Source organism: Camellia sinensis, chromosome 12 (genome assembly GCF_055761805.1).
Source record: "Camellia sinensis isolate YWXY chromosome 12, ASM5576180v1, whole genome shotgun sequence".
Classification (NCBI taxonomy): domain Eukaryota; kingdom Viridiplantae; phylum Streptophyta; class Magnoliopsida; order Ericales; family Theaceae; genus Camellia; species Camellia sinensis.
Genome location: NC_138972.1, coordinates 115,896,914 through 115,969,002, shown reverse-complemented (window position 1 = coordinate 115,969,002; position 72,089 = coordinate 115,896,914). Strand labels below are relative to the sequence as shown.

At 34.9% G+C, this 72,089-nt stretch overlaps 3 protein-coding genes across 3 annotated transcripts; all 3 read left to right on the top strand.

Moving 5' to 3' along the window:
- Nucleotides 1–3,264: 3,264 nt before the first annotated feature.
- On the top strand, nucleotides 3,265–10,593 carry LOC114280564 (U1 small nuclear ribonucleoprotein A). The gene is made up of 5 exons (XM_028222944.2): nucleotides 3,265–3,524; nucleotides 3,646–3,818; nucleotides 5,850–5,943; nucleotides 9,076–9,164; nucleotides 10,041–10,593. Exons 1-5 carry the CDS (start codon nucleotides 3,440–3,442, stop codon nucleotides 10,332–10,334), a joined length of 735 nt encoding a protein of 244 aa, XP_028078745.1. The 5' UTR covers nucleotides 3,265–3,439; the 3' UTR covers nucleotides 10,335–10,593.
- A 28,797-nt stretch (nucleotides 10,594–39,390) lies between these two features.
- Nucleotides 39,391–47,584, top strand: LOC114280557 (U3 ribonucleoprotein (Utp) family protein). The gene is made up of 11 exons (XM_028222937.2): nucleotides 39,391–39,874; nucleotides 41,665–41,818; nucleotides 42,271–42,749; nucleotides 44,124–44,345; nucleotides 44,478–44,813; nucleotides 45,024–45,386; nucleotides 45,480–45,560; nucleotides 45,649–45,765; nucleotides 45,857–46,228; nucleotides 46,831–46,962; nucleotides 47,148–47,584. Exons 1-11 carry the CDS (start codon nucleotides 39,506–39,508, stop codon nucleotides 47,307–47,309), a joined length of 2,787 nt encoding a protein of 928 aa, XP_028078738.2. The 5' UTR covers nucleotides 39,391–39,505; the 3' UTR covers nucleotides 47,310–47,584.
- A 4,614-nt stretch (nucleotides 47,585–52,198) lies between these two features.
- On the top strand, nucleotides 52,199–55,876 carry LOC114286555 (blue-light photoreceptor PHR2). The gene is made up of 4 exons (XM_028229730.2): nucleotides 52,199–53,843; nucleotides 54,644–54,873; nucleotides 54,977–55,078; nucleotides 55,518–55,876. Exons 1-4 carry the CDS (start codon nucleotides 52,884–52,886, stop codon nucleotides 55,594–55,596), a joined length of 1,371 nt encoding a protein of 456 aa, XP_028085531.1. The 5' UTR covers nucleotides 52,199–52,883; the 3' UTR covers nucleotides 55,597–55,876.
- The last annotated feature ends 16,213 nt before the right edge of the window (nucleotides 55,877–72,089 follow it).

Genomic DNA, 72,089 nt, shown 5'->3' with positions numbered 1-72,089 from the left:
ACTTCTTAGGTTAAAACACTTCTAAATTGGACTTATCAATAAAAATCTCATTTTTTAATTTATTTTATTTTTTTGTAACTATTTTAATCTCCAACCTCATTTTAGCCCCATGCCAAACCAAGGGTTAAAGAATAATTTTTTTTTTTATATATCTAATATATTTGAATTTTTAACTATTTTAATTGGGAAAAAAAGTTACCATATGCGCACTAAATTTTTTTTTTATTTATCATAACCAAACGGGCGCTATCTATCGAATCAAGATCCTTTCCTTACTATCTCTCTTTGACTCCCTACTTGCTAGGCTATTGGACCCACTTTTGGGTCCAATTTCGATAATCTGAGCCGTTTACATTTCAAATTTGTTGAGTATATTATACTTATAAAAAATTAAGTTGATCGGATATTAGAAACTACGCATTCAGCTCTGAGAGGGGAGATTTGCGCGTTAGTACGGCCGAGCTACGATAACGCCGATCATGACGAACCGCACTCCGCCGAGCAGACTTCTCTCTTGCTCGGCCCAGCGGCCTGACTTGCACGGTCGGAGAGGTCGACCGGCCAGATACGAACCAATGCCTGGCCGAGCTATGACGCGGCCGAGCGCGCAGCAGTGTCTGATGACCAAGCTAAGAGCAGCCCGGATTGGATTTGAGATGCGATTAGCGTCGGCATGCGCCTAACCGATCGGCCGAGATGGACGGGCTTCATGTGATCAAGAATGAAGAACAGTGGAAGTCCAGCGTGCTTCATGGCCGTTTAGTCAGGTGGGACTGATCATAAATAGCCCGGCCATGAGCATAACACTCTGGCCCCTTTGCCAAGGGGCAAGTTGGCGTTCATTAGCTCGGTTATGTGTTCGAGGAGGCAATTCTCCACAAGGAACCAGCTGGTCGTGGTACTCCGGTTAAGTGTGCCACCTGGGCCAATGGCGTGAGGAAGAGAACATCTGCTCCACGCACGCACCAATACCGTTTGGCAGTTCCGCATGTACTGGTTGGAGGACGAAATCTTTACACGCGTAAGGTGGTGGGAGGCAAGCACTGCCACCTGTCCAAGGAAGGACAACAGAGGTGGTGCACGCACGATCTTGGGGCTGCATGGCCAGCCTAGAAATAGTGGAGGAAGGTGAACGTTAGAGGTATGCAACTTCTTTCCCAAAGAGAATACTCTCTCTCTAACAGTCTTCTTCTTCCTCAAGTGGACTGACTTGATCGTTAGAGGGTCTATCCGGCACACCACCACCGGGCATCTCACCGTTTCTGTGTTGCCAGGTAGATGCCGTCAAGAGAAGCTTGGAGTACAAGGAGTACGGAAAACAGAGGATATTTCGCCCCCGTACAGGATCATCAAACTAAAAACTATTTTTTTAAAAAAATTAATAAATAGTTTTTCGAACACATACTTTTTGATATTTGATCAACTTAATTTTTTACAAATATGATATGCTTAACAAATCATAAAATATAAACAGCCCAAATCATCAAAATTAAGCCAAAAATTGACTCCAATAACCTAATAAATAAGGAGTCAATGAGATAGATCAAGAGGAGAATCTGATTGCTATCTAGATACTTGAATTTCGTCGTGAGCGAAAGAAGCGTACTCGTGAGGTCCAGCTTTCAGTCAAAGGTCAAACCAGAGCTTTGTTTGCTTGCCAAACTTCTTGCTTTTTAATTACTTGAATAAAATATGATAAATCTCATAACTTTAATATAATTATATTCTTTGATTAATAAAATAAATAGTGATGAGATTAATAGTTTAACGAATTAATGTAAAATTAATTATTCAGTTAAATTAATGAGAAAAATTATTTTTTTCTCGACATTTATCTTGCAATGAATATGAAAATATCTAATCCTAATTAGTTGTAAGATTAAAAAAATTGCTAATTTTATTATGTAGGCCCTGCTTGGTAGGACTTATTTTCAGCTTATTTCAGTTTTTAGCTTAATTTAAGTTATTTTGATGTGTTTGGTTTACTTAATAATACAGCTTATAGTTTTTTGTAAGTTAAAAATCAACTTATTCTTTGAGTGGGGAAAGAGAAGCTTAATTTATAAGTCAAAAATCAACTTATGTTCACAGTTATAAGCTACAAACTGTTAGATTATAAGTTATAATCATTTTCCCACAGCTCTACTAAACGGGGCCATAGAATGTCTATCGGAATTTAGTTTGAATAACAAAAATTATAATCAAGTAATAGAAGGTAAGTCTCATAGATTAATAATATCAATCTTATGCTATAATTGACTCAATCAAATAAGCTCTTAAAATTTAATTCATATAATACTTAAATATATTTTGATTAACAATTCGTTAATTATATTAATAAAAACAGAACACTGTGGCGCAGTGGTAAAAAGGCCCTTCCATAGGACAAAAATAAAAGACAATTTGCTCACTTAAAAATATAAAAAATGAAATTGATCCTTGATAAAACCATTGCCTGGAAGATGTTTAAAAACTACAATTGACCGATGAAAAATGTTAAAAAACACAAATGGTTTCGGAGGGCATTGCTACAATTGAATTAAATTTATGGGACAATTAACTCTAATTGATCTCTAATATTTTGATTGGATTTTGAATTTGTGGAAAAAAATATTAACCGGAAGGTAAAAGCCTTTTTTTAATACTTCATTTACTTTTTTATTTTCTCCCTAGATTGCTCAAGAAATGAACGTACCAAATTGTCAAAAGCACCGACGAAAAAAAGAAAAGAAAAAGAAGCATGTGTTATTGGTTGAAATTATTACCCAATAAACTTTGAGTGAAAATTTTATGAACATGTTAATTTTAAAAAATTATATATATATATATATATTTTTACTGCTGAGAATCATTGATTGTTTTGAAAATCAGGGTATCAGGATGAAATGAAATACATGGTCATTACTTTGGAACAGGACTTAGTTGGATATTAAGGCCCCTCTGGAATGCAACATTTTTAATTTAAAAATCAAAAATTATTAAAAAAACCAAAATGCAAGTCAAAGATTATTTTTTTTCTTTATTTTTTACACATGTTTTTGTAAAAAATAAAAAAATCATTTCAAATATATTAATTTTTTTTATCTCAAATTTTAATTAAAAATTATTAAAATAATCTATCCTCAAACGAGAACTAAGTACACTCATGACACTGACCTAAGTCTTCCAAAAACTAACTCACTACGTTGACGAGCAAAGTCAAATATTGGACAATAGAAATAATTGCCCAATTTAATTTAATAGCCCAACTTGGTAGCCCAAACCAACAGAGTAGGCCCATCTAGCCCACCCAATTCGCATTCCCATTTATCCCAAAATTGCCGACGAGGGAAAGAACGGAAAGAACGATTCTCTCTCCCGAGTGTTGGCCGATTGGAATTTCACTGAGAAAACTGTTGCTACTTTTAATCGGAGTCGGAAAGTAGGTTAGCTTCGACCCATGGCTGAGATGACTACTGGCGGAGACGTTCCTCCGAACATGACTATATACATCAACAACCTCAACGAGAAGATCAAGCTTGAAGGTACTCCCTATTCTCTCTCTCTCTCTCTCTCTCTCTCTCTCTCTCTCTCTGTATATCTTTTGTCTTTGTAGATTTCTATTTCAATTAGGTTTTTGAAATCTGAGTTTAATTATTTTTTCAGAGTTGAAGAAATCTCTGTTGGCGGTGTTCTCTCAATTCGGGAAGATATTGGAGGTTTTGGCATTCAAGACACTGAAACACAAAGGTCAAGCCTGGGTTGTGTTCGAGGACGTCGCTTCCGCGACCAATGCGTTTCGCAAAATGCAGGGCTTCCCTTTCTATGACAAGCCTATGGTATGTCCCCAACCTTTCCTACATTGTGATGGTCGGTTGAATTTTTTATTATTAGTGCAATTTGAGTATTGTGAACACCCTTATGATTATAGGGGGGGGGGGGGAAATGTATGATGAGTTAATTTGACTGAGCATGTATAATACTTGATTGAGTAGAATGGCAAAAGACTCACTTGATTGGGACACAAGGTTTAGTTTAGTCTAATAACAAGTTAGTGACTCTTGTTGTTATATTGTTGTAACTGGAGTGGCTGATTTATGATTGTTAAAGGGGAGCGAGGTGACTGGTGTGGAAATTCCAATTTTCTACATGGTTTGTTAGTAAAATTTCACTATCATGTGGTAATTGATATTGTATTGAGGTTATTTGTGTACATATGCAGATAGAAGAGAGCAAGTTATGCAGACTGTTCAAGTTAGATAAGTATTTTTTCATGTTATTAACAAGAAGATATTTCACTATTAACAACTACGGTGATAAGTGATTCTTAGTAGTTGAAATAACTCCACTTGATCATGACAATACTAACACAGTAACAAATGTAATGATACAAACCAAATTTCATTGTCGTCGTATAAATTGTGTTTAACCTTATAAGGGCCATCTGGCCTTTTGATTGTTTTGCACATCTTGTATTGTATCTAAGCTTTGAGCCGACCGGCTGTACTTTGTTGTATGTTTCAGTGTAGGAAATGGACCACTGAAGGTGTAGGATTTAGGTATGTCTCTTTAAGATCGTTGACCTTGGAGTGGTCTGCAAGAAGTTGTACAACTTGCTTTTCAATGTCATATAACAGGTGCTTTGACGAGTTTCAAAAGGCTCATTATAAGCTTTGTGTTTGTTAAGGATTGATATTGGACCTGCTAATGGTTCATGGAGTGATTTAAGGGTGTTGGTTATGTTACTGGACTATTGGAGTTGAAGCTCATTAAGGAACTTTTTGTTGTCTGCTCCATTTGAGAGAATTGTACACTCAACTTGCCTCAAAGGAAGCAGAGAATTCTGTCTCTCAAGTGCTACTGTTACTGCATGATTCAAGTTTTAACCTATGGTGTAGTTCACTTTGTTGACTTTATGTCAGGGTTATTATCCTTTTTGCATTAGAGCTAAACCTGCTAATTGCGTGCTTTTGCAAGTGTCACATGGCTGCATTAAACTGCTATGCTCTGTCATTTCCTCATTTTCAGTCTAAGAGAAGAATTTAACTTGCTTTGCACGTCTGCTATTGCTTCCATAAGTTCATCTACTCCAATAAAGAATCCCAAAATGAACTGTTTTAGTGAATTAACTAACTGATGCACGAAGTCTGTGGTTGGACATGATCTTCTATAAAAGAATGAAGTATAAGGTGACACATTTCAGGTTAGGGTGTGAGCTTTGAAGATCTTTGTTTTTCTTTTCTACTAATATTGCTCTATTTGGTTGATTAGAATGAGATGAAATGGAATGAAATGGTCATTCTTAGACTCCACTTCAGAATGATTATTTCCTTATGATAGTGAATGATGATTCTACTTTTAATGTGTTTTTTGTTATATTTTTAGTCAACCAAATATGGGAATGGATATTTTGATGGAATAATCATTACATTCCAATGAACCAAACACTACCTAAGTATTTAGCAATTATTCATTTCAGTGTAAGAATTCAAATTGTGAATTCTAAAGGAAAAGTATATTGCATTTGTGTCAAGCTTAATTAATTCCAGATGTTGGCTCTTAGTAAGCTACAAATATGCTTTACATGCATATTCCTGCAGTAGATGTTGATTTTAAATGTCTGTGTCTTTGGACAATTCTGTATGCTAGTGGGCTTATTATGCAGTTTTATGCAATGTATGTATATATGTTTATTGTTCAAGCAAGTACAATGAATTGAATAGTTGCAACTCTGAGTTAAGACAACTTCTGTCATTATGTTTCAAGAATTCTAAGCCTTGGTATAGATTTTAATTCTACAATTCCCTCCTGTTTGCTTCTTATGGTTTATTATGATATAGACATGTAATTATAGTAAGTTATTATCTCAGAGGATACAATTTGCGAAGACAAAGTCAGATATAATTGCAAAGGCTGATGGTACTTTTGTTCCAAGAGAAAGAAGAAAGAGACACGAGGAAAAAGGTTAGTCCCTCTGGCACGCCTGCCTGGAATTACACTTTGTTGTCCCTTTTTTTTGCAGTAATGATCTGAAATCTTAAATGAATCAATAAACTGTGCCAATCACATTAGATATTGGAAGTTCCTAAACTTGTATTAGGGTGCTTGCTATTTGTGAACCGCTCATAGTTCATGGAGTAATAACATTGATTATAGTATTGTATCTTGTATGTACCTGGCAGTAGCATGAAAAGATGTTTGCCATGCAACATTTGCTACCAAAAGTATTTTGGCAAGAAAAATGTCGATGCCACTTTATGATGTTCAAGTTAAGACTTGTGTAAAAAGAAAATGGTAATCTACTAATTTTATTTTTAGTTATTTATTTATTTTATTTTATTTTATTTTTTATTTTTTATGTATAAGTAATAAAATGCTAACGTGTAAGTGTTAACAAACAAACTGAAGGAGTATTGAAATCTAGCTGAACCTGACATAAATATCAGATAAGAATTTGTGATTTTTTTTAGATGGAATTGACTGCATGGCCTTGTTTATTGTGGTGCTCGACATAAACTGTTTCGATGATGGAATCAATCTTTTTGTGTTGGCAATTTTAAGATAGTATACTAATGCTGATTGCTGAAGCATGGTCAGAGTGTTCTGTTGTGAAAAGATAACACATTCGAGTTTGCGGTCACTCTTCTTCCATATCATTTTGGCAAATAAGACACATGGCGGCATGGGCTAAAAATTAATTGGCTTTAAGAGTAATAGTAATAGTCATCTCACCAGCAAGCATGCTGTAGTGCATTATTACTTCCCATTTACCCCCACCATTAGGAATGGCAATGGGGGGCAATGGGGTGGATATTAATTCCCCATCCCCATTCTCCTATAATAAATTTTCCCCATTCCCCATTCCCCATTCCCCATGGGTACCACCCTCCCCATTTTTTAATGGGTATGGATTTTCCCCAACCCACTTTAATCCCCATTTTTATTTTTTATATTTAATGTTAACAACCATTTTTTTTTTTTTTTTTTTTTTAAAGGTTCACAACAAAAACTAAATATACCTTCAATCTTTTTTCTTTCTTTTTAAATATATTTAATGTTAACAATTTTTTTTTTAATTTTTTTTATTTTTTAATTTTTTTATTTTTTAAGGTTCACAACAAAAGTTAAATATACCTTCAATCTTTTTTCTTTCTTTTTTAATATATTTAATGTTAACATTTTTTATTTATTTATTTATTATTTATTTATTTATTTTTTTAAGGTTCACAACAAAAGTTAAATATACCTTCAATCTTTTTTCTTTCTTTTTTAATATATTTAATGTTAACAATTTTTTTTTTTTTTTTTATTTAAGGTTCACAACAAAAGTTAAATATACCTTCAATCTTTTTTCTTTCTTTTTTAATATATTTAATGTTAACAACCTTCTTGTTTTTCTTTTGTCTTTTTTTTATAAAGGTTTTAGCTAAATATACCTTCAATCTTTTTTCTTTCTTTTTTAATATATTTAATGTTAACAACTTATTTTTTTATTTTATTTTTTATTTTTTTAAGGTTCACAACAAAAGCTAAATATACATTCAATCTTATTTTATTTTATTTGGTTCAACAACAAAATCAAATGCACATTAATTAATTAATTAAAAAGTTTGTTTTATAATAATCAAATATATAATTTTGAGAAAATCAAAAAGTTTGTTTGAAGAAAGTGTTATAAGACTCATATTAAATTGCATCAGGGCATAAATAAGGAATTGTTAGCCACGGACAATTTAGACATTAAACCATCTTTCTCTTAGCAAATTTGAACAATTCATTTTAATTTATCCAAAATCTAATTATACCTTTAACAAATCTGAACCACTCATTTTAAGATATCTATGCATTACCACACCCAATCCATCCTCCATCTTTTTCCTTTAGTCCCCCACGAATTTTGTTGTGAATCTTAAAAATTAAAAAAAAAATGGTTGTGAACCTTAAAAATAAAATAAAAAAAGATTAGAGGTATATTTAGCTTTGGTTGTGGATCTAAAAAAAAAAAAATGGTTGTGAACCTGAAAAAATAAATAAATAAAAAAAAGAAAAAAGATTGAATGTATATTTAGTTTTAGTTGTGAATCTTAAAAAAAAAAAAAAAAAAAATGGTTGTGAACCTGAAAAAATAAATAAAAAAATAAAAAAAAAGATTGAATGTATATTTAGTTTTAGTTGTGAATCTTAAAAAAAAAAAAAAAATGGTTGTGAACCTGAAAAAATAAATAAATAAAAAAAAGAAAAAAGATTGAATGTATATTTAGTTTTAGTTGTGAATCTTAAAAAAAAAAAAAAAAAAAAAAAAAAAAAAAAAAAAAAAAAAAAAAAAACATATGGGGAAATTAGTGGGTACCCATCCCCAACCCATCCCCTGTGGGTATTTAAAGAATATCACCTACCCTACCCAATGGATAAGAAAAAGAGGGGAAAATCCATGTATTTGGGTTGGGTCTCCATGAATACCCACAGGGTAGGTTATCCATTGCCATCCCTACCCACCATAGAAGTAGGTCCACTGGGACAGCCACTTCTTTTTGTGGTTGAAGCCTGTCTTCTATTATTCATAGGATCATTTCACCAAAGATTACATGTGTAAATGAATTTTTATTTACGATGGCCTATGTAGGAAAGAGGGATATTGTATGAGCTAATGACTATTATTGCAACCTTATAGGTAGATGAACAATCCACAGTAGATGGCTTGCTTATTCTCCGATTCTTGTTTTAATTCTGATTCACCACATCTATTGAATGTACTCTTAAAACCTGCCCTTTAATTTTTTCTGATGAAAGTGGAAAGTAAAAGGATGAAAGTTCTTTCAATCTAAATGAGATAAGTGCAGGCAACTTTTTTTTCTTCTGTAGTTTAGTATATTGCAAGAAAAAAATATGTAAAAGATTGCTGAAAAATGTTGGAAGTAAAAGTGAAATATTAAAAGCAGAAGTCACCAATTTGTTTCCTTCTTAATAAAAAGGAGCAGTGTTTAGGATAAATTTTATGATGCGATATTACTACCTGGATGGAATAGAGTATAGTGTAGATTTGGTTTCTTATTTATGGGTTTACTTCTTCTTTATGGGTTTTTCCTCTCTTAATAGGGAGGAAGCGAAAAGAGCAACACGATGCTAGTCAAGCTGGAATGAGTCTGAATCCTGCTTATGCTGGTGCCTATGGTGCAACTCCTCCTGTAAGCATGTTTCCTATTTTCTGAGGATTGATTTGTGGAATTATAACTTAGTTAAATTTGCATCAATATGTTTTGCGAGGATAATTCTGAGGTCAATTCTGGTTACTATTATTATTATTTTGAAATTTATTTGTTTTATGAGCTGTTGTACGTCTTTGAACATCCAACACCTGAGATCCATGTTGTTAGAGAAGTTATGCAAGTTTTAGGACTTGGATGCTTGACTTCTATGTGGTTACAGGGTGTATCAATAATCTAGAGATGCAGGAAGGATGGGAAGCATATAATGAGTAAAGATGAAATTGGAATATAGAAAAAGGGAAAATGACACCAACAACACATCAATGGATTATCTTACTGAGTCAATTATGTTATTAGCCTTGGATATTTTATTTTTTTAGCCTATGGAGATTACTCTTAAGATGGAAAACAGATGTAGGCATAATATATTATATGATATATTCTATCCATGCAACAGTTTTGCATGATTGATGCCAGTGATTAAATTTTGAAAATGATTAGAGTTATATATCTATTTTTCTTTCAGTAATAAACTTAACTTTCATGACTGGTCAAAGAATGATATGGCTGCTGGTTCAGTAATTCCGCTTAATATTTTCTACTACCCCCAATATGGGATGTTGAAATCATTGCTTGATCTTAGACTCCATCTTCTATAGGTCTTCACTAAAATGTAGTAGTCATACTAACAGCTGTTCTGTGATGAGTTTTTTTTTCCCTAATAAATTTATGTGGGGGCTAAAGTGCTTTCTTTGTGTTTATTTTTATGGTCTTGGTTATATATTTTTTGGAAAGGCCTTATCGTTCCAAAAAAAAGGCCTTACCGTTTCTATCTTCTTCCACTAAATGGTGCAGTTATCACAAATACCATATATGGGCGGTGCAAAATCTGTCGTTCCAGAAGCTCCAGCTCCACCAAATAACATATTGTTTGTTCAGAATCTTCCTCATCAGACCACTCAAATGATGCTGCAAATGTTGTTCTGCCAATACCAGGGCTTCAAGGAAGTTAGGATGGTGGAGGCAAAGCCAGGAATAGCCTTCATAGAATACGAGAATGAGATGCAATCCACAGTTGCAATGCAGGGACTCCAAGGATTCAAGATCTCTCCCGAAAACCCAATGTTGATTACCTATGCAAAGAAATAGAAAGATGAGCTTTTTGGTTCTGCCATTTTTACCGGTAAAAAGGATGTAGTTATTTAGAATTCGCAACTGGAATCTGGAAAGATACCATATGTGCCTGTCGGCCTTGGGCCTTTAGTATATGTATTATTGATCTTATAACTTTGTTTTGCTGTGTATGTTTTCTTTGATTAGCATATATTTTCTTGAACTTCGATGAGCTTGACTCAGATGCTTTGGAGGCGCTTAGTCTATATGAAGTTCCCAATCTGGTTTGGTGCTATGCTTATGAATTCGTCTTGCTGTGGTTTATATACATGGCTATTTCCATGAAAGTATAGAAAGGAGATGCTGCATTGTGCAGTAAGGGTCAATATTTGGCTGGGCCAGCTTGCGGGCTAACTTTTTGTTTTTTTCTTATTTTCCTTCGGGCTCACAGACGGGGTTGATGGGCACCCTCTAATTGGGCAACGGGCTGGGTTTGGTCTCCACACTCAAGCCCAGTGCCAACCCAAGCCTTCTTCAGACCGGGATGGGGTATGAGCTTGGGAGGGTAAATGCCCAGCAAGCATTGGTTAAAGCCACCAGTCTTTGGGCCAAATGATAACCCTCACGTAGGACTTGAACTTTTGGGAATATATGCTTCATAAGGGAGCAGTGCTTCATTCAAGGTGCCATGCGGCCTCCATAGTCTCTGGCTTGCCTCTCCACGTCAACTGAAGCAATCGAAGTCAACCTAAATTCCCCATTTGGAAGACAGCAAATCAAGCTCATGCTATATTACATTTTTATCAAATATGTATTTTAAGAGAAGTATATGTATATAAAGAGAAATATATCTAGACATTCTGGTTAGTATGTATGTATATTAAGAGAAGTAGACATGTTCCAAGTTGAACACATGCTGGTTTCCATCCAAAAAAAAAGGAAAAAAGGAAAACACATGCTGGTTTGCTCATTTTTGCAATGGGATCAAAACAGATTTTAACACATCAATGTCAATTTTGTACCAAGTATTTTGCACTATAATTGACTCTCTCAAAAATTAACCTATAACAGGATTACGGTTAATATGCACAATTGTTCATATTTATTTAAATTAACATTATTATATATATTAAAATTTTATTTTCAAGTTAAGTGAGGCAACTGACACTATCCCCATAACACATGAGATGTTGTCCATAATATTAAACTCGGAACATCTTTGCCTCCGTTTGGCAGGTTAGTTTTGAGGTTTTTTGGGTTAAAATAGTTACAAAAAACAAAATAGTATTTTTAACTTAATAAGACAAAATATCACATCTAACACATAATCATTACATTTTCTCTCACAAAAAAGTCAAAAAAGCTAAAAATCTTTTCCAAACCAAACTTTTTAGCTCCAGGTAAAATAACAAAAATAGTCAAAAAGTCAACCCACTTCCAAACAAAGCTAAACTTTTGTCTTGTATGTATAGATGCAAACAACCAAAGTATGTTTGGCATAAATTTTTTAGACTAAAATAGTCTCAAAATAATAAAATAGACTAAAAAGTCAATAAAACAAAATGTCTCATTTAAACTATAATCATTTCATTTTTTTTTCTTACAAAAGTCAAAAAAATCAAAAAAATTCATCTCAAATGAGACTTTTTAACCCCAGACTAAAATAGTTAAAAAGTTTACCAACATCCTAAACGAACGCTCATCAAGCAAGAGATTTGTTAACAAAAATAATTACAACTTGTTTGGTATTATTTAGATTTTTTATGCTTTTGTTGTTTTTTTTTTTTTTGTTTGCGCGCGCATGCGCGCACTTTCGGAAATGAAGAAAATGAAAAGATAGAAAAACTTATATTTTTCTTTGCACAAACAAATTAAAAAAAAAAAGTTTAAAAAAAGTCATTGATAACAATTTTCATATATAATTTGCTGAACATTTATTTTAGTAATTTTTTTACTTTTTAACTAAAATATGAGGTTAAAAAAATTAATATGTTTAGAATAATTTTTTAATTTTTTATGAAAAAATATGTAAAAAATATAAAGAAAAATGAATCTTTGACTTTCTGGTATAAGTGATTAGTTTTTTTATTTTTTTTAGTGACTTTTTAATTTTTAGGCTAAAAATTGAGTTGTCAAACGAGGCCTAAGTCAATTTCTATTTTTGGTAATAAAAAAAGCAAAAAAAAAAAAATCAAATTTATATTATTATTATTATTATTTTGGAAAAAAAAAAAATTGAACTCTCATTTAGTGCATGGACAAAATGTTCTGATGGGGCCTGGTCAGGAGAACGTCATCAAAAACCATTTGTATTGTAGCTGTTCCTTTGTCCACAGACAATATAAGTCAAAGATGTGAATCAAGTGTGTCTTGGAATTTAGGGCTCTTGAGGGCCATGATTGGAGATCTTGAGAGCTTTATTTGAAGTTGAGCAGAGAAACAGCGAGAGAGAGAGACATGAGTGTATGAAGTGTGTAACCAAATAAAAGCATTTATAGCTCTTTACCAAGTGCAGTTGCAGATTCACACGCCAAACATTTATGTCTCTAGATTTTGTATCATCATCACTTCATATATCCTCAATCTATCTTCTTCTTCCACAAGTTAATCAATTCATGTATAAAGTATAAAACACAGAATATACAGATTTGAAATAAAATATTTATAATTATAAATTTAAACATTTTGTTCGTAGTGATAGATGCCAATATTTTGAATTACTTTTTTTGAGCTCCATATTTTGAAATTACATTAATATCCTATTCTATGAAATTATTTGTGTGTGCGTAGTGCAAAAAAAATGGAGAAAATGGTCCGGACTCTCATTGGGGTGACCTCCAAGCCCCCAGTGGGCTCTGGTTGGTCAATTTTTTCTCTTTTTTTTTTTCTTTTTGATCCAATGACCAACACCTACGTGTGTGCGCGCGCGTGTGTCACAATCGAAGTCCAAAAAATGGTGATTCAAGACTGACAATAGGTCCATTCGCTTTAAAGAATACAAGAAGTGTAATTTTTCCCTGTTTTACATGGACATCATCACTGACAAACTCTTTACTCTTTAGTCAAGGTTTGTCATCTGTATTTGCCCCAATTAGAAGAGGTAGGAAATGCACTTCAATGCACATGTGATGTGCTCCTTTGAAATTACCTTCCTTTTTTCTTACACGGAAATTATTGAGTTTTTTAATTTTACTTGTTAATATATAGTATTTTGGATCAATAAAAATAATAGTTACAGATGCGTGAAATCAACTTGATTCTACTTGGTCAACCGAGTAAAAGATAAAGTTAGTCTCTTTTATTCAATATTATTTCTACCAAGTATAAATGTCACAATATTATTTTTACCACACTAACAATAATAGTTGTCGCCATATATAGAATGGACTTGGCTTATATATATATATATATATATATATATTCATTCATAAAGTTAAAATCTTGTTATAAGAGGAGCTTTAAACTAATGATATGGAAAGAGAGTAAAATTCAACAGAAATGTTGTTGGGGGAGGAAAAGCTGGAGCCTAAGATAAATAGGGGCATGATATGCACCTAGAGAAAGCTTCTCAAAAATTCACACGCACAAATCCATTAATCAAAAACTTGCGCCCAACACGCAAAGCCGAACCCCTGCATTTCTAGCGTCATTCTCCCCCCCTCCTCCACACCCTTTTTTACAGCACTAAATTCTTGAGGACCCACCCAACCCAATTCTTGGATTCTCGATTTTTTATGCTTTTATCATAGGAAATACAAATTTTTAAATTTTGAAGTGAAAGGGTTTGATTTTTGTAGGTTTATTTTGAGATTGATTTTGATAATATGAATTGTTCATTTTTTAAGATTCGTTGAGTAAAATATTCATGCAAAAAAAATAATATGATTAAATATCAGTAGCTATATGTTTGAATCATATTTGTTTTACATAGCGACAAATATAATTTAAAAAATAACTATTTATTTTTTGTAATACAAATTTGATCCAACCATATAACTATCAATGTCCAATAATCTTATTTTTTTGCATGAATAGTCTATTTGATTAGTCCTACAAAGTGAACAATTCGAATTACCGAAATCTATTCCAAAATGGGGATATCAAGTTCAAACGATCAACTTGAGAGAAGCCAAACCCAAAGTGAAATTAGTACATTAATTTGTACTCTTTTTAGTTATCTGAATCGTTTATGTCATATAATAAGTTAAGAAAAATATACATGTAAAAAATTTGATAATCAAAGTAATTACATGATCAACATAACATGTATGTTGTATAAATAAAAACTATCTGAATGTATGAAAATCGATGTTAAATCAATTTATTTTTTTGTATAGATAATTTTCTTTTATGATTGTATGAAATGAATAATTTAGATCATGAAAATGGGTCCAAGTTATTTTCATAATTGGTCAATTTTACCGTGGAAGTGAGATATTTAAATTTAGCAAATTTAGGCTTCGTTTGGGAACAGGTTAATTTAGTAATTTTTTGACTATTTGGCTAAAATATGAGCTAAAAAAAACTAGTATGTTTGAGATGACTTTTTAGCTTTTTACGAAAAGATGTGTAAAAAATAGAGAGAAAAGAGAATCTTTAACTTTTTTGTATGAATTGTTGACTTTTTGGCTAATTTAGTAACTTTTTGACTAAAAATAAAGGTTCCCAAACGAGACCTTAGAATCTAAAAATACAGCAGTGCTGCATACCCCAGTGGGGGTCGCACCCCCAGTGAGGTGTCGCGCCCCCACTGGTTGAAACTTAAAAAAAAAAAAAAACAGTTTTTTTTTTTGCCAATAATGGAGTGCCACCTCACTGGGGGTCGACCCCCAAGTGGGTGTATGAGGCATTTTTCCTAAAAATATCATTCAACTATTAAAGTTCAAATTGAAGTAATTCAAAACTAAACATCTAAAATGACTTCCTTTGTTTAGCCGAATTTTAAATCTAGGTTGTTGAATGACCATAGCAAGATTAAAAAACTCAATGAACGTAGAAATTCAGAAATCAAACATATAAATAGGCAAAAAAAAAAATTAAATATAAGTCCCGCCTACGAATTCTATAAAATCTTACTCATTTATATGTACTTTTGTGTTCGTCGCATAAATAAAACTACACCAAATTTAATCACCATTGACGCACTATCACAGCTGATGGATTTGTGATCCAAGAGCTAAGCTTGTTGTCTCTTTACGTAGGTACATGCATTGAGCTAGCTAAACCCTCAAAAGAAACCAATGTTGGTGAGCTTTTTTGAAGTTATGGCCGATCAATCCCTCTTTTAGTCCCCTTTTAGCATCACATCTCTCTCTCTCTCTCTCTCCATTGAATTTTCAAAGCGTGTGTGAAAGATGATCATGGCATGGAATGGCAGGAGAGTGTTTTACTCCAATCCAGTACTTGTTCTGAAACTTTACTCAATTGCTCTCTCTATGCCCATTGCCTTTAAAGCAATAACCCCTGCTATCTCTCTTCAACAGAGACACACACTTGAGCCTATAAATACATAGATCACTTTCCTTGTGTATCTTGTGAATTGTGATCACATTTGATCAGAATTGAGAGAAAAGGGTCTATTGTGAGTGATTTCGTCGAACAGTAGGTGGGCAGCTCCTTGTTGGAGAAGCAGGGCACGTGCAAAAAGCTAATGCTAGTAAGTTTTGTGCACGTGCTCCCCTTCTCCAACACGGGTTCCCTCACCTCCATCGATTGCTTCTTCCTAACTGGACACGTTGCATGTAAAACTGTAGGTAAAGTGATTCAAGTTTTCAACCCCAAGAACACCTTCTACTGCTTCCTTTCCATATTCACTGAGTCACCTTCTCATTACTATTACGATTGTATTGTGTGTGGAAATGGTGTTTCTCTAAATCTAACATCCTATTTGGTTCAAATTTTCTGAATTTAACTTTTTGAAAATTGAATTTTTTATTTTTGTATTATTTTATTTTTGGTGAATTTTTTTTAATATTTTAAATATTTTTTTATTTTTTAGATATACTTACTATAAATAAAATTAAAAAGTATGACATTTTTGAAAAAAATATTTAAAAAATTTACTAAATACCAAAAATATAAAAAAATAAATAAATATGAAAACTCAATACATTTTCGTATTTATTTTTTTAGGTACATCTAGGTTAAGATGTATCTAAAAAGTAAAAAAAAAAATCATTAAAAACAAAAAAATATGAAAAAACTAAAAAACTTAATTTTAAAAAAATAAAATTCAAAAAATTAGAATCAAACAAAATGATTTCCAAATATAGCTTCATCTGTGATTTCCACTATTAAGATATATATAAAGCATGATGATTTTTGAAATTGTCATATATATATATATATATATATATATGTATATTTTAAACCATCAAGCATAAGGTAAATAGGGAAAGAAAAAAAAAATATTGAGAAAGACTTAAATCTAAAATATCACACTTACTGTTCTGTTTATTTGAGTGAAAAATATTTTTATATTTTTTAACATTTAGGCCAAGTTTGGGAAGACTAAATAAGTGCATTTTTTGTCTTTTTGGACTAAAAAATTGAGATTGAAAATATGGATGTTTGGGTTAACTTTTTGACTTTTTATGGAAAAATGTGTAATAAAAAATTGTAAAAATTGGTTTGTAGAGGAAAATTTGAATTGGGAGTTGTGCAGCCGTAATTGTTGACTTTTGGTGAATAGTGTTAACTTTTTAACTTTTTGAGTAACTTTTTGACTTTTTGGCTTATTTGGGACTTCCCAAACTTAGCCTTAGTATAACGGAAAACAACAGTTCATAGTTAATGGAAAATAAATCTATTTAGACGAAAAATAGTTTTTACTTTTAAAAAGTGAAAAATGCTTTTCGAACTAAAGTTTATCATTGTCATTACATTATTACTATTACCATCACCTCCATCACCATACCAACATTATCACAACTATCATCATTATCGTTGCTGCCACCACCACTAGGTCATTGCCGTCGTCACCACTACCCAACTGCTTTTTTTAAGTTTTTGGAATTTTTATTAAGGAATAATTACAATTTATTAGTAAGTTCACAAAATAATTACAATTTAAGGAAAAAAATAAGATTTTAATTATGAATATTCATAAAATTTATCACTAATTTGCTTGTTTAAAATATATATTGAGTTGATATTTTCTCTTTTATTAATCATGCAGTACTAAGTTGGGATACACTTTTAGACATCGTCATTAAGGCCTCGTTTGGCAACTACATATTTTAATTAAAAATTTTAAAAATCATTATAAGTTGTCATATTATTCTCTATTTTTTTACATATTTTTTTTGTAAAAAAATAAAATATTATTAAAATAGCATATTTCCAAACAAAACTTAAATGGGTTGAATTTGAAAAATAGTCCTTGAGGTGTGGCCCGATTATAAATATACTAAAATATACATTAATATATAATTTATTTTTATTTTTATTTTTATTTAAATAAAGAAAGTGAACCAACCAATGTTTAAGAATATATGGGATATATAGTTTTATAATATTTAATTTTTATTTAATTAATGCATGGATTTATTAAGTGGACTTGAGATTGTAATATTATTTTAAGGGTAAACTTAATGGTGTTTGATAACGTGATTTAACACTTAAAATTGAATTAATTAAGTAATAATTATTTAAATTCGTTTGATAATTATAATTGATATCACTTAAAAATTTAAATACCTCTTAAAATATAGGATAAAACTTAAGAAAATTTTAACTCATATAAAACTTACTTAATTCTGATTAAATTTATAAATATTAAATATAAATATCGATATATATTATTATAAACTCACTACTATCACCACTACAACTACTACTACCACCACCGCCACCATCACCAATGCCACCGCCATCGCTACCACTATCATCATGTCACTATCACTACTATCACTATCACAATCATCATTATTGCTATTACTACCACCACCACCACTATGCCACCATTACCATTACCACCACTATCACCACCATCGTGTCGTCGCTGTCGCTGTCGCTGTCGCTGTCGCTGTCGCCGTCGCCGTCACCGTCACCACTACTATTACCATCACATTCATTACCATTGTTATTATTGCCATGAACAACACCATCATTTTACTACTACTACTATCATCGCTACCACCACCACTATCACCGCCACCGCCGCTACCGCTGCCGCCACCACCACCACCATCACAACATAAAAGTCAAAATATACAATTTAAAAATAATAAATTTTAAATTTTATCTTATACATATCAAACAACTTATTTTAAATTTAACACTTAAATTATATATATAATTTAAAAATAATAAATTTCAAATTTTATCTTACACATATCAAACAACTTATTTTTAATTTAGCACTTAAATTTTTATCAAATAGTTTTTCAACTTAAAAAATTCAGTATTCAGTTTTTAATACTTAATTTTTAGTCTTCAATTTTCAACTTTATCAAACAACCACCTTAGTGTAAGTTTACATATTAAGGGTTGGTTTGGGATGTTCTAAAAAAGTACACTTTTTGACTTTTGTTTGGGGTGTCCTAAATAAGTGCACTTTTTGTCTTTTTAGACTAAAAAGTTGAGGTTGAAAATATGAATGTTTGGGTTAACTTTTTGACTTTTTATGGAAAAATGTGTATTAAAAAATTGTATAAATTAATGTGTAGAGGAAAATTAGTATTGAGAGTTATACAGCCGTAATTGTTGACTTTTGGTGAATAGTGATAACTTTTTAACTTTTTGAGTAACTTTTTGACTTTTTAGCTTTTTTGAGACTTCCCAAACTTGGCCTTATTGGCTTATATGGGTTGGGTTTGGGTTGAGTTTGATGAGTGTTAGAGAAGTGATGTGATTTAAATAAGATGATATGACTTAAATAGGATAGAGACTTTTTGACTTTTTGTATTATTTAATTTATGCCAAACCAACCCTAAGTTTGGGTAATATTGATCAGGTGGGATTGGGTTCAAATTTGACTTAAAAGAATTTCTCATTGCAAACTTAGCCTAATCGGCATGGATTTTTTTGACTATTTTAGTCACAAAAAGATAAAATATGTTAAAAAGTTAATAAGATAAAATGTTGCATTCAAATCATAATCATTTCATTTTTTCTCTCACAAAAGTTAAAAAAAGTCAAAAAACCCATTCCAAATTAATTTTTTTAACCCAGTCTAAAATGGCTAAAAAACTAAAAAACCAACCCATATCCCAAACGAATGATTAAATTCTCATTCAAAGCTTGATTTTAAAATGATGTTAAAATTTCAAACCTGTTATACAAATATATTTTACATACAAAATTAAGCATTAATGAATCTGCAATTTAGTTAATAGAAAGAAGTTTAAAATGACTTTACATTAAAAAACAATTACTTTTAAATTTTTTAAAAATTAAAAAAATTAAAATATTTGAGAAATGCTAGAAAAGTAGAAGTAAACATTTGTCGGTTGAGTTGGATTTGGATCGGACTTGCACTACCTAATAAGCAGTTTAATATTTGTCAAAAATCGATTCAATCAGGACATCAGGCCTACATAGTCACCGAAGTCTATCCCTACTAAAAAATGCAATTCACAAATCCGCAAATCCAACTGTTTCCAAAAAAAAGAAAAACAGCTCAAAGTTCTTCTCATTATCTATGTACAAAAATCATATATATCCACCACCATGATCCAATGGAGTAATTTTAAAACAAACTTATGCTAAATATTTGTGAAGCCGTGCTTAAATTAATGCACTGGTGAATGAAAACTAAAGCAAAAAGTTAACATTGTTCCAATTATTAGACAAATAGAATATATGATGAAGAAGTGATGCAAAAAAGAAAATTAAACTAAAACATTTATTTAATTTTCAATATATCACATAAACAAAAATAATAATAATAACAATATTAGCAGGCCAGAATGCAAACCTAAAACCTGCACCCGATTCAAAACTTAAGCAGGTTAAGGTATCGGCCTGGCCCAGCCCAGTTTTATGGGCCCAAATATCCTTTCCAATTCTTGAACAAGTAGGCCTGAGTTAGGCGGCCTAGCGGGATGATAAACTTTAGGGCCCAAAAAAGAAAATGGACAAATTTTAAAAGGCACAGTGTAATTCATACTTTATTTTTTATTTATTTTAAATTTAAATTATTAATCTATTTTGTTAAGTAAAATCGTTTGAAAAAATAAAATTTTAATTATTAAACTCAATGAAAATTAGTATTTTAGGTATTTATGTATACCTAGATTGAGGAGGAAATGTAATAAAAAATTAATTCAATCTATGTTTTTTTAATAATATCAACTTTATACCTAAACTATTTGATTTTGAATCAATTTTTATCTTTGTTGTTAGTTATCGTTTATAATAAAACGAAATTTACTAACGTGACACCAAAATTTCCTTTGAAATTTCATTTTATCCTCCAAACTATTCAGTAGTTTAATTGATATTTTGAGAAAAATTTGGGGGTAAAATAAAATTTTAAATGAAATGTGAGTGCTACATTAGCAACTCCTTTTTGATCATAGACGACAATTGACAGTGGAATAAAATTGATGCAAAATCAAATAGTTTATATATAAATTTAATATTATTAAAATAATATGGGATTTTTATTGATAAATCCATTTTAGAGTTGTCATAACCCATTAGGTCCACAGAGGATTATTATAACCTGATTAGTCTCATATACTTTTTTTTTTTATTCCATGAGATCCATTTTACTAATTTTATATTTTTATCTGAACTATTATGTCCTTATATATATATATATATATATATATATTGTTAATACACATACCACGTTGCTTTTTTTTTCCATTTATTTTGTTTTGGTAGTTTTTATCTTCACGCTTTTGATCATCATTCTAATTCAGATGGATACGTTTCTATTTTGCATGCTCGTTTCAAGGCTTTGATGTGCTAGGATTTCATTGTTGCTGTTGTAGTATGGTTCGGTGATTTTTGAGTGAAGACAACGAATTGGATGGTATTCGGTTGTGACATTTTCTGGAGTATAACTAGTTCAAATCAGTTATTTTCGAGTTACAGGACGAGTATAGGATTGCATGATTAAGGTTAGTATCATTTTGGTTTTGAATACATGTTCAGTTTATGTTTTGATTTCTATGATGGATGAGATGCTCTATTTTTTGATTGATATGGATCGGATGCTCTATTTGTCCAATTATATGCATTTTACGTGGTCCTGTAGAGGGGAGGTCATTCAGATTATGTGAAAAATGTGGATGTTCTCGTTTTACTTTGATACTTGCTTAATGAGGCTCTGTGTGAGCGATATAATTCAGAGTATATGTAATAATGTAAATGTTTACATCTTGTTAATATGAAGTTATGGAGAGTTGCTTGCATGTTGTGTACTGCCACCTAATTGTGGCGGTGCTATTTTGATATTGTAAAATGTTTTATGTTGTGTAAAGATGGTGGTGATAGTTTTCATTATGGATTTAGCACTTGAATTGTACACATAGGCATTTAATTTTGCACAATGTGAATTTTCATATCGTTTGGATTATTGTTGACTGTTGTATTGTCGTGTTTTTACAGGGGATGGATACTTTTATGATGTTGGCGTGCACATATGGTTGTAGTACAACTGTAATAAATGTTGCCCGTGCATTGTGTTATTTGCTTTTAGTGGAGTGTTTGTGTGAAAAATGAAGTGAATTGTCTGCTGGTTCTATTTCATTATTTTGTCGGCTACCAGGGATTAATAGGTGTGACTTAGACAATGAGGAAGAATTTCAGAACATCGGGGTACAACATGTAGAAGTTGTCATTGAGTTGAAAAGTGATATTGGTCAGTCGAGTAGCTCTAGGTCTCTACATGTGGGGAGTCAGGAAGAAATTGCACTACAGAGATTTTGCTACCATAAAGAGAAGGTGTTGTTGTCAGCCTCTTGGGCAAATGGTATTACGCATGCGGGAAAACGGTTTGTTGGAGGTGCACAAGAATTTCATGATGTTTTATGTAAGTATGCCATCCAATGTGGGTTTTAGTTTACGTATGTCAAGAACAAGACAATAAGGGTTATTGCGGTGTGTGCGATGTGCAATGAAAGAAGCTGCTTGTGGGCTATACATTGTACAGCACAACGAGCAAATGTTTTTTTCTACATCAAGAGGTTCAGTGATGTGCATAGTTATAGTATGGATGTCCGAATATTGAAGAATCCGAGAGTTAGTTCTGATTTGGTGTCAAATACCATATTTGAAATTGTGAGGGACAAGCCGTTGACTCGGCCGTGTGAGGTGGTGACTATTTTGAAGATGGATTATAGGCTAGATGTAAGTCACCACGTGGTATGGTTCGGTGTGGAGAAAGCAAAGGCTGTTATTCATGGAGATCACTCATTATCGTTTGACCAGCTGGGGTGGTATTCGGATGCTATGATGTGTTACAATCCAGGGAGTTATGTCAATATTGACTATGATGCGAGTAGCCAACAGTTTTGTCGTTTCTTTGTATCATTCGTTGCGTGTATTTCTGGATTCAATTCTTGTCGGCCTTTATTATTCCTGGATGGAACGTTCCTCAAAGAAGAGTACAAATGTTAGCTACTTGCAGCAAAGGCGAAAGATGGAAACAATGGTTAGTATTTTTTTTAGCTGTCTATTCATGTAAATATTCACATTGAGCGGCATAGTGTGGACATATGACAGACGATTACACAGTGTATTCCCCATTTACATTGATGTCAATGTTTATATCAATACACATTGATGTGGACAACAACATAATATGACTGATTGAGAAATTAACAGTAATGTGAACATTCACATTATTATACACTGATGTGAATGTTTACACCAGTGTCTACTAATGTGAGTTTATCTATTAATGGACAGTAATGTGAATGTTCACATCATTGATGTTTATGAAATCAAATCCAAAAAAAACAATAGTAATAGGGCAATGTAAATATATACATTCACATGACCTGTTTCCTTTATAGTGTTTTCTATTCACTTTGGGATATCGTGAACAGTTGTTTAATGGTGTTGTGTTGTAGGTCTATTTCCTGTTGCATTTGCGATTGTTGATTCAAAGACCACGACCAATTGGTCGTGATTCTTGCACCAACTTGGCAAGGTTATTGATAGTAAGCGTCAAATTACTTTTATTTTGGACTGTAATCTTAGTCTGTTAGAAGCGATGCCAAAGGTGTTATTATCTGCTCACCACGGTTATTGCTTACAACACTTGAAGAACAACTTAAAAGACCAAGATGAAGGGAATTGATAATGGATTTAGGGGCCACCTCGTTAGTAGTTTGGGTGACTATGCTTATGAGCCAACTGTGGTAGGGTTCCATGAAAAGCTTGAGAAATTAGAAGCGGAGGGTAAGCAACGAGCACATAACTTTTTCAAGGACTTGGCATCTGAGCACTGGATGAATTCATACTTCAGGTAATAGTAGTTTCCTAATGTATTCTATTTTTCAAGTTTAGAATGGTAGCGATGTGAATTTTCAGTTATGTTTTGTGGCGATGTGAGATTTCATATTCAGTTTCGAAGAAATTAAATTCAGTATTGTACAATGTTTGTGATGTTGTGTAAGGGCATTCACTATGGAGAGATGACATCCAATGCGGTGGAGTCATTTAATAATTGGATTAAAGAAGCACGCAATCTTCCTATCACTCAAATGGTGGACACAATTCGTACTCAGTTGATGTGGTAAATGTCTGCACGGCGTGACCAAGAAAACAAGTGGAATGAGCTTATTTGTCCTACATTCTAAACAATGCTTCTTGATTCGTTCAACGATAGCAGGTCTTGGCAAGTTAGCAAAGCTAATGAGGATGTGTTTAAAGTTTATTCGATACCATCTGTTACAGTTGATATTGCAAAGCGTACGTGTTCTTGCTTCAAATGGCAAATCAACGGATGCCCATGTGACCATGTTGTTATTGCTATTCAGAAGAGCCACTACAATCTTAATGATTGTGTGGAACTTTACTTTCATGTAGAGACATATCGTGCAGTCTATTCGGGTGCCATATTTCCTATACCATCAGTGGAAAAGCGGCCTTTTGATCCTACGGACTTCACTATATACCTACCAACTGTGAAAAGACCACCCCGAAGGCCGAAAAAGAATAGAATCCCATCAAGGGGTGAGAAACTGAAACAAATAAGGTGCGGGAGATGTGATAAGTTGGGAAGCCAGCCACAATCGGAAATCATGCAAGGAGTCGATATAGGGTGTACATTTTTTCATCTCAACATTGTGTTTTACATGGGATTCTTATATTGATTTTTGAAATAAGATTATGTTATATTGACAAACATTGTGTTGCAATAAGATTACGTTGCGTTGGCAAACATAATAATGCATTGGCAAACCTAATAATGCATTAGTATTTGATTTGTGTTTTATTTTTATTTTTTTTAGGTAGCAAACTGACATTTTTGTTGTTGTGTTAAGGATGAATACATGATGTGAACATTCACACTTGTGTAAGATAATCACATTATGTGAATAATTGCACATGGGTTGAACTTTTTAACATTACTGTGATGTGAATATTCACATTCTTGTTACCGTTGACAGCATCAAAATAAATGACATGAACATTTACATAAATGTAACTATTCACATCATCAACTCAGAAGGTGTGAATATTCAGATATGTATTACGAAATGTAATTGTGAATATTTGTTGCTAGCAAAAATAAGATGTTCTTGTGTATATTATGATGTATGCATGGGCATGATGTGAATATTGACATTGTTGCTGCCATTCACATAATCAAAAGTTACGATGTGAATATTCACATCATCAAATTATTAGCTGTGAATATTGACTTATGTGTTAAGAAATATCATATTCACACCTGTCATATTGTGTTAGAATAACACTTTAAGCAATATTCACATTCATGTAGTAGGGCTTTAAAACATATGAATGTGTATGATCCTTCTGTGATATGAAAATTCACATCATGTAGTGTGTCAAAAAAAAAAAAAATACAATCTCAATGTACATAATCAACACAAAATAGGCCTCAAAATGCATATACATATATTGACTGAAAAATAGCAATACAAGTAGTGATATAGGATTGATTTACAATTAAGCTAGTCTGCTCCAATATGTCAAATCTATTGACACTAAATTGTCTTAAATGTGGATAACAGTTTCAGGTAACAGTGATAGGTGGACACCCCCCACCTATAGGTTTTCACATTGCATAATCTTTCTGTGATTTAGAAAAATGTGTACTAATAAGTCTCTTATTTGACACCATTCAAAGCGATTTAAGCTGTCAACAATTTCCTCAAAGTATACATGCGCCGTCATGATGTAACACACTACGGGCCCGCAATCCACTCTGAAAATGCAAAGTTGTTGTTAGATTTTGAAATTTATGTGTGTATAACGGTTATGGAAGATGTGCGCAAATTGATTTTAGGCTTACGAATCTGATGCTTACTAAGGACAGATGTCTACTGATATGATTGGTTGCGATGGATTTTGGCCTGATAATTTGGTCCATAGTGGTGATGATGGTCTGATGTTGCGCACCACAGCCTCGATGTAGTCCCTCTACCATGGGGAAAACAATGAAATTTCATATTAGGCACAAAACAACATAGTACATACGTCCAAGTTCAAATATCACACATCATGACAAGTATTATAGTGTCAGCCACTTACCACTATTTGTGCTTTGTCAATATATGGGTCATGTATGCTGGGTCTTGGTTGTAGCGAGTTATAATGCCTCCATAGATTGTTTTTGACGTCGTACACAATAATCGTCCAGTGAAAGTTGTGATGTATTGGAAAGATGAAGTATCTCTGGCCTTGATAGTCATTGATATGTACATTAATCAGTTTGTTTCTTTTGTGGGAGGGGTACTCTTGCATGACTTTCTGCACACAATGGGCATACAATGATATACCAAGTATTTATATCAATGTTCACTGTGAATGATGTGAATGTTCACATCTGTTAATTTGTCAAACAGTCCTGCAATGTATTACAGATGTGAATGTTCACACTTGTTAATTTCTCAAACTTCCCAATACATGAATGTTCACTGTGAATGATGTGAATGTTCACATCTGTCAATGTGAATGTTCACACCTGTCATATTATGTTGTTGTTAACATTCACATCTTTCTATCATTTAAGTTAACAATATAAGCATATAATGTTAAGATGAACATTTACATCTATTGAACATGCAAATTAAATACTGTTCATGTGAACATTCTCATCAACATCAAACATAAACAAACCAACAGTATAGTGGTTACCAAACATGTGCTTGTAAAGATGAATGCTGAATCCTTCAAACTTGGGTTGACCAGCCTTTGTAGTTCGAGTAGAATTTCACCATATACATCTATCACTTGCACAAACAGAGGGGTGGCAGTACATTATTTATAGTGTCTTTACAGTGTATGTGTGTGTGTATGTGAGTGTGTGTTTTGTACACATTTACGATTACTATACGTTGTTATGTATTGATTCTTCCTTAATGATGTGTATAATGTTATCAAAATACACGTTTCTAGTCTTTGAGTCCCCTCGCCACACAAGCAACCTGTGCGTTGTGATTACAGAAAACGTGAATGTCAACATTACACAATTATAAAATGATCTAATTTATTAAGTACATATGTGAAGCTTAACTTCATCATAAAAATAAATTCAATCTGAATGTGTATGATCACTTACTCATCACTGCCGTTCTTGTGCAAATTTTGGACCTTCTACTTGTTGAGTTTGCTCATGTTGGCCCAAACCTTCAGTTTGTTGGTCAATGTTAACTTCTTGTACTTTGTTAGGTGCTTTTTTTGTGAATGTTTGTCTAAATCTTATATAATTTGGACTGCATGGGATTGCTCTTTAGCTCCCTCTTTCCCTTTCTTTTGACCAGGGAAGTCGGGGTATTGAAACTCATCCATGCGGTGCTTTTTCCTTGCCATCTGCTTGATGTACTTTACCCTAGATGATGGGCTGAAAATGTGTTCCAGTGTTGCAATGAGATACTTCTTAAGGCTGTCATGAGCCTTTTATGCTTCGACTTGTGTGATAATGTGGACGGATTGATCATTGTAAAGGTCTTGAAGAATTATTTTTTCATATTCTAGGTTGATGACCAATTTTGTCAACCGTTGAATTTTTGTATCTTTCCACTCCATGCAACTCTTGATGTCCATGTCCATATTGGATGAGCCTGATTGGTCGAACAATTTGGTTTGAAGGGCAGCAATCACCCTTACCCTCAACTCCCACGATTCTTCCAATTGTTTGTATTTAGCTTCTCATTGTCATACGAGTGTAGACACCCCATTTTTGACCGTCCTGAAGACTTGGACGTCATCGTTTGAACACTCGATGATTACCTTTGTTTGTGTTCGTCTTGAGTTCTCGAAGGTTTCGGCTACGAGCCTTACCTCAAGACCTCTCGACTTGTTTGTTTTGTGTTTGGTTTTGTATCAAACACTTGTTGTTTTGCTTCTGAGGGTGGGAAATAGCTTGTAGGCCATCTCCACACCTCACCGGCCATGGCTTGAGGCCACCGGCCTTGTTTCCTTGCCACCGGCCATTGGTGATGGCCGATTGGCATTATTGATGGTTGGTCGGCATTGTGTTTGGTCGGCCGGCCACTGATTTTGATCAATCGGCCACTTTTTCTGACCGAGACCTTTTCTTGAGGGGGTTTGAACCTTTTGAACCCTTTGTTTTAGCTTCTTGAAGAAGCTTGAACCTTTTGAACCCTTAGTTTTAGCTTCTTGAGGAAGCTTGAACCTTTTGAATCTTTGTTCTAGCTTTTCCAAGAAGCTTGAACCCTTTTGTCTAGCTTCTCCAAGAAGCTTGAACCCTTTGGCTAGCTTCTCCAAGAAGCTTGGCTCTTTTGTCTAGCTTCTCCAAGAAGCTTGGCCTTCTTGGCCCTTTTGCTCCAAGCTTCTAGAAGCTTGGACCCTTCTTCCTTTATAAAAGAAGAGCTCATTTTCCATTGTAAGGGTTCCAAGAAATTTGTTCTAGATAAAAACATATATCTCTCTTGATATCTCTACATCCAAGCCTCCAAAGTGCTTGGTTCTTGACCCCTTTGCACCCCAACTCCTAAGTACACACCTCCACCATTCATCTAAGGTTCTTGGAGGGTCTTGTGGGGGCTCAAGACTTGGTTTTGACTCAGAAAAATCTGCTGGAGTGCTGGTTTTGAAGAAGGTCTTCAAGGGTGAGTTTCTAAGCCTTAAATCCCCCGTTTTTGCACACACTTTTAGCCTGTCTTGCATGCTGTTTTGAGCTTAACTTATAATAGAAAAAAAAGTCTTGTTTTTGAGTGCTTTAAATAATTGTTTAAGGTCACTTTTGTGTTTGGGGTTGTTTACCCCCTCTTAGGCCTTGTTTGGCCCCATTTTGTGCTATTTTTGGTGAGCTCCGGGACCACCTTGTTTGGGCCTCCTCACCACTGAAATCTTGAGGGATTTCAGTGGTGAGGATGGTGCTTTAAGGTCCTAAGAAGGAGAGGGCCATCCCCTCTCCTTGTTGTCTTTAAAAATTGCCATTTTAGCCTCATGTGTGAGCACCATTTTTAAATTCATGTTGGCCATGTCTTAAGTGTTATTTGTGCTTATTTTGCCATGATATAGCACTGGTTTTACTTGGTTTAGACACACCATGCATGCCTTGCATACTTGTCTTGTAATGCCATCAATTTGTCTTAACATGCTTTAGGCTTTGACCCCTGTTCTAGCATGATTTTGGCTAAGCTTTGTGAAGCTTTTATGCATGTTTTAGTATGCTTTAGCTCTGTTTTTAGTTGCTTTGGTCATGCTCAACATGTTTCGTATGGTCTCTTTGCATTCTAGCTTGTTAGCTTTGGGTGTGTAGGTCACTAGCATGCTTTACTTGGCTTGTTCTCATGATTTGGTATCATTGGAGACCATATTTCAGTCCATGTTCCATGTTTGCATACTTGCATTTTCCATCCCTTTCATGCTTTGAAGAGTTGATGGCTTATGCTCCATGTTTAGTCCCTTGTGTATGCATGCTTGTGTGTGTGTTTTCATGCTTTTGTTGCATCATTTTAGCCACTGTTTTGGGCCTACTTGAGGGCTGTCCACTTCGGTTCAAGACCATCCTAGCATGTTGTTGCATGCTTGCCTTGTATGTTGTTGCATATTGGGCCTTGTTCCATGTTTGTTATATTGCATTTTGCATATTTGACACATTGCACATTTGCATGCTTAGCTTGCATACTTAGGTTGCATAGCATTGCATGCATCCCATGCCTCTTGAATTGATTATGATAGAGGTTGGGGCCCATTATTTGTTTTGTGCATTTCATTTCATATTGAAATTACACACTTTGGCTGTTTTGGGCCATCATGCATTGAAATGTGTGATTGGTGGTCCGAGGGTCGAGTACCATGCTCCCTTGAGTCTAAAACATGATAGGGAGGGTGGTGGTGCAAACATTGCTTTGAAAATACATTGCCATGCCTTGTCTGTCCTTTGCTGCTGTCAAAACAAGTTTCTGCAGGAATATTTGGCCGGTCGACCATCTATACTGCAGACCGACCAAATACTTGTGGCCGAGAGCTCCATAATTGGTCGATGACCAACTCCCTTTGACCGGTGATGATCCCTCTTGGTCGGTGGTGTTCCATAGTGTCCATGGAGTGTACCTTGGGACTTGTGCAATTTTCAGAGGAGCAGAGCAGGGAAAACAGAGGCAGCTTGTGCATGGCGACGAATTTCCGAGCAAACCCGAGCACGCATGTATCGGACCCTCTTCCCGAGGCCTTTTACTACTTTCCTTAGCTTAGTTAATTTGTTAATTAATTAAGTGGTCTGTACTAATTAATTAGCTTGTAGGTTAATTAATTTGTATATTCTTTTGGTCCCTCCGAGCGAGGGCGAATTTGTAATAAGTGTGCGTGAGTGTGTATATGTCTTCCAATCCCATTTCTTTCTCCCTTTTATTTAACCGCTTACGATGGTTAGTATTAGGTCATATTTAATTTAGCATACCTTATGCTAGGCATGTGTGCATCCATATATTTGTCTTGTATGCATCGGACTCGGCGCATCATACTAACTGCATTGTACTTCAATTCCAAGTTGAATACGTGTTAGTTGTAGCATCATCATATGCCATCCATAGATTAGCCGAGCCTATTGTAGCTGCATCTTGCGTGTGTTGCATTAGCCATCTTAACATGAACTAGGATCATGCATATGATTACTAACTAGTTTCTGTTTTGGCTTGGAGTACTCGGTAAGCATTTACGTTTTAGCATCCTTGCATGAGTGTAAGTGTTGCCATGATAGTATGCTTACCATGAGGCTATGTGCTTACGTGTTATAACTGCCTGAATGCCTGTGGGTGAAGGTTGAGTTACTTAAATTGGAACAACGCATTGAATGCGAGTTTTAAACTCACTTGAGAGTAACAAAATTATATTTTCTAAGCCCACTTGAGGGTGGCAAAATTCATGTCTTAGCCTACTTACGGGTAGCACCATCAAATCATTTTCAAACAAACAAACATGAAATGTTTCGTTCCAATTCAGGCAACCCAGTCTATATTTGTTTGCTGCGCGCATAACATAGTAAATCTAGGCTAATAACCGGAATAAGAATGCATAATGTTTTCAAAACAAGATATCATGATTAGTAGAGGCCGATCTTCGGATCGAGCGAGAGGGGGTGCTCATAGCTGACCTTCCCCAATCGTACCCAAGTTCCCGAGCCGAGGCAACTCTGGTGATGACGGACACGTGGCCTTAGGCAAACGAGTCAAGGTTTCCTAAATTCTCCCAAAATAAAATATTTAGGTGGCGACTCTGTATCTGGCAAAACAGTCCATATTTGGCACTTCTTTACAAAAATCTGTTTTTCAAAACGATTTGCCGGATTTGGACTCTTTGGTTCAGATTAAGAACCGTGACAATTAGAGTCCGAACTGTAGTGAGCCCAAAACGAACAGAACGGGACTCATCCTCCCGGGGCATTCGAGGACGTCTACAACGAGACCCCAAGCTTTTTGATTTTCTTTTATAAGTACATCCACAATGTTCGGTTTACTTGGTTGTACTATGATGATACCTCTCTCAGTATTGGGGTTGTTAAAGCTGGTGTTGATGTCATCTTTAACATCATTTAGATCCATTGTATCGCCAGAAATTCCATTGCTGTTGTCACTGCCTTGATTGTCTTTGCTTTCATCGTCATTGCTTTCATCTTGCTTTGCTGATGCACTCGACAAAACCTCATGTTTGGGCTCCACATTCAATTTGGTATGATGGTACATCTTTGCTTCAGTTAGGGATGCCATCAGCTCGCCGTTATATACTTGGAGTTGGAAACATTATGTTAGTTACATAGTTCCTTGTCTCACTATGTGAATGGGCACAATATTTTTTGTTGTACTTTTACCTCATTTAAACCAAGCTGCACCACATATATGGACTTCATGTTGGTATGTGAGGCTGTGAGGTCCTACTTCACACACCTATAAACACCCCATTTTGACCGGTCCTAAGACTTAGACGCTTTCTTTTGATTACCTGATGATGACAATTAGAATGTGTTTCTCACAGAATCCTCAGTAAGAGAGATGGAATTTGAACTTTAATCCCAACCTTCACCATTATGGCCAAATTGTTTTGAACTACTAAATATTTCATTAGTTTAGTATTTTGTAATTTTGCATAATTTTATGTGTTCGTTTATATTTTTGGTGTTTTTATATAAATTGATATAAATTATATATTTTTATATATTATATTATATGTATATAGATATATATTATAGAATATTTATATTATATAATAAAACTAATTGATGTCGATCAGCTCAGCTGCCGACATCAAACATATATACATTAAATATTATATTATATGCACACACACATATATATATATATATATATATATTATATATGATTATATATTATTATATTCTATGTTTTGGCTCTATAAAGATAGGGGTTTTTGATTACAAGGGAGGTTTTTTTTATTAAGATGATTCAAGAGAGTTAGAGAGAAAGAAGAGTAATTTTGTCTACATTTCAATTTTGAGCCAAAATACTTCCAAGCTTCCATAGCTACTGAGGATTTGAGAACACACTTCTTACACTTGAAGATGATCAAAAGAGAATTTGTAAATTAAGGAGTTCATCCTTTCTTGGGAATGTGAATTTCACAAACCTTTCATTTTTTTGTATTTCTTACTTATTTTGCTCTTTTGTTTTGATTTATTGTTATATTGTATATTGTTATAATCTAATTAAAAATGATGAATTGAAGTCCAATATATGTTGTTTTTAGCATGAGAAAGAGACCTTCCATGCTAAATGGTTTAATCTCTTCGGAGGTTCATTATCAGGGCATTACATCTCTCTTATGCTAAGAACAACTTTCCGTTTGACACTTTTCTCCTTTTAGAGGACTTAATAATCACATCGGACAAATAGACTAAAAAATGGAAATGACTAAGAAATTGATTTAAAAGCAATCAACATACATAAGAAAATGAGTCATATTGCTTGGGCTTGGCCGGATGTTATGCCGAGTCTATTGTGTCAAGGCTTGTCTAAACACCAATTCATGATGTTCTAGATAAATCTTGAAGTGTCACCTATCATCCATTTCTTTAAATTGAGAGTGATTTCAAATGGTTGATGGTTATTCAAAATATGAGCTAGAGATCTGTGCTTAATGGCTTAATCTCTATGGAGGTTCATTGCCAACGGTATAATCTCTCTCTCATATTAAGAATTACTTCCTATTTGGCGCACTTCTCATTTAGTGGATATAATCGTCACCTTGGATTTAATGAATTAAAGAATGGAAAGGACTAACAAAAAATTGCTAAAATGAATCAACCCACATAAAGAAAATAAAGTATATTGCTTGAATTCGGCCAAACGTTATGTCGAATCTATTGTGTCAAGACTTGTCTAAATATCAATTCATGATGATGTTTTAGATTAACTTTGAAGCGTCTCTACCTCCCTCTTTGACTTCAATCTATGATAAGAGGGAGGGGTGGATCCGTTCATTTATTAATTTTTGTTCAAATTGTACCCGAAATCATTAAGCAATCAACTTGCTCATTAATGATTTTGGAAACAATTTCACCATTCTCTCGAGGCTTTCCAATGATAAAGAAGTGTGAGAGGGACAAACAGAATTCGGAACACCCTGTCTGCACTGTTTTTACCTCAGGCACGAATAAACAATCTTCTGCAAAGAAATAAGGCATGGTCAGATTTATTTGAACTCAAGCCGATTGCGGGTCAGTCAGACTCCAATATATGCCAAACCGTACACTTTTGGTTAGCAATAGTGATTGCAATAGTGACTGATGGTGAAACAGAACAGTTCCCAACAAGGCAAGGCAGATAGAGTGGCTTCCGAAGAGCATCATGCAAGTATTGCATATGTATTGTTGTTATAATAAATTAGACAACCCTTTTAATTGCTTAATCATTTGGATTTGTTATAAATAGTTAATTTGGACACTTAGACATTCAGACCCTCCTATGTGAGGGCAAAATTTTGTAATAATGTATATGTCTTCCAACCCGATGTCTTTCTCCATTTTATTTGATCGCTTATGATGGTTAGATTAGGGACATCATGTTTTATTTAGCATTATTTATGTTTGTATCCACTTGTCTTGTATGCACCAAGGCTCGGTTCATCATTTTAAATTGATTGTTTACATACTTCTTTCAATACATGTTAAACTGCATACTATCAAATTGATTCATATGCCATATTAGTAGCTGAGCCTATTTAATTTAATATCGTATGTGTTGCATTAGCCATGTTGCATAGTTATGATCATGTATTTTTCTAACTAGTTTCTCTTTTGGCTTGGAGTACGAGGTAAATTTTTATGCTTTAGTGTTGCATAAGTGTGATTGTTGCTATGTCTAGCATGCTTGTCATAAGGCTAAATGCTTAATTGATAAACTGCTTGAATGCCTGTGGATGAAGACTATTTGCTTAAATTGGAATAATTTAAATAATGTTCATATGCGATCACTTTTTCAAGTGGTACATATTCAAAGTACTTTTGTTTTTCAAAACAAACATGAATCAAGCATTCTAATATTTGCAAAATTAGTCTATACCTGTATGTATCACATAGTAAAGTTAGCCTAATAATTGGAACAAGAGCATATAATGTGAATAAGAATTGCATCATGATTAGTAAAGGCCGATCTTTGACCAAGCGAGCAGGGGTGCTCAAATGCATTCATGACCTTCCCCTCTCGTACCTAAGTTCCCGAATCGAGACAATCTTGGTGATGACGAATAAGTGGCCTTCGGCACGAGTCATGGGTTTCCTAAATTTTTCAAAACAAAATATTCAGGTGGCGACTCTGTAAATCTGGCAAAGTAGTCCATTTTTGACATTTGATTCAAACATTGATTTTCTAAAAAGAATTGCCGGATTTGGATTCTTTCTATGTTTTCACTATTTCACATGACACTTGTGAAATCAGATTCAGAACCATAGGTAGAGTCCGATACTGTGAAGGCTTATTTAAACTTCCGAAAGGAGGGCGCGAAAAAGTCGAGCTACAACACCGCAAAATGGCATTAGGTTTGCGGGGTTGTAAGATGGTTGTATGCTTACACAACTAGTACTGAAACAAATAACAAACATCAATAAACACTGATGTGAATATTTACACCAGTGTCTACTAATGTGTGTTTATCCATTATTGAACAGTAAGTGAATGTTCACATCATTGATGTCAACTTCCATATCATTGCCTAGTAATGTGTGTTCCACATTTATTTTGGTACTAACATGAGTAAAACACTAGTGTCAATGTTTACATCAATACACATTGATGTGAACAACAACATAATATGACTGATTGAGAAATTAACAGTAATGTGAACATTCACATTATCATACATTGATATGAATGTTTACACCTATGTTTACTACTGTGAGTTTATTCATTAATGAACAGTAATGTGAATGTTCATATCATTGATGTCAACTTCCACACCATTGCCTAGTAATGTGTGTTCCACATTTGTTTTGGTGCTAATATGAGCAAAACACTAGTGTCAATGTTTATATCAATACACATTGATGTGAATGTTCCTAACATTCCACACTGTCGTGAACATTCACATTAGTGTGTACTTATGCCAACCTTGCCACTAGGGCGTACCGATGCGTATGTCACATTTTTTTTACTGACAATATGAGTGGACAGACCCCGTGAATGTTCGTATTAAATATAGAATAAGATTTATGAGATTTACCATTAACAACATAACACATACGGTGACTCGTCTTGGATTTCCCCAGTTTTGGCCCATTGACCCCATCAGGGTTGCCTGGATGCTCTCAGCCCAGTCATACTCGAACATGTTGTCTAATGGGTCTATGTATGAATAAAATGCTCATCCAATTGTTTCTCCGGACGTGGAAAAGAATAATTTGACGCATGCATACATGCAAACTAATCTTGCAACCTCTTCATTGTCTTGTTTCTTTGTGCCCTTTAATGCTTCGTTTAGAATTTCATGTATTTTTGCTACACTTAACTGAGTGACATCCTTGCACATTCGGTGTATGATGCCGGCCGTTGGTTTTGCACCATAAGAGAGGTCCATTAGCTTGGTACCGCAGCTTACACCAAAAATAAGTGATACATCACTTCTAAAAATTTGAATGCTCTTGTCCCCGATGTAAAACCTCCCACTAGATGGCTTGAATGTCAGCACTATACGTACAATGACATCATTGTATTTCATGCAATGGTTGAAATCAACTTCATTACTGATCAAACAATCAAATAAGGGCCAAAATGATGTTTTCCTAAGGCATTTCAATTGACCATTTGTAAATTTCGTAGCCTCCAATAGTTTCAACAATCCAGTGATATTTGATCGGTTGTTGACTTTTTTCATGTTCGCTTGTTCGGGACTAGCTGTTTGATCGGGTTTGCCTTTGGCACGGGATTTCTCTCTATTTTTTTGCCATCAAATCTACAGGAAAGACCTGTTTGTTCAAATACAAACAAATTTAATATTACTGTTCACAAGCGAATAGTGATAATAAGTGTAAATTATTATATGCCATGTGAATAATGGGATTGTGATGGTGAAATAATATGTGAATAGCTGGTGCAAATGTTCATGTGAAGAAATGATAGCACATGACAAACCAAAATTCATACGAAGAGGTGAGAACAATCACACATTATAATTATTAAACTAACACAATGTATACACGATGTTAATCTTCACATCATTACACTTATATGTTTGACTGTGAATGTTCACAGCCAAATATATGATGTGAATATTCAATGTGAATGTGACAATGTGAATATTAACATTATATTCACAATGTGAATATTACAATTATGTTCAGAATGGTACAATGTGAATATTAACATTATGTTCAGAATGTGCATATTGACATTGATGTTAATAAATAACAACTGAAATAATATGATGTTATTATTTAACATGCCTACAAGAATTCACATGTAACCAAAGGCCTCGTTTGGGAAGCGACTGGTTTAGTTAAAAAGTCAAAAAGTTACTAAAAAAGCCAAAAAGCCAATAACCCATACCAAAAAGTTAAAGATTCTCTTTTCTCTCTACTTTTTGAACATCTTTTCGTAAAAAGTCAAAAAATCATCCCAAACATACTAATTTTTTTTAGCCCATATTTTAGCCAAATAGCAAAAAAGTTACTAAATTAGCATGTTCCCAAACGAGGCCAAAATAGGGTTGGCAACCATCCATAGTTTGGACTGTAATTAGTTCATGACCATCAACAACCAACAACACCAACAAGTTTGACATTGATGTCACAATTTGAATATTTACTCACTAACTGATCTAATATGTGTTTATCCATTACTAAACAGTACTGTGAATGTTCACATCATTGATGTCAACTTCCACACCATTGCCTAGTAATGTGTGTTCCACATTTGTTTTGGTGCTAACATGAGCAAAACACTGGTGTCAATATTTACATCAATACACATTGATGTGAACAATAACATAATATGACTGATTGAGAAATTAACAATGATGTGAACATTCACATCATTATACACTAATGTCAATGTTTATACCAGTGTCTACTACTGTGAGTTTATCCATTAATGAACAGTAATGTGAATGTTAACATCATTGATGTTTACAAAATCAAATCCAAAACCAACAATAGTAATAGGGCAATGTAAATATATACATCGGCGATCACATTATGTTATCATTGGCTGAAAAATAGAAGATGAAACCAACAACACCCAACAACACCAACAAATCTAACATTGACGTCACAATGTGAATATTTACATCATATTCCATCACATTTTGGGTAAAGATTGGGGGTTCTACGGACATCAACCATCAACGATACCAATAATGACAGTAATGTGAACATTCACGTTATTATACACTGATGTCAATGTTTACATCAGTGTTTACTACTATGAGTTTATCCATTAATGAATAGTAATGTGAATGTTAACATCATTGATGTTTACAAAATCAAATCCAAAAATAACAATAGTAATAAGGCAATGTAAATATATACATCGGTGATCATATTTTGTTATCATTGGCTGAAAAACAGAGGATGGAACTAACAACACCTAACAACACCAACAAGTTTGACATTGATGTCACAATGTGAATATTTACATCATATTCCATCACATTTTGGGTGAAGATTGGGGACATCAACAATCGACAATACCAACAATGCCAGTAATGTGAACATTCACATTATTATACACTGCTGCCAATGTTTACGCCAGTGTCTACTACTGTGAGTTTATCCATTAATGAACAGTAATGTGAATGTTAACATCATTTATGTTTACAAAATCAAATCTAAAAACAACAACAGTAATACGACAATGTAAATATATACATTGGTGATCACATTATGACTGAAAAACAGAAGGTGAAATGATGTTGCTTACTTTTGTTTCTCATTGTGAGTAGGTACGGAAATTGATGGACCACACTCAGTCGACCGACGGGAAACACAAAACAACGAACCACCCTCCTTCCGATGTAAACCTTCGCAGCGGTGAGATAAAATAGAATAGCAGTGGCCGACGACAGTAGACGATGGACGATGACGGTGGTGAGGCGATGTGAATCTAGGGTTACGGTTTGATAATTTTTTGGGGTCGACGATGAGATTTTGTTTGGGAAATCAGTGTTTTGTGGATTGAATAGATGGAATATGAATGGTTCGTTTTCAGAATGGAGTAGATGTGGGAGAAGTGGATTGAGGGTTATTTCGTCCTTTAATAATGAATGGATCTAATGGAATAATAAAAAATGATTTGGATTTTATGGAATAAAATTGTTAGGAATAGGATTTATGAAAAAAGAGCCCAAATAATATGGGTTGAATTGATTTTTGAATAATAATTTGGGAGCAAAATGATATTTTCTCTATATTATCGATTTTAATTAAAAATAAATCAAAAAATTATAATTTAAATTGATAAAATAAAAAATTCACAATTTATTTTATTACAATTACAAGACTTAAACCTTGTTTTTTTTATTATTTAATTTTTAATTGTCCAAAAAAATTTGTTGAAAGTTAGGGGTGTTAGAGCATCTCCAATCGTTCATCAAATTTTTCATCAAATCTGAGAAAAAAAAAAAACGATTTCCTTTATTTGATATCACCTGCTCCAACGGAGAAATTTAGCTTTTCGTCAAACTACCGGTCAAGCGGGTCCGACCAATGCAAAAAATAAAAAACTGAGAAAACAAAGAGGTGGTTGACCTCCTAGTGTAAAATTTTCACAAAATTTTGCTTAAGCTGGTTATCCAAGAGGACATCTGGCCGGTCGTCTGGTAGAACTTACCTCCAATGTAAATGCACAGTGTTTTGGTGAAATCTGTCCAACTCCTCAATTTGCTGAAATTTTTGGACGATTCTCATTTTGATATTAGTTTGATGAAACTATTAGAGCAAAAAAAAATTACTTTTTTTTCACCAAATTCAAATTTGAATTTGGTAATGGTTTTGTTTGACCGTCGGAGATGGTCTTAAATGATATTTAAGATTAGTTAAGGGGTTGTCCGTGAAATAAAAAATATCACCGTCCTTTTGGTGCCCTAAACCCTTCCTGGAAGTGAAACATAGCGCCCTTCTGTTACTCTCCCGCTTCACAGGGATGGTTGAGAAGAAGAGAAAAACCAGAGACGATAACAGAGGACTAGCCATGAAGAAGAATAAGAACAGTAAGCCTTCACATTCCAAAACTCTAACCAACCCAAACAAGAACAACAACAAGAACTACAAGAACAAGTATGGGGAGAGAAGGAAAAGGATTGGGCCTCGCTTGCCGAATGCGTTGAGGAAGGAGGTCGAGCACATGAACCCTAGAAAACCTTTGAACAGCGACGACGAAGAAGAGATCGATTCCGATGACGCCAACGATGTGTACGTATATGAGGAAGCGATCCCCGAGGAAGAATCACGAAAGAATCGGAGATACGACCCTGTTGACAACTTCGAGTATGAGCTCCCGGAGCAATTCGAGGTCGGTTTCTTTCAATTTTTTTTTCTATCAAATTCAAATTTTGATGAAAATTTGGCTAAAAGTAGGCTCCAACTGGGGCAGTTTTTTCACCAAATCAAGTATGAACCAAATCTTTCACCAAATTCCCAACAGTCATAGTTTTAATCAAATTCGATGAAATTTTAAAATGACTTAGGATTGAAGATGCTTTTATTTCATTAACAAAAATGGTTAAAACAGGTTTTTAGGCTTATTTTGGAATTTTCCAGAACGATTGTGAAAAAAAGAGTAAGGATTGGAGTGTCTTATATCAGATCAAGCTTTTTATTAGATTGGCACTCAAATTTGATTTAAGGAAAAGGTATGGATTGAAAATGATCAGTTGTTGAAAATTTTGCAGAAAATAAACTAACACTGTGTTTGGGAACCTAGAAGAAAAAAAAGAAAAGAAATGATTACTAAGTTATAAGAGAAAAGAAAAGAAAAGAAAAGGAATGATTGTGATTTCTCTCTTTTTTTTTCTTTTTTGTTTGGATAAGGAATAAATAAAAGAAAATAAATAAAAGAAAAGAAATGATTGTAATTTTTCTCATTCTTGTTTGGTTAGATTTCATTAAGAGAAACGAAAAGAAATTATTTTATGTTATATTACTAAAATAACTTTTTTATATTTTCAATCATTTTATTTCTTTTATTTTTATAGGGACAAAATTGGTATTATGAAAATAGTAGTTTCTTTTCTCTCTCAGTCTCTCCACTTTTAGAAAGATTGAAAATGAGGCTCATAAGATAAATGAGTTTCTTTCTATTTCTCTCAATTTCTCTCCACATAGGTTATCCAAACAAGTAAGAGAAATACATATCTCTCCGTTTCTTTTCTTTTCTCTCCAAATCACTCAATCCAAACATAGCGTTTTTTTGAACTGCAAATATGATTTCTAATTTAGTTGATTGTTTAATTTATTTGGGAGCTAGTAATTAATGTTTGGGATGTGTAATTTTGACATTTTTTCTAATTTTGTTTACAAGAATACGTTTAGATTATCCTTAATTTGTTTAGTTACCATTACATTTACATTTAGGTTCCATTTGGATGGGTGGATTTGAAATGAAAGGATTTGAGGAAGAAATTTCATAAAATTGTAGGAAGGTTATCTATTGCATGTATAGATTGATAATATTAGAATAGGTGATTGAATAGAGAATATAGATAGGAGGGAGTTGCATTTTGATAAGATCCCAGTATAAGAATAATTCATATAAGGATTTTTTTTTTGGGTGAATATATATAAGGATTTCAGGTAAACTATATTTACCAACTATTTCAAATCCATCAATCTACAGCTCTTGAATCCATTCTTGATATCGAAATTTAAAATACTACACTGAATTTATAAGATACACTCCTTGAATGAATGATGCCAAATGTATTAATCTGAAACCCATAAATCCAAATGCAACCTCAAATTTTCATGTCATATTGTGGTGTGCCTGACCTTCTGGATGTTGATGGATATGTAAATGGATGAAATTTGGATTTGAATTAAGAATGGAGCAGATTTGGATGTGGTTGAGCCATAATTATCATATTTCCAAACCGATAGAACAAGTTGATGAAAGGGTTTAGTTTAGCTTCCCTACCTTTTCTTTTCTTTTCTTCTGTGATCTGAATTTTTTTTAGAGAGGTCTCCCCCCCACCCACCGGGCGGCTCAGAAGACTAGGTTCACTGTGTTAAAAAGCTGGATATGTCAATTTGTTGAATTTCCTGTTAATGTGTAAATTATTCAGTCCTTATGTTCCTTTTGTGTAGGATGAGAATGTAGCATCAGATGATGACGAGGATGATGGTGACGCCAATGGTGGTAGGGAAGATCGGAAAGGAGATGAGGTTGAAGAGGAAGATGAAGGCCGGCATGCTAGGATGTTGCAAGCAATCACTGGACTTCCAGCTGAGGCTTTCGAAGGTAACATTAGTCATCAAAGTTTCTCGCGTTGGGCTGCACTCGAACCACATTACAGGATCTGGGGCCTGTAATGAGGTCAAGCCTGGAATATGCCTTGTCATTGTCATACCAGCTTAGGGCTTCATAAGTTCATATGATTAGATGTCATTGTTAAACTAATTCTACACTTTTAGGAAGAAAGTTGAAGGGTATATAGTTCAGACCTTGAAAGATTTTTATATTTAAGCCATTTGTTTATATCCACTATTTTTATTTTATGTCTTAAGCAATCTACTTTGAACTACATTGCTGTTGAATGGTTATTGGTAAGATTAAATGGTAGGGAGACATTTTGATTGGCAATTGAATTAGAAAATCTTATTCTGAAGGTCATGTGCCTCAAGTAGGTTTTGTATGGTGTCTGGAAATCATGTTTCTATTGCTTTCATTGCAAGTTTTTATAATTTTGACAGGTAAGAAGAGGAAAAATGATGTTGTCATATCTGAGGCATACCCAGAGTCTGAATATAATCCCAGTCGTGATGTTCTTGATGGTGATGGCCACATTAACATTCAGGACCTTCTGGATCCTCTCCATGGGAAGTCTGGCTTCAGCAAACTTAGAAAGAGTGTGCATCGAATGGAGAAAAAGTCTGTGCCCATTCATGCTCCGCTTCCAAAAGCAGATCAGGAGAAGCTGGACAGGCAATTAACTTATAAACATTCAAAGAAGGGTATTTCAAAGTGGGAGTCTATAGTCAAGGGAAATAGGGAGGCGTCAACTCTTTTTTTTGATGAAGACATAGACCTGGGCTTTTCCTCTGTAGGTGCAATAGCTTCTGAATTTGAACCTAGAAGTGAGTTTGAGAAAAAAATTGCTTCCTTGATTAATGATAGCGGCGTTGTGGAAGCTCACAAGAAAGATGGTGCAAGGCTTTTAGAACTGAACAAGGTATGGAGGTCCTACATTTGTTAATCATGAAATTTAGTGTGGTATCTGTCTTATTTGGTTATTGTGTTTTCACTGCTAAGATATCATTCATTGCAAGTTTATTGATATAATGGTTCAGTCAAAGAAAAAATGGTAGTTATTAGTGCTATATTGTACAGATTTGACAAATTGGCATGTTGATAATTCAGTTTTTTCAAAAAATTTGCTGAACATCTTTAATTTTGCATGGAATCGTCATTTTGCTGATTTTGTTCATTTATGCTGATCCATTATGAATCTTTTTTTTAGAGCTGAAATTTTAGTAAAAGTTGTGGTATTTTGCTCATAAGAAATTGAACTGTGGTACATTTGCGTGAAAATTATTTTCAGTCAGCTTGTGATTGAAATTAACTGTGCAAATGCTAGCAGTGTTTTCAAGAGAGATGGAGAGTGGGTTCCTGTGTACAGTTATTTTGATTCACAAGAAACTATCTTCAGTTACTCTGCATGATTTATTAGAGGAGTTGCTCAAGACCAGCCATGTACCACACATGGAATTTGCAAAGCCATATATTTTTCCAACTGTATTTTGAAATTGTCTGCAAATGGGCAAGTTTGGGGATTTGTTTCCCCCCATTTCCCTAAAGTTTGAGACAACACAAACCTATTTGGATGCCTTTTTGTCTTTATTTTGTTTACTCCTAACATACAGAGGTTGCGCCATTATGCACCTTTAATTTATTTATATCATATTTGCTTGTCATTTATTCTTGCATTGTCTTGTAGATTTATTTTTATGTTGGAGTGTGGATATGGAATGGGTAGTTCTATTTACTTGTGTTCATTTATTATGTATTGATTTTGGAGGCTTCGGTTCTAGTGACAAAGCTCGGGCTCTTTGGAGATGTGTAGTGTGTGGTTTTTGTGGGTTTTATGGTTAGAAAGGAATGATGCTAGAATTGAAGATTTAATGGGATAAGATTGTTTACTTGGCTTTATTATATGGGTATTGGTGTCTCCTGCTTTCAAGGGGATTTCTTTATTTTTGATTTTTAGAGATTGGATAGCCATATGTAGTTCATGATGTTTTTGTTGCATTTTTTTTCATTTTTTGGTAGACTTATTGTCTCCTAATACTTCCTTTGTATCTTTTCCTTTTCATTTAACAAAGTTAGTTGATCAAAAAAATTGTTAAGAATTTGTATATATCAAAGGAAATCTTATATATATTTGTCGTTGGCCTTTATAGAGGAGATCTTTCAATATGTTTACAGTGGACATAGATTTTTCTACTTTTTAAGTTTTTGATGCATCTTTCGTTATACCATTGCATGTGACCACGGTTAATCTGACTGTTTGTCAGTTGTTTTCTTTATTGTGGATGATGATTGGCAGATATCTTTTGAAGATGTGAAGGACCGCCAGAACCGTCTTGCTAAAATGCGTAGCCTTCTTTTCCGCCATGAAATGAAGGCCAAGCACATAAAGAAAATCAAGTCCAAAACATATCGTCGTGTATTGAATAAGGATAGATTGAAAGCAGCAGCTGCTGAAATGGAAATGAACCCAGAAGCTGCTAAAGAACTTGCAATGAAGCAAGAGTTCAAAAGGGCTGAGGTAATTATCACCAATTCATGTTGGCATTTTCAAGAGCCTGGTGTTAATAATTTGTTTCCCCCACCCCCCCTTCGTTCTTAAATAGATAAGATGTTCATTGTTTGTCCATTTCCCCCCATGACATTGATACAGGAACGCATGACACTCAAGCACAAAAACAGCTCCAAATGGGCAAAGCGAATTTTAGAGCGTGGTTTGAGTGTCCAAGATGAAGGAACTCGAGCTGCTATATCTGAGCAGCTCCATCAGCATGCTCTCTTGACTAGAAAAATGAACTCTATGAAGGACAGCAGTGATGATGACGATGGTGATGACAGCAGTGATGAGGACGATGGTGATGATATTTCGGATACTTCAGACCAGGATCGTGCATCAAAATTATTAGAGAAAGCAAAAGAGAAGACACTTAAAGTAATAGAAGAAGAGGATGAAGTGCCTAAATCTGGAGTGCTTTCTTTACCTTTCATGGTAATCTTTGGTGCATTATTGTCAATTATCTTAAAAAATTCATATTTTTAATTACCCCTTTTATTTATTCCTTCTCATTCTTTTTGACATCATTCTTTTTGTTCTATATTTCTACCTCCTTCTAACTTGGATGTTCCTTTTGGGTGTGAAACTGTTTATCTTCTATCTATTCATATTATCTTATTTTTCTGCTTAATTTTATTGACATAGGTCCGTGGGTTGAGAAAGAGAAAAGAGGCAGCCGATGAAGAAGCTAAGCTTGCTCTTGAAGAGTATGAATCATCATTGAAGCAATTGGAGGATAAGGAGGTAGAAGGAAAAGTAAAAACAGGAACTGCTAAAAGTGGTAGACGGGTTTTTGGTGCTCGCAAGAAGCAGGTTGAAGAATCAAGTAATAAGAATAAGATTAAAGTAGATAATTATTATGGTAGTAGTGATAGTGAAGACAATTTGGAGGGCAGAGAAGGTATTGATGCTGAACAAGACACAAATAATAAATTTCTGAAGGATGTTAACATTGATACTGTTGTATTTCGTGAAGAGTCTGAGATTGGTCATGATCCTGTGTTTAAGGTGATTGAATTTTTGGTTTGTTAACCTTTACTTTTAAGTATTCTCTTTCTATCTCTGTGAGTGTGACAAGAATTACATTTTTATGGTTTGAAGAGTTTTGATGAAATTGTCAAAGGCACAGCACCCAAGACAACATATGACGTGGCTATTTTCGCATCAGACTCATGGAAAAAGGCTAGTTTCTTTGGTTTTTTATTTTTTCCTTTTCCCAAACAGAGAAATCATTACTTCTCATTCTGACTGTTATTCAAGTGATGAACAGGTGAAAAAAAATTCGAGAAAAGATAATGAGCAGATCAAAAGTGAGAAAAAAGTAGATGCCAATATCAAGAACTCTTCAAAGATAGTGGAACCTGTTTTGCATGACCAAGATATAGAGGTATTATCTCTGGCACTGTTTGATCTGCACTATTAATATGATTGATTGTCTCCCTGACCTTTGCATTCTGCCTATGTTCTCATCTATGAAGGAAGTAGGGGACGACTGTGATTCAGACAGTGAGGGACACATGGTGGATGGAATTTTGACCTCTGGCACAAAGTCAACTTATGAACTACCATCTCAAGCAGATTTAATACGACGTGCGTTTGCGGGAGATGATGTGGAAGATGATTTTGAGAAGGATAAAGAGGATGTGTTGAATGAAGAAAATCCTGAACCTGAAAAACCTGTTTTACTCCCTGGCTGGGGCCAGTGGACTCACATACAGAAAAAGAAGGGCTTACCCTCTTGGATGGTAGAAGAGCATGAGAGTGCCAAAAAGAAGAGGGATGAAGTTCTTAAAAAGAGGAAGGATGCTAATCTTAAACATGTGATCATCTCTGAGAAGTTGGATAAGAAGGTGAGGAATCTTGATTTTAAGTTTCACTAGACTTCCTTGAATTTCTGCTTTGTGCATTGCAATTGAATACGGAGTTCACTGAAGAAAAAATTAGATGGTTGACGCCTAAGGGGAATCAAAACAAATTCTTGCATGGTCGTATATTCCTGTTTCTGAGTAGGAAAATTGAGCAAAGGAATAAGACAAGCTGTTAGTGTAGTTGAAAATTTGCAAATTTTGGTCAACAATTTAATAAGATGAATGTGTGATCAATTTTTCACAATTAAAGAATTTATGAATCTGAAACTTGACAATCGACATATTTGGAAATTTGGCAATACAGAAAGAATCTCCCTGTTGTATGATGTCATGTTAAAGGATCAGGTTGTATTTGTTATTTTGCCCCACTAAAAAAGAAAGCCTATTTGTATGGGAGCTAAATTAATAAAAAAAATTAAGACAATGGAATTTACCTTCTTAGTTGGTTGATCCACAAGGTCTTCCAGTTGAGGTAAACATTTGCAAGTGTCCAGTGTTGCGGATAGAAGATATCATATGTATAGAAGCGCTTTTATATGGTTTCATTGATTAATGGCTTCTTCTCATGTATTTGGACTTGGCAGGCTGAAAAACTGCTTACAAAGACACTGCCGTACCCATACACATCTAAAGAAGTGTTTGAACAGAGCATCCGAATGCCTATTGGACCTGAATTCAACCCAGTGACAGCAGTTGGAGCTCTTAATCGGCCAGAAGTGCGTTCCTTACAACTTATTTTATTTTTTTTGTTGTGTAGTATATTTATTCTTATATTTTATCACGTGTTGCTTCTATATGTGCATTACGTTCATGTTATGAGGAAAGAACATTGGGTTCCTGTCAAGGCTTTCAAGAGTGGTTTGGCTTTTATATCTATTCTCAGTTGATGCTTTTGTTACAGGTGGTGAAGAAAGCTGGTGTGATCATAAAACCAATTACATTCAAGGATGTGAATGCACATGAAAGAACAGAGGAGCACAATAAGAGTGGACAGAGGCAGAAGAAGAAAAGTAATGGCAAAGCTACAAAAAGTATGAACGCGAAGAGGATTAAAGTTAAATGACGCACTGGTTTTGTGAAAACATAATAATTTTGCAGTTCGAGGAATCTTGAAGCTTCAAAAGGGAAGCAGCTTTGCTTCAGATGTTTCAACTCAGGACCATTTTCATAGGATGTCAAGTTTTGTTGGTTAGAGGCCTTGTTGAGTTGAATATTGGTAATTTTTTTGTCAAGATAGGGACAATACGAAAGTTTATTGCATACAGTTGTAACAATATTGTCTTTTCATTACAATGAGTTTATTAAATTATAACCAGCGGTTATTGTGCCGATTGAGTAGTCATCAAGTGTAATTGGTGATTAAAGCCTAGGCAGTCTTCACTACTATTGTTTGCTGTATGCAATCAATGTATTTGTTGATTTCTTAGTTTGATGGATTTCTCCTTGTACTGTGATGGATAGTATTTCATTCGCTTGAACTCAACAAAACTATTTGCAACTAAATAGTCTATCTCATCTTCCAAACTTCCACCATTACTTCAACGAAACAACCACCAGACTTTTGCCATTACACGCCACAATTATGCCTCACTACCAATGTCTCTTGCTGACGGCCATTCCACAATTTCTCCCTCCCTCATCGACCTGGATGCTGCCATTGGTTTTCCCAAAATGATTTCAAAATTAGTTGTATTTGTTTTAATAAATGCATGAATGAATCTGGGTGAAACCACCTCTCTTTGAAATCAAATCCATTATGGGTCTCTGGTTTATTACATTACAACTTTACATTACTATCGTAGGTAGCAGAAATGAAAATATGATATGGAATAAAAGTAAAAAAATATGGGTTTTTCTACAGGTAATTTAGATCCTTTCTATGCTGAAAGATAGATTGTCACTTGGATTGTTTTCATTGGATGAAGAAGAAGAGGAACCAGTAGAAGATGAAAGAGAGTGAGTGAGTAGGTTTTGTGGGCAGACAATTTGGGGAGACAAAAGAAGAATGGGATTTGAGTAGATTTGAAAATAAATAACTAAATCCGAGAGGTTCAGTAGTAGACACATTAGGTGTACCTGTTTTTTTTTGAGGACATTAGGTGTACCTGTTATATATATATATATAATTAAAAAAAAAAGAAGTTTTTTTTGAGGAAGCAAAAGAAGTTGTAGTCATAGAGGTTTGGTTGAAGAAGAGAGTGGAGAAGAAGAGAGATTTGAAAAAAGTTTATGAGAAAATAATAATAACAAATTTAGTTTTTTTTAAAAAAACTTTTATATATATATGTGTATATATTTTTGTGCGTGTGACAAAGATAGCGTTAGTATGATAATAGTTAATACTATGACGCAGACTAATATCTCTCTATAGATTAGAACATAAAACTTCACCTTACTTAAGTACTCTCTCTATGATCACCTAGGTTACAATTAGAATCTTCTACTTTATAGTTTATAAGATAAAATAGTTTAAATTTAGTTACATGATTTATAAGTTTCTAATTGTTAACCTTAAAAAAATTTATGATTTGAAATTTATAATTTGTGAGTGTTGAAATTTAGTTGAGTCACATAGTTAAGATCGTGAGGGTACAAGTCAATTCTATTGGTTGCTGATTCTCTGGTGACAATGTTAGGTGGCGGTTTGGTTAGGGTCAATTTATCTGATCGGGACATTTTGAATATTTTAGTTTCGCTTTAAGGTTTGTTTTTAACTTTATTCCCATTTTAAGATAAAACGGTTTTAGAAATACTGTTTTCTAAAAAACGGCTTTTGAAAAGCCGTGTTTTTGGATTAAAATAATAATAAAATTTAAACATAGAAAACGGCTTTAGAAAAGTCAGTTTTAATTAAGTTTTTAATTAATTCTAAATTAATTAAAAACGATTTTGGTAAAACCGTTTTTACATTAATTTTTTTTAATTTATATTTTTAACATAAATATTTTTTGACCAAAAATATTTTTAATAAAAACGGTGTTAGAAAAGTCGTTTTAGAAAATGTATTTACAAAAGCCGTTTTTACATTAATTTTTTTTAATTTATATTTTCAACTTAAATATTTTTTGACTAAAAATATTTTTAATGAAAAACGGTTTTAGAAAAGTCGTTTTTACATTAATTTTCTTTAATTTATATTTTCAACATAAATATTTTTTGACCAAAAATATTTTTAATAAAAAACGGTTTTAGAAAAATCGTTTTTACATTAATTTTTTAATTTATATTTTCAACATAAATATTTTTTGACAAAAAATATTTTTAATAAAAAATGGTTTTAATATTTTTTTTAATTATTTTTTCTCGTGTGGGAAGGTTGGACACATCTGAAAAAGTAAAATGCATCTAAAAAAGTAAAAAATATTCACTAAAAACAAAAAACTCAGTTTTCAAAAAACTTAATTCAAAAAACTAAACCTAGGGCTTGTTTGGTTTGTATCTTAAGATATAATTTTTGAGAATTTTTTTTAAAATTTTGGTTAGTTCAAATTTTTTGAAAAAAATTTCCAAAATTTCAAAGTCTTTTCAAAACCCACCCTAGAGTGAGAATAAATATTTTATGTTTTAAATATTTATTTATTTTTTTAATGTGCACTATATTTCGGGGCTTTTCCCATATTTAGTTAATTTATCATCTTAATTCCCAAACTAGGCCTAGTTTGGACGGAATTCCCAAACTAGGCTAAAGCGCTATTATAGATCTTTCTAAAACCGTTTTTTATTAAAAATTTTTTTGGTAAAAAAATATTTATGTTGAAAATATAAATTAAAAAAAAATAATGTAAAAATGACTTTTCTAAAACAGTTTTTTATTAAAAATATTTTTGGTAAAAAAATATTTATGTTGAAAATATAAATTAAAAAAATTAATGTAAAAACAACTTTTCTAAAACCGTTTTTTATTAAAAATATTTTTGGTCAAAAAATATTTATGTTGAAAATATAAATTAAAAAAAATTAATGTAAAAACGGCTTTGGTAAATACGTTTTCTAAAACGACTTTTCTAATACCGTTTTTTATTAAAAATATTTTTGGTCAAAAAATATTTATGTTGAAAATATAAATTAAAAAAAATTAATGTAAAAACGGTTTTATCAAAACCGTTTTTAATTAATTTAGAATTAATTAAAAACTTAATTAAAACCGGTTTTTCTAAAGCTGTTTTCTATGTTCAAATTTTATTATTATTTTAATCCCAAAACACGACTTTTCAAAAGCCATTTTTTAGAAAATGGTATTTCTAAAACCGTTTTACCCTAATATGAGAATAAAGTTAAAAACACACCCTAAAGTGAGACTAAAATATTCAAAATGCCCCAATGAGAGAAATTGGCCTTTGGTTAGTTTCCATCTGAAAGAGGTTTGTGTTGTGGCTCTAAAACTTGTTTTCTCAACTAGTTTGTTGTACCTCTTTCCTGTGTGATTTGCTATTGAAAGAAAGTCTGGTAGTGTTCTTGGTAGCTGGCTTTGCTTTTGGGTACCTTCCCTGTTTCTCGTTGACCATCCCTGTCAGTTAGGCGGTGCTTTTGATTAAGAGTCAGTACCGGGCCAGATTGGGCCGTGAATATTATGCTCAAGCTCGCTCTAAGAGGATTCGTATCAAACTCTTTAAATTAAAATTAAAAAATTTATTTTGTTATTTTAATTAGTCATCAATTACATCAAACTTTCTATTCTAATTTAATTCTATTAAAATATTATTTTGTTATTATATTTTTTATTCTTTTTTTATTTATTAAATTGATGAGGTGCTATTCAAACAATTCTCAAAAAATATAAAAATGCAAAAAAAATAAAATAAAATAAAAAATAAAAAAATGCCGCTGACCGGTCAACTAGTTAGGACTAATTTTTGGCATTTTTCCTTCTTTTGCTACAGGCATTCACAGGATATCCGGGTAGATGACCGGTTTAAAGATTTTGGCCCAGTTTTGCTCAAGAAAATATAATAAAAAATCATGCAACGAATGAACAGTGCCTCAACAAAGTTATTGAGGTACTGTAGCAAATTTACTAAAATGTTAATTTAGAAAAAATTTGTTGAGACTGATGGAGAAACAAACTAGCTATATTTTAGTTTTTTGTTATTTTGACTGTCCTGATGCGGATGCTCTAACAAGTTTTTTTTTTTGGGGGGGGGAATTGGCAAGGTCATGGGCCAAAGTCTTAGGATGTGTTTGGAGATAAATTTTCAATTTTTTTTTTTGGAAAGAGAGTTCAAATTTTTTGTTTGTCCGTTTGTTTAATTGTATATTTTGAAATGGGTTAACTTCTCTCCAGTCCATGATAGGACTGTAGGGTACTATTGGGTCCTTGGGACCCACTACAGGTCCTGTTTTGATAATTCGAATTGTTTAATGTATATGTAGAATTCGTCGAGTACTATATATCTGTAAAAAATTAAGTAAATCAGATATCGATAGCCATGTGATCAAATCAAATTTTTGTAAACTGTTTATTTTTCACCTTCTATTTTTTTTATATATAAAACTGATTTGATTACATAATTATCGATATTCAATCAATGAGATTTTTTATAATCGTATAGTATTCGACGAGTTCTACATATTAAATGGTTCGGATCATCAAAACGGGGACTCGTGGTGGGCCCTCAGGAGCCCAACAGTACCCTCAGCCATTTCCATTTTGAAAATAGTTTTGGAGTTTGGAAGTTTGGGATAATTTGATATTTTATTATAGTTAAGTAGATGTGTATGAGAGAAAAAATTATTGAGAAGGATAAAGGAGAGAGAAAAAATCATTGATTGATGTGTAAGAGAGAGAGAGTGAATTTGAATTTTTTTTAAAAAAAATTTGAACCAAACAAAATTTTAAAATTTTTTACAAAAATTATATCTTGAAATAGGAAGCAAACAAGGCCTTAGTTCCCTGTTTTTTGTTGACTATCCCTGGTGCTTTTGGTTAAAGGTCGGCATCAGGTTAGGCCGTTAATATGGTGTTTAAGTTCGCCCACTGGCTAAGTTCAACATTTTTTTTAAAATTTTTTTCTAATTTTCTTTTTTTTATGGATAAGCCTTGAGCCAAAACTTTAGGTCTATTGCATTACTGTCTTTAGTCTTTTTAATACATTCAAATTTTAAGTTTTTTTTTTAAAATGTATTTCTTATTATTTCAACAATTTCTAATTAATTTTTTAGGTACTAAGGGTTATTTAAAAAAGATAATTACAAATTAATTTTTTAAACTTTTTAAAAAAATATATATAAAACATATGAAAAATAATATAACTTAAAATAAATTAACAATTAAATTTTGACTTCTAACTCAGTTCTGAAAATAGCCTAATTAGTATTGTGTCTTTGCAGATTATCAAATTCCTGTAGAACCAGCCTCATATCATATCCTACCTACCTACCAACCCCAAAACTTGAAACTCCGAAAATGATGTCCATAGCCTCCCTCTGTGAAAGCCATGGAGTTTGAAGGTTAGTCCCAAAAAAATTAGGTACGGTCGTGGGAAGAACGAGAAAGAAAGTTGAACCCCCGCCATCAAACTTATTACACATTCATTTCTCACCAAACCCACAAAAACCAGAAATTGAAGAGAGTGAAGATTGAAAGAAAGAGCTTCAATCCCCAAAACCCATCATCTTCTTCCTCAAGAAACTACTGAAAATGGATTCCAAGAACCAAACCCTAGAAGACCCAGAATCCCAAACACCATTAGAGGACCAAAACCAGCTTGTTCCCACTGTACCCTTTGCTTCAATCTCTGTTTCTCTCTCTACAATCCTCCCTACCCACTTCCTCCTTCCTCCCAAAATCTCTCCTTTTCTTGCCACTCATCCCAACAAGGTTAAAATCCCCTCTCAAATCTCGTCTCTCTCTCACCTCTCTATCTCCTCTTCTCTCTCCCCTCCAAAACCATTCTTCAAATCCACCATCTCCTCAAACCCTCTCCAAAACCCTCTTTCTCTAAACCCTCGCCGCCCTTCCGACCCTTCCAACGCCGCCGGAATTCGCCGAGCCTCCGTCGTTTGGTTCCGAAACGATCTTCGAGTTCACGACAATGAGTGCCTCAATTCAGCCAACAATGAGTCCATGTCTGTCCTTCCCGTTTACTGCTTCGACCCCAGAGATTATGGGAAATCATCATCTGGGTTCGATAAAACTGGGCCTTACCGCGCCTCGTTCTTGATTGAATCGGTTTCAGACCTTAGGAAGAACCTTCAGGCAAGAGGGTCTGATCTTGTGGTGAGAATTGGGAAGCCTGAGATGGTTTTAGTGGAATTGGCGAAGGCGATTGGGGCCGAGGCAGTGTATGTAAACAGAGAAGTTTCGAATGAGGAGGTTAAGGCGGAGGAGAAGATTGAGGCGGCAATGAGGGATGAAGGGGTAGAAGTGAAGTACTTCTGGGGAAGTACTTTGTTTCATGTTGATGATTTGCCATTTAAATTGGACGAAATGCCGACGAATTATGGTGGGTTTAGGGAGAAAGTTCAGGGATTGGAAATTAGGAAGACGATGGCAGCGTTGGATCAATTGAAGGGGTTACCGTCTGGGGGAGACGTGGAAGCGGGGGAGATTCCATCTTTGGTTGAATTGGGTCTCAACCCAAATGCAACATTGGGTCAGGTATGGCCTTTATTTGGTTCAATTCTCCAAATGCCATTCATTGTTTTGATTCATGCTGTCACTTAATTCTTTTTCTTTTTCTTTTGGTCATGGATGTTCTTATTGTTTTCTTGAATCTAGTTCTTGTTGATTCTATATGAGAACAGTTTTTGTGTGTGTATTTATGATGTTGGTATTGCAAGGAATGATAGCAAGTAATTAACATATATGTAGCTGAAATATGGATAATACTTGAATTGGGGGGGGGGGGGGGGTTGGAATTCTCCGGGGTCATAATTTGAAGTTTGGCATTTGAATTTTGACATGTCAAATGAGTTTAGCTTAGAGTTTTCAAGTCTTTTCACTAATTTTGTTCATCTTACCAATACTTTTGAGCATTGCAATATTGCTGTTGAATTGTTTGACGTGTGTTTGATTAGGAGATGATATAGTTATTAATGAATCTACTTTGTGTGAAACTCCATTAAGGTTCTCTACTGGTGTTGTGAAACTTCTTACAAAGAGGGTAATTAGAAGCAAGACTAAGCTTTTTAAATTTCTGCTCCATTCTCATGTCGTTCCCTTCGTTCTTATCCTTTGATTTGAACTATGCCAAGGATTTGTGGTCATGTCCTAATTCAAATCTTTATTACTTTGCCTAAAGTATATTTTGGTTCATGCTGCCTGCAGAGTGTAGCACAGTTTGTTTTCTAACATATAGTGTCGATAATATTTAAATATTTTATTGGACAAAGTTGGCAAAACTAACAGATTGTTTTGTTCCTGCTATCAATGACAATGTGGTTGTTTGCTTCTTGTAGGACGGAAAACTGTCAGCCAATGCTTCTATGGTGGGAGGAGAAACTGAAGCACTTCAGAGGCTTACAAAATTTGCTGCTGATTGCCAAGCACAACCAAATGAGGGAACCAAGAATGGCAATGACAACAGCATATATGGTGCAAACTTTTCCTGCAAAATCTCGCCATGGCTTGCCATGGGATGCCTCTCTCCCCGATCAATGTTTGATGAACTGAAGAAATCTGTTTCCAGGTATGGGTTTACTTTACTGTGGTCAAGTCCACTGGCCGAGAAAACTCTCTTTAATGAGATTGTCTAACATTTTGGCGTTGTGATGATTTGATGTGATTGACAGGACAATTTCTGCTGCCTCGAACCGGAAAGGTGGTGGTAGTGGTTCATCTGATACTGGAACAAACTGGTTGATGTATGAGTTGTTATGGAGGGATTTCTTCAGGTATCTCAACACATTCTTAAGCTCATGTATCACTGTAATTAGGGTTTCACATAATTTGCATCCCTAATAAGCCTTGCCTACTCTGGCTTGACATTTTTTGACATTTTGTAATTTACTAATTTGTGAGTAAAAAAATCCAAGGTCTTGATAAGTGCACGGAGTAGAGAAACACCCAATGTTGACACTCACATTACATATATTCATACTGAATTCCTTGGCACATGGGATCATTGCACTTCCCAGGCCAATGTTCTTTCAAGAGAAAAAGACCAGGTAGATTACGAGGGCATGTCTAAACAATTCTACACCCTCAATGGTACACGAGTTTACTACGAACATAATAGTCTGCAAGATATGGGGAGAGATGTCTTCTCCTCTAGAATCATCTTTTTGTGCTTGATACCACTGATGCCAGTGTTCATTATCTTGGGTTTTTCAGATTCATCACCAAGAAATACAGTTCTGCTCGGCAACACAATGCTACCCCAATCGCAGCTTGTACAGGCGCCAATGCTTAAGGAGAAGCATATATTAGTGCCTGCTTAAGGAGGAGGATTAGTGGTGAAAGGGAAAATCTATTCTGGGAGGGAGTTTCTTTCAGTCATTAATCACAATCCATCCTGTAGCTGTCAAAAGTGTTTGGATTAGGGTTCTTTTAAAAGTGAGTTTTTTCCTTCTTGGACTAGTGTTATCACTCTCAAAATAACTAAATATGGAAGCTCCTTGAGATTGTCAGTCAAATCCTTTGGATGTTATGTGCCTCCTTGTGAATAACAGGTCCGTTTGATTCTGCTTTTAGTACTTTGTTAATGGCTGGTTGCTCCTAATGTGTCAATCGCAGAGGCTTTGAAGGTATTTTTTTTTTTTTTGTGGGAAGTATGTCAGCTTGAATTTGTTATGATGTGTATGAAACCCTTTCCCGCCCTATGCGAGTGTGGAGTGGTGTTGATGGCGGCATTGCTAATACTGAAACCTGGAAAGATAATTTAAGCTATGTTTCAAGGTATTGGTGCCTATCCAACCTCCCGTAGGCGAGTCAATTTACGCAAAAGATGCTATACAATCATTCAAATTTCACAAACTAAAATGATTAAATCTTTCCAAAAAAAATTCAATGTCTAGCTTTTACTGGCTAGTTGCCATTTCATTTGTTGGGGTTAGCTATTTTTTCCATTATACCAATGAAGTAGAGGACTCTCTCCTTCAACTTCTCAATAATTAGCTTTTTTTCAGCTGATTTTACATTTTTGACTCATATGTCGTAAGCAAAAATTGGACAAAGTATTTTGACACAAATTTTCAGAAGGGAAACAAAATAATATTTACATATATAAGCTGCTCCGTAAGCTACACCAATCAGAGTATTTACATATATGAATATCAAGAAGTTATTACAATTCTAATGGAAATGAACTTTCTCAAGAGTAACCCATGGTCTAAAGTCTCCACCATTAATTCCAGGTTTTGATCTCCATTGACCCCGGAAACAGAGTAGCTCAAATTCTGGGTGAAAACCACAACTGCAACCAAAAAAGCATTTTTAAGTCCGAAGTTTTGGTCATGGCTGTCCATAGTTTTTGAGTGATAATCAACAGCCACAATTCAAATTTTGTTTTTTCCCTTTTTTTTTTTCTTAAACAGAACATAAATATATGGAGATCTAAGTTTCTTTCCAGCTATGTTGTGATCCACAAGAGAAGTGTTAGTGAGGGGATCATGACTATATCTTGGAAGCAAAGACAATTTTCTATCTTTGTCTCTGCAATTTGTGCTGTCTCAAATTACACAGAAGAAGTAGGTGGAATGAAGTTCTCTCTCTCTCTCTCCATTGAAAAACATGAAGAGCGTGGCTCAATTTAATTGCTCACCTATGACACCACCACAAGGACTCACTTTTTAATATGAAAATAAGAACAGCTCTCAAAATAAAATTGAGAACAAACAAAATAGGTAAAATGACCTTTCATAAAATTGTATTTCATACAAGTGAAAACAAAACTTCTCTTATCCATCATCATTATCTCTCTCTCTCTCTCTCTCTCTCTCTCTCTCTCTCTCTCTCTCTTTCATTCAAAACAAAAAGAGACGGACAAAAGTAACATCTTTCATAAAAACAATTAAACTCTGAAAACAAAACAAAAAAAACAATAGAAGCAGAAGGAAAATCTGTGTCACTATATATACATAAACAATATGGGCCTTATCATTATATCCCTCTCTCTATGGTTAAAAAAAGAAAAATAAATTCATTACCAATACCTAGCAAACTTGAGAAAACAAATTTCAGATAAAAAAGTTACAATATAAAATTCATAAAAAGCATCACTTGATTTTTTTTGATTGACCCCATCCTAAGTGTCACGTGAATTATTTATGGAGCAGCTTATTTTTTTTTATAGGTCCTATTAAAAGTGCCCATTACGGTTGAAAATAGTTACATTTTTGTAAAATGTATAGTATTACGTAACGATTGTAGCCATTGAATAGGGTTAAAAAAGTACTACATTAGCTATAAATTGAATGCGTTTTATGGATCCCACCCCAATTGCCACGTCAATGATTTGATACGTTGAATATAACTTTTTTATAAAGAATTAACTTGGTCGGACATTGATAGTTGTCAATTTAAATTACGCCTATCTTGAGGAAAATGAACTACACGATGAACCTCCCATACCTAATGACTCAGATCATTATCGTGGGGCTCAAGATGGAACCCACAAGTGATGTTAGGCTATGTCAACAGCAGCAAAATCAATTCCATTTATATGGTAATTCAAACTAATGACGTAACAAAAAATCTTATGGTGAGACATGACAATTCATTTTTATTAGGTAATAAGGAAAAAATGGATGACTCACTTATTGTGACTTACGCTTCCAGAGCAGTATGAATATGTTTTGTATTATGAGATCATTGGAATTTTTTTTTTCTTCTTCTCCCATCTTCTCTCACAAGTGGAGTCTATGAGCATTTACTAATCTCAATCCCATTAATTTGTGTTTATAAATGAGAAAATGAGTTTGCCACTATAAGTATTTTTCATTAAATTCAAGTTTTATTTAATTTTTTTTTTTTTTAGGGTAACTGACCCATAAATCCCATAATGTGGAATTAGAAACTGATCAGTCCCATATATATATATATATATTTTTTGTACACACAGAGGTCCCACTATGTGTTGGTTTGCGTTTTTGTCCTCCTGAAATGGGTATTAGCTTTGAGAAATAATGGTTCCTTTATTGGCGTAGATAGAACCTTTTGGAAAAATGCACTATAGGGTTTTTTGGATTGGTAACGATTTAGGCTGACCCACTTTTGAAATGTGGCCCACATTTAGATATTACACACAAATTGGTTTAGTTTCTTATTTCCACATTTTTGTTATTGTGATCAACTCCTCAGGTGCCTGTGTTGGAATTCGGCGAACTAAAGTATTGCGTGTGGTTTTGGTATTTAGGGTTTTCCAATGTCATTTCTGAGTGCCTCTTCCACATTCTAGTAATCCACGTTTTGGGAAAAATCATCAATTACACGTAGTGCAAGGTGTGGAGGCGACTGAAAAGTTGACAGGGTGCGGACGTTAGGGTGTCGGGGTTGTTACTAGCGGCAGGGGTGTGTGAACTGTAGCATGTGATCTGCGACGGAAGTGTGGGGAGGGGGTTTGGGTTTGTTGTAAATCGCGCGATTACCGTGATTGGATTCCAGATTTGGCAATGTAGATATGGAATGAAAATGCCAAAGCGTGGAATATGCACAACAACTCAATACCCCCTAATTCTAATTGAATCTAAAGTGGCGACCGTAACATCATAGTTTATTGGCGAGGGTTGGTGTGCTTGGCAAGTTTGATACGTGTTCTTGGCAGTACATTGAAGATTTACCAATCCAAATTCGATGACGACGCCGCGCTGCAGTAAGTGTCCACATCTCCCATTTCTGATTATGTGAATAGTGTTGGTTGTGAATGTGTTGTGATGCAGTTTTTTACATGTTTAGTGTATGGTGTGTAAGTGTTGGTCGTAATGGGGTTTTGAAAATGACGGTGTCCTTTTGTTTAACATGAAGAGAATTTTGTGTGTGTTTCTATTGTTTTGGGTTTGGGTGTTATGGATTGGTGTGTGTAGTGTAGGTGTGTGGGTGTTGTGGGTAAGGGTGAGAGGAAATGGGTTTTTGTTTGGGGGGTTGGTGTGTGTTTGGACAATGATAATGTTGAGTGTGGGGGGTGTTTTTTGAGGTGGGTGCGTTTTGGTGTAAGTTTGTTTGTGTCACATATATGGAGGAATATCGTGACAGAATAATGTGTGTGTGTTCTGGGAGTAGGGGTTTGAAATGGCATGTTTGTGCGCGAGTTAGTTGGTGTTGTGATGGTTTGTGTAACACTCTCAAAATAATATATATAAACCCAACATTCATGATATTCATAGACAGAGAATAAAGCATATTTCCATTCATCAGAGTATTCTTTACAAAAATATTACATGTTGACAACAAAAGTAAATACCCTACGGGCTTACAACTTTCCAAGCCGACACTTGGTTGCCAAAAAGTGAGTACTAACTTAAATACACATTAAGCCCTTGGCTTGAATTTACATGTAATATCAAAAAGACAACAAGAATAATCAAAAGAGTCTTCAACTCCCAAGACCTCCTAAGCTACGTCCTTGAAGGTGGCATAGCACCTGAACCTGAAAATGATGTCCCATATAGGGTGAGCCAACGCCCAGTAGAGATATGCTAAACATAACATGAGCAATAACTAAAACATTGGCATATGATAAATGTTCAACTCATGTAAACAAACATACATCTCTTTCCATTTCATTAGCCAAACCAATTCATAGATATGGTTCCCTATTCATCCAGATAGTTCAAATAAGACTACAACTCATATCAACAATACTTCGGTTTTGATCAATTAACATGAGACTACAACTCACATAATTAACACTTCAACACTTCAAGTTCAAATGAGACTATAACTCATATTATTATCATTTCAATACTTCAATTTATCTACGTTATACAAACGCAATGAGGATTTCGGGACTTTCACCCTGGACGCCCCAGCCAACTTAGTTATCACTGGAGTCCATCCCCTCTCTCCTCCCAAATCCGGTTTAGGAGTCCATCCCCTATCTCTTCCCAAACTGTGGAGTACATCCCTTATCTTCTCCCAAACCGTGGAGTACATCCCCTATCTCCTCCCAAACAATATATATATATACAATTTATTTAAACACTTATCATATACAATGATCAAGCCAAGCACATATTCAATGTGTTATTCCATCTGTCATATTCAATGACATATTCAATTGATTAGTTTTAATTCACCTAATCATCATGCAGTGTCTACAACAATCAAGACTATCCTCCACCAATAGCCCAAAACAATTATTTCTAAACAGATAATAAATTATCAAACAGATAAATTATCTATAATTTCAAAGGTGAGTGATTAATCAATCCAACTCCACCATTAAATATCACAATTACCCAATTTCATTATTTCCAACTCAATTTCATATTTTCATAACTTTTCCAAATTAATTATACAAATTAATTAATCACAATAAATTAGGACTTTTCTTCCCCTTTTCTCAACATTGACCCAAAGGTCCAAATATCATCAATAAACATCAATAATCTCATTTTAAGACTCAAATACATGTGTATTGATCAAATGAACAAAACCCTTCTTTATACATTTTGAAACCCTAACACCCACAACTTCCCAACTTCAACATTAAATCAAAATGACCACAAGTTTATGTCAAAGATCATAAATATGAGTAGTAATCCCTACCTCAAATTTCGAAGCTCAAAGGAGATGATGAACAAACTCGGAAGTGCTCCAAACCCCAAGATTTTCGAATCAAAATGGAGGTCTTGCAAAGTTCTACCACTTTAATGAAGGAATAAGGGTTGGATCTCACTAAACCAAGATCAAAATGTAGAGAGAGAGAGAGTTCTAGAGAGAGGAGCTCTTAAATTAGGGTTTTGAAAAGCTAGAGAGAGAGAATGGCCCGAAAAAGTGATTCAAAATGCTAAAATTTAGACTGATATAATACATAGTCCGCTCGAGCGTGAAACGCCCTGCTCGAGCGTCAGACACAGAGTCACGCTCGAGCGTGAAAAGCGCCGCTCGAGTGTCGAATGCATACTTCCAGAAGTTCTGCAGACGAAGGTCCCCGCTTGAGCGTGAAAGTGGACGCTCGAGCGTCCAACGACCTGCAGGGAAAAATACTGAAGGTTGAAAAATCCTGCTCGAGCGTCGGAATGCTTGTTTGAGCGGAGGAGCAAAAGCAAAAGGCCCGCTTGAGCGTCAAAAGCCCCGCTCGAGTGTGAAGGCCAAAATCTGGGCATCAACTCTTGGTTTCCAAACACAACCAACTTGTTTCAAACCTACCCAACACAACCCAAGACTCAAATACAAAGAGTAAAGGATGGAAACGAGAATAAGACAACAACACATCCACGGAACCGAGTCCGGAATACAATAAACAAGGAAGGAAAAACCAGGATCGCTATAGTTTGTGTGTGGTAATGTACCTGGATGTTTGTTTGGTCATGTTTGTTGGTGTTGTTGTTTTGCTGTATGCGTTAATAAGGGAATATGGTAGTTAGTTGTGTGTGTGTGCAAGCACAACCCATGGTGTCATGTAGTGGTGGTGTGGTTTTTATCGTACTGTTTGCGTGTCCAATTTTTTTGGGTATGTATGTTGGTTTTGTGTGTTGTTGAGAAGTGTGGTGTGTTATGGCTGTCATAGATGTGTTGTAGTAGTAATGTGGGGTGGGGTGGCACTATATTTGTTGGGGCATATGATGTGTAGTTACGTAATTTTGTGTTGACTATGAAGTTAGATGTGCCTGTTGGATATGTGTAATGTGCACAATTTATGTGAATTGTTTTTTGGCTTTTGTATTGCAGGATGTGTGATGACATCGAGCCCGTATACGCGTTCAAGAGATAAGACTCGCCTTTATGTTGTTGCTGGGTCACCATCGAAGAAGATTGGTCTTAGGATTCAAGGACGTATATTGTTCAAACAAGTGAAACCAATAAGAAGTATGCCTGCAGCCGTGGTTCCTCGGAAAATGCGATTAAATTATCGGTCCAACATTGCAGGGATCGTGAAAATTGTAACCATAGCAGGATTGACAGAGGCCTACCGTGTCCACCTGAGGAGAACCCCATTCTGGTTGCTATTTAAAGCCATTCTGGAGAATGATCTAAAACCACACGAGTTCAGAAAATGTGATGAGTTAGTGTTCAAACTGACATAGACGTACGTGCCGGATACCGGTTGTTTTCATGTTGGGAATGGTATGCTGACGCTGAGGGATAGCGACATCAGATTGATATTTGGGTTTCAATGTGGTGGTCAGCCGTTGGTGATGAGTCTCGGGCCGTGCATACCGTCCGACTTCATGCAGCGAAGATATGGGTCTGTGAGCCGTATTAGTTTGAAGCTTGTGAAGACCCTTTTCTTTGACACAGTGCATGGCACGTCTACGAGAGACGTTGAGGATGCCATGAAGTTGATAACATTGTGTGTTTGTGTAAAATTGTTCTTCTTGACATTAGAGGAATCTGTGAGCTGGATGTTCATTCGTATTATAAATAAATTGGATTCAATGAAGTTGTATAATTGGATTGGTGCGATACGGAGCGCGCTGATGGGGTCAGTGAAAGAGTTCCATTGTATCCCTAAAAAAGTTACTGGATGCATCATCATATTGCTTGTAAGTGAGATAGTTGGTTTGTTTTTGGTTTTGTGTTTTTTTGTGGCTGTACTATGTTATGAACTGTGTGGTAATATTTTTTATTTCCCTTTTCGATGCAGTATTTTCTATACAAACACACGTCGTTGGTAGTGGTCGACAGGCCCGAAGTGTTTCCCAGATTTTTGAAGTGGAATGCTGGCAATTTGTTGACAAGGATGCTAAATGTGACATTGGATGATGTTGACAGTTTTGAGGTAATCTGCCACCTTTGCACCTTAAGTTTGGTGACATTTAGCGTGGTTGTTTGAAACATACATGCATTTGTGTGTAATTGTATGGTTGTGGATTGTATTAGCAGGTGGTACCGGGTAGACTGCAAGTGTTGGTGTACGAAAGGGATCAATTGCTGAGTGGTAATGACGTAATGGACCAGGGTGATGATGACTTTGTGGATATGGTTAACATGTTTGATGACATACACATGGATGAGAAGACAGTAGATGAAAGGAAATCTGATATGAATGTGGTTACCGAAGGAGTCCCATCTGGAATGCAAGTAAAGGCACAGTTTGCAGATGAATCATCAATTGGTAGAAAGAAAATGGAAGCTGAGACGGGAGAGGGTGGAGTCCGGTTTTTGACAAATTCTGATGGCCCATCGGTTCCAAACACCATTGAGAATGCACGAAGAAATTTTTTTGCTCTAGAGTTGGAGAACAAAAGCAAGGATTTTGTGATTGCAAAGTTGAAGGAGCAGGTTTCAAAACTAACGATTGAACTTGAACAACAAGCTTCGAATATGTTAGTTGGGTTCAACGGTTGACTGAAAGTGAAAGATGATGAAATAGCACAGATGACAAGTGTTATTAGTGGTCTGAGAAGCACCATAACCGGGCTTGAGGAGAAACTCACTTCGTCAGATGTAAATCCCAGTGGAGAAAGGTGCATGTAGGGCTAACACCGAGGGTGAGACAGACTCGTTTGCGTTTGGGGATGTAGAAAATGCAGAGAAGATGATCCATGATGTTACTTAGAAGGTTGTGGGTTGGGACAATGTTGGCACCGAAAATTGGATGGAATTAGGAGCGGCGAGTGGAAAAGTGTTACAGGAAGAAACGTTTGATGCCGATGGTGGGAACTGAACGGAATTGAAAATGGTAGGTGGAAGGCTTGTTGAGGTATCGGTAGGCTTTGCTTTACAAAACTCATTTGTCAAGAAAATCAAAGAGAGGTGAGGCGGGAAAGGAAGTTGCCAGAATTTGAGTATCCTATGCTTCGGGGGCGACTTCGTCGTGTGGAGGAAGTGAGGGGCAGCGTGCAGTTAGCGATGGTGGTATTAATTTTAATATTGATTTGTGCGATAAAGTTATAGTTGTTAACGAGGTTAATGGGCATAACAAGAAAACGTCGGGGTTTGGGTTGAATAACCATTTTGCTGTTTGGAAATTAGTGAAAGAGGATGTAAAACGTAAACTCAGCACAACGTATGAGCAGGATGAAGGCAAGTGAGTCGCGTTTGACAATTTTTTTTTTATTTAATTTCATTTTGTTTTGTGGTTGTCACTATCTAATGTGTGGTATTTTTTCAGGGTTGTTATTTGGACTGGTGGCAACAAAGATGTGTTTGTCTACTTTTCAGACATTAAAAATTTAGTCCGACATTCTGTAACTAGGGGAAATGTATGTTGCGCACGGTAGCTTGTACCCCGTATGCATGCATTCTAGCTGTACACTATGGCACCTTATTCAACACACTTGTGGTGTTGCATTTGTTATTGTTATAGTGTTAGGGTAGTGAATAATTGTACTAAATGTGTAGTTGGTTGGTGGCAGTGAGCAAACAGAATGTGTTTGCGGCGGGAGTGGTTTGTCGGAGAAGTCATATTTCTTCAATGGCATATGTCTGGTATGTTTTTTTTTATTCCCACTTCACGTAATTCAGGTTTTAGGGTATGTTGTTGTTTTTGTTTGAAATGGTGGTCACATAGTGGAATGCAAGATACGGTGGTAAACGTAAGTGAAACGTCAAGGGATTGATACCTACAAGCCAACTTTTGCGCCTGCGTTGGTTGTAAATACTTACATTTTCCTATTTACCACAAAGCCTACTAGACGTTAGTGGTGTACGATACAAAAGATGGGTCGTGGAAACATTACAATTCGCTTAGGCCACGCACTGGTTCGGAAGACATACATTACAATGTAGCATCAATTCTGGTATGTGTTTCCATAAACTGTTACAGTATAATCGTGCATTTTGTATTTTTCTGTGAAGTTGTGTTTGCATATGTAAATGTTGAGACGTTGTGTGACACTTGGTTGTTGGTTAATGTAGCAGAAATGAAATGCACTGGAATACATGCTAGGCAGCCACAGAGGATGAAATTGTTTGTATCGCTGACCGGGACATGGTGCTAGAGGCCATTACTGATTGTCCGCAGCAGCGACCGGATGCGTAAGTATTTTTAGTTGTGAAATTGTTTTGGTTACATTGGCTATTGATTTTGATGCCTTGTTTTTGTCTGTGTGTGTGATATGTCCATCCACGGCAGTCCTGATTGTGCAATTATCGTTTGTTACTTAATACGGAAATATGTACACCACGTCGGGATCCAGAGGGCAATGAAAGGTACTACTTGCATCAATACACGTGCAACTATGGTGGAAGCTTTTGTGAATGACCCACAAAAATGGATGGAAGACGTGGCATGCGAGTAATGTGCTTAGCGGTGAAGCGTTTTGTTTTGTTTTGTTTTGGACGGTTACTTTTGTTTCACATGGTAATTGTCCCCCAGTCTAATAAAACAAACTGTGATGACACATTTGGGTGGTATTGATTTTTGAATAGTGGCAATTTTTCGATTAATCGGTCCGGAATGTCCGGGTTATATGGTACATTTTGTTTTGGAGAAAATTAACTGCTTATGAGTAATGTTTATGGTTGTCTGGATTTATTTGTCCCTCAATCAACTTTGTTTGTGTTTGTTTGCTTGAATTATGGTTACTCATATGTTGTGGTGCTTGTGATATGAAGAGTGCAAAGAGTTATTGCTAGGGGTGGGCGCGGGTCGGTTGCGGTGTCACGACCCCAAACCGCCCCTAGTAGTTTGGTGCCATGATGGCTAGTAATCCGAGATTACCGAAGGCCAACTTTCAAAATTCACACACAATCAGAGTATAATATATGGGGCTCACAAGTGCGGAAGCAATAATTTAAAATACAAATGGTCCATAAGAGCAGTGCATAAGTCAAATGAAATGGCATACATCTTTACATAGCTTTAAAACTTGAATACAAACAAAATAAAGTACAAAATACATGTTACATCTTAATAAAAGGCTTCTCAAGCCGACATGAACAGAATACATGAAATACAAGTCAAGAAACATAATCTTCAAAATTGCCGATATCCTCATTGCCGACATAACATGCATACAAAACACACATCTCGGCGAAGCCGACTTCTCGTTTGTTACCTACATACATATATAGAGAGGGTGAGCTTGGATACTCAGTGAATGGTATAAGTAATAAAGGGGTTAAATGAATGATACCCGAGATCTTTTCAAAACAAAACATATTATATCCTTGTCAAAACCATACATAACATAGCTTAGCTTGGCTTGAAATAAAACATCATTCGAAACTTAGTCTTTCAAAGCTTGCTTACTTACTTAACATACGCCAAATCTTAAAACATGGGGTGATGACATTCCGGGCAAAAACAAAAGCATAACCTTGGCATCGAGCACACCCGTTCATAGTCCGTCGGTGGCCGATATCTTAACAAGGGTGCTACATAGGCTTAACGTCCCCTAGCACGAAAGGACGGTGCTACCTAGGCTTAAAGTCCCCTAGCACGGAAGGACTTGTGCCACAAATGCTTAAAGTCCCCTGGCACGTACAGACTAGTGCCACAAATGCTTAAAGTCCCCTGGCACGTACGGACCATGCTACATAGGCTTAAAGTCCCCTAGCACGGGAGGACTATGTTACATAGGCTTAACGTCCCCTAACACGAAAGGACGGTGTTACTTAGGCTTAACGTCCCCTAACACGAAAGGACGGTTCCAAGAATGTCATCCAAAACAAAGCTTATACTTGATACATAAAATAGGGATATCATTCATGCTTAACAAATACTTTTATCAAGACAAGGCAAAGCTTTATCAAAAACCTTAAGAACATAACTTTATTAAAAATACCACTCACTTAGTTTTTGGGACGTCGGGGTCAAGGCAAAGGTCCAAGTCCTACAAACACATGGCAAGGTCTACTGAATACACTTCTCAAAACAAGTCTAACATGCATGCAAATGATGTCGGGAAAACATGCTGGAAGTCAAAACACTGTTTTACATGTCAGGAAGACATGCTGGGTACCAACCAGGTCTTTGCCGAGGTCCCACACCTCCTGGCCGAGGTGTGGCTACCTAGGCTTCGGCGTGCGGCTGCATGTCGAGGTGCGCACAAGACAAACTAAAAGTGTAAGTGATCATGCAAGGTAGGCCAAGGTGAGATACGATGCTTGACCTAAGTGTGAGGTCTAGGTGAGAGTGATCTCGGCGACTACACCTCGGGAAGTGAGGTCTGGAGATCTGGGTTTCCACCCGTGAAGAACATGAACATGGAGTTCATGAAGAACATGAATGCTAAAATCATAACTTCTTTACTACAAAAATCTGGGATTTCATGCCATGAGTTCGAAAACATGGACCTGGGTACCCATGCTTGAAAATCATATGAAAACAAACACAAAAACATGGATCTTGGCATGAGGTTTCGGATCAAAACATGACTTTTCTTGAAGAACACATGAATGCCGTTTTCTCTTTCTAAAACCGAACTTCAATCATGCAATGCAATAACATAAACATAAAGAACGACAAGAGCAGATCAAGAATCTAACCTTAGAACACGGATCTAACGGTTCGATCTCTAGGGATCAGGCTTGGAAGTCTACCTCCTCTCAAGAACTCCTCTCCCTCTTCTAGAGCTTCTCTCTCTACGCTCCAAAACAAGTATAGGAACAAATGAGGGGTTTCTCTCTCTGCCAGCTAACTTAACTCTCAGCTCGGACACGTGGCAGCGGCTGATTGGTTCTTTTCAAAAAGGTGATAGATTGACAAGACAAGACTATGACAAAGTGTATCTAACAAGCTACTCGGAATGGCACTCCAGCAAGTGGTGACATCGGCTAAGGACAAGGCTTCGGCAACTAAGGTGACAATGACCTCGGCTAGGAAGGACAACTTTTGACTAAGCTGTGCCATACCTTGGCCTAGATGTGCCACACCTCGGTCTAGGTCATACCACTCCAGGACAAGATCACTCAGGTGCAAAGGTAACATCTCGGCCTAGATGATACACATCTCGGCCTTGGTGATTCACACCTCGGCCTAGATAATGACATCTCGGCCAATATGCCAGGGCGAAGGTGGAGGTCAAACAAAGGGGTTCCAAGATACTTCTAGACTGAAGATGACCTCGGCTTGGAATGATCTAGGCTTAACATAACCTAGGCTTGGCACGACTTCGGCTAAACATAACTTAGGCTCGGGGTACCAAGGAAGGAACAAAGCAAGCACACAACACTTAGACAAATCACATAGACATCAAAACAAGGCATGGATCTTACTTAGACAAAACAAGTCATAATTATGCAAATGCAAGCTTAACGGGTCATAATCATACCAATGTTCATGAACATGACTACGACATAAATGTGGGTTATTACATGCGGCCACGGAACGTACAATCTACCATCCGTCCACCATATTGGCAGATTGAAGAAAATCAATTCGCATCCGTCCGCTAATCCGGCAGATGTGAATTGAACAGATTGGTAGTTTGGTGGATAGATGCGAATCGGTTTGGCGGTTTCAAATTTTATAAATTTTCAACATAATTCAACTTATGCACTTTCTCAAAAAAAAGAAAAGAAAGTATTATAGCCAATGACTTAAAAAAATATTACCATCACTGCATGCCTTATCCAAAGCAAAAAAGTTTGAAACTTTAGAATATCACAATCACAGCATGCTTCATCCACATATTACAATCATAGCATGCCTCATCCACATAAAGTATTATAATTTGTGGTTCTTAAAATATAAAAACAATTCAAACCACCAAAACTATGAACAGAGCAATAGTAGAGATTGTATGTCTCTGTATTGTTACATCTATATCTATTTTTGAAAACAAAAACCAACCAGCATATATCATATTTTCTATTTATTATTTTTAGAGAAAGATTTAAAAACCAAAAAATATAGATAAATAATACGTTTATTTTTTTCAATTAAAAAAAGATATTCAATTTGAAAACTTTTTTTCAACAGAATATTTAAACTCTTTTTTAATTGAAAATACAAACAGAATATTTAAACAAACTAAAAACACAAAGTCTTATAAATTATTAGGGGTGCTCGCGGTTTGGCGGTTCGGTTCGGTTGTGGCCAAAGGAATCTCAAATCCATCATCCGTCCGCCAGATTGGCGGATTGTAGAAAATCAATCCGCAAACGTCCGCTCGTCATCACGCATCTATCCAAAATGCGGCGGATCAGTTCGGTTCGGTCGGTTTTGGCAAATGCAGCTACTTACATGCTTTTGTGTGTGCTTTTTTATTAATTGTTCGTTGATGCCGAGCATGCATATGGCAATCCCACAAATGCATTGTAGTTGTTAACCGTCTGTAAGGTCACATTTGGATTGAACCCCCCCTGTGGGTGTCATTCCCCCATGTTGTTCAGTGGTCTGTTAGCGTTTGAACAACATTCCCTCCACGCCCAAATAGTGTGCCCGAACTTGTAAACGGGGATGGTAATGAAGAAAATTGATTTGGAAAATGAACATCGCGTACCTGTATTGCAATAACGTAATTTTCGTAAACCAGGTAGAATTGTGTAGGTGTTGCATTTTGGGTGAAGTTCAATGTGTGGAATTGTTCTAATTTTTATAATGATTTTGGTTTTGACTCGTCACTTGTTGTATTATGGACTTGGGTTTGTATGGTTTTGAATGATGATTCATATCTTATTTCCCTTGTCTCCCCACTATTTTGGTTATTGGATCGTTTTGTGTGCGTTTGGAACAAGTTGGTTGCTTATTTTTCCAAACCTTTGTTGCCCAGATTTTTGCTCCTTCGCTCGAGCGACCATTCTTGCGCTCAAGCGGGTTTTGCAATCTTTGTTCCTCCACTTGAGTGTCACTTCTCGCGTTCGAGTGAGTTTTGCAAACTTTCAGTACTTTACAGGTCTGCAAAACTACTGGGAGAGTGTTTTCTACGCTCGAGCGGCGTTTCCTACGCTTGAGCAGGTGCGCGCTTGAGCGGCCCTTTTTGCGCTCGAGCATTGGTTTACTATCTGCAAAACTACTAGATGTGTGTATTCTGCGCTCGAGCGGGACTTCTTGCGCTTGAGCGGAACAACTTATTATCTCTAACGCTCGAGCGTTAACTCCTCCGCTCGAGCGGACTGTGCGTATATCAGATCACGAAAATGACATTTTATATTACTTTTTCATTCTTCTCTCTCTCTAAAACTTTCTAAAAACCTAGATCTTGACCCTCTCTCTCTAAAACACACACTCTCTCTCTCTCTACATTTTGGCCTAGATGCTTTGGATTCTCTACCCTGGTGCCTTTGAGAAAAAGGTATAGCACCTCTAGATCTCTGTTTTAATCTAAACAAAGTTGGATTTGAGGATCCTTGGAGTTTCACTTTTGCTTTGCTTGGTCTTCTAACTTGAGATAGGGATTTTCTACACTTTAATATGGTTTTTAACTTAGTTATTTGTCATTGTGTAACAATGGTGGGATTTGGTGGTAATGTGAACAAACTTAGGGTTTGGGTGTAAAATGGAAAGAGGGGTTTTTGGTGAATGACAGATAAATGATTGTGGGGTTTGAAAATGATGTTGTAGGGCGTCAAAATTGTTGATTTGGGTACTTGGTTGAGACATGGGAAGAGAGGGAGTTTGCCCTGAAATGATTATGATATTTATTTTGTATAAATAAATGAAATTGGTGTTGTAAACATGAAATTGGACGAGTATTGAAATACAGGGTGGAATTGAGTAGATGATACATCTCATCTTTAGAAATTTTAAATAAATTATATGTCTTGAGATTGTATATCTATTTAGAAATAACTGATTTGGACTATCGATGGAGGATATCTATGATTGTTGTAAAAATTGCATGAGGATTAGGGAAATTAAAACTAATACATGGTTGGTTATCATTGAATATGATCATGTTGTAAATACATTGTATATGTATGATTGTTTGGGAGGAGAAAAGGGATGTACTCCATGTATGATTATGTGTTTAAATACATTATATATGTATGATTGTTTGGGAGGAGAAAGGGGATGGACTTCATTGTAATTAAGTTGGTCAGAGTGTCCTGGGTGAAAGTCCCAAAATTTATACATGGGTGCCGATCTTGCGGACGAAATTTCCATAAAATGACAAATTGAAGTGTTTGTGTGTTAATGGTGTGATCGTAGAACCATTGAGTTGTAGTCTCATTCTGGTTATTGAAAAATAATGAAATTGGCTCATGTATTGAAATGAATTGAAGAAAAATGAAATGAAATATGGACATGGTGTTCTATGACTATACAAAAAAATGAATGTTTTATCCCTGGCATTGTACATGCACATTGCACTTATATCTTCGTTAAATCTCATACTGGGCTGTGGCTCACCCTATTTAGGAAAAACATTTTCAGGTAATAATGGCATGCCTCCACTAAGGCAATAGCATTTGACAGACTTTTGGGAAGTAAGAGTTTCTTTATTTTGTTTCACTTTTTGTATAGCCTATGGGCTTAAATTGTATGAGCTAGTCTCATTTTTGTTGTAACCAAGCCAAGACTTGGAAATGTGTAAGCCAATAGGGCATTTATTTATGCTAAACTCTTTTGTACTATTAACATTATGAAATAAAAGAACTTTACACTCTGATTCATGCAGTTATTTATATACTTTTGGGTTGAATTTCTGGTCATATTTTGGGGGCGTTACAACTTTGGTGTTATAGCACAAGTCACATATGCCATAAAACGTAATTTATTATAGAATCCAGGAAAGGGTATTCCAACAATAGAACGTCACACCAAATGTGACGCAACCTAGCCAAATTAATTCTGCACGTCAATTTGAAAATGAACTAACACATATTATTGGTATTGACGGAGGACATAACACAAACTGTGAACCGGGATAGCACAATTTACGTTGCATGTCAAATTGAAAACGAACTAAA

What these genes read in the sequence shown, in the direction of transcription:
- LOC114280557 (XM_028222937.2), top strand. Translation starts at nt 39,506, where the DNA reads ATGGTTGAGAAGAAGAGAAAAACCAGAGACGATAACAGAGGACTAGCC. An exon ending in AGCTCCCGGAGCAATTCGAG is followed by an intron (nt 39,875 to 41,664) that starts GTCGGTTTCTTT and finishes CCTTTTGTGTAG; the next exon opens with GATGAGAATGTAGCATCAGA. An exon ending in TGCTTTCTTTACCTTTCATG is followed by an intron (nt 44,814 to 45,023) that starts GTAATCTTTGGT and finishes TTATTGACATAG; the next exon opens with GTCCGTGGGTTGAGAAAGAG.
- LOC114286555 (XM_028229730.2), top strand. Translation starts at nt 52,884, where the DNA reads ATGGATTCCAAGAACCAAACCCTAGAAGACCCAGAATCCCAAACACCA. An exon ending in CTGAAGAAATCTGTTTCCAG is followed by an intron (nt 54,874 to 54,976) that starts GTATGGGTTTAC and finishes TGTGATTGACAG; the next exon opens with GACAATTTCTGCTGCCTCGA. An exon ending in TTATGGAGGGATTTCTTCAG is followed by an intron (nt 55,079 to 55,517) that starts GTATCTCAACAC and finishes TGGGTTTTTCAG; the next exon opens with ATTCATCACCAAGAAATACA.
- LOC114280564 (XM_028222944.2), top strand. Translation starts at nt 3,440, where the DNA reads ATGGCTGAGATGACTACTGGCGGAGACGTTCCTCCGAACATGACTATA. An exon ending in CGAGAAGATCAAGCTTGAAG is followed by an intron (nt 3,525 to 3,645) that starts GTACTCCCTATT and finishes TTATTTTTTCAG; the next exon opens with AGTTGAAGAAATCTCTGTTG. An exon ending in CCTATGGTGCAACTCCTCCT is followed by an intron (nt 9,165 to 10,040) that starts GTAAGCATGTTT and finishes TAAATGGTGCAG; the next exon opens with TTATCACAAATACCATATAT.